General features: G+C 41.1%; 1 protein-coding gene and 4 long non-coding RNA genes across 5 annotated transcripts; 2 read left to right on the top strand and 3 right to left on the bottom strand.

Annotated features, from left to right (window-relative positions):
• Positions 1-7788: 7788 nt before the first annotated feature.
• Positions 7789-13057, bottom strand: LOC134209715 (uncharacterized). Its single transcript, XM_062685732.1, has 2 exons — positions 12785-13057; positions 7789-12411 (listed from the first exon to the last, which is right to left on the bottom strand). The coding sequence occupies exons 1-2, from the start codon at positions 13055-13057 to the stop codon at positions 7789-7791; spliced, it is 4896 nt and encodes a 1631-aa protein (XP_062541716.1).
• A 24907-nt stretch (positions 13058-37964) lies between these two features.
• On the bottom strand, positions 37965-39722 carry LOC134216317 (uncharacterized). Its single transcript, XR_009980614.1, has 6 exons — positions 39655-39722; positions 39426-39547; positions 39218-39348; positions 39060-39153; positions 38910-38994; positions 37965-38632 (listed from the first exon to the last, which is right to left on the bottom strand). It is a non-coding gene; the product is annotated as an uncharacterized LOC134216317 (long non-coding RNA).
• A 2194-nt stretch (positions 39723-41916) lies between these two features.
• On the bottom strand, positions 41917-42810 carry LOC134216316 (uncharacterized). Its single transcript, XR_009980613.1, has 4 exons — positions 42684-42810; positions 42526-42619; positions 42376-42460; positions 41917-42098 (listed from the first exon to the last, which is right to left on the bottom strand). It is a non-coding gene; the product is annotated as an uncharacterized LOC134216316 (long non-coding RNA).
• Positions 42811-48724: 5914 nt separating this feature from the next.
• LOC134216315 (uncharacterized) lies at positions 48725-49048 on the top strand. The gene is made up of 3 exons (XR_009980612.1): positions 48725-48813; positions 48883-48949; positions 49009-49048. It is a non-coding gene; the product is annotated as an uncharacterized LOC134216315 (long non-coding RNA).
• A 7514-nt stretch (positions 49049-56562) lies between these two features.
• LOC134216313 (uncharacterized) lies at positions 56563-57141 on the top strand. The gene is made up of 3 exons (XR_009980611.1): positions 56563-56718; positions 56758-56829; positions 56940-57141. It is a non-coding gene; the product is annotated as an uncharacterized LOC134216313 (long non-coding RNA).
• Positions 57142-72089: the final 14948 nt, after the last annotated feature.

Below are 72089 nucleotides of genomic sequence, written 5' to 3'. Positions count from 1 at the left end.
TTGATTCGCTATAAAGCGTTTGCAAGAGCCGTATTGTAGGCAATTATGTATGATGTGTATTACATTAAGGCGAAACCAAACGATTGAATCGAGAAAGAGCTAAGACGTTCAATATTAAATTATAATTAGAGTAAAATTATAGTAAGAAGTAAGTATGGCCATTGAAATAATAACTTTTGATTTGAGGGACATTCCCATCAAAGCAGATCTGCAAGATCTTATAGCTGAGGTTGAAAATCTTGACGAATGCGATTTGCATGCATTGATCTGCGCATTGATCTCGATAGTATTGTTCTTCTCACGTTTCTCAATAGCTTCGTCTTCCGCATGGGATTAGGATTCTTCAATGCTTTTTTATATTGTGTTTTGAACATGGTCGCTTTGTAGATCTCAATACGATCTGTTGATCAAATCTCCTCAATACTAACTTTATTCGCATGCATTCGAATGTAATATTCAAATCACAACCGGAAAGTACAGAGCCGGCGGAAGATTTGAGTTTCAGCAAACATGATTTTTTGCCGAGATCTCAGTGAAAGTGACGTCATGAGATACAGCAATTATTTTGCTGAGAATCAGTAATAAACGAAATATTCTGCCGAAGTTCAGTTTTGAAATTTACTGAGCTACAGCGGTAATTTTGCCGAGCTCGAAATAGAAAAAGTTAGTGTGTAGGTAGGTATGAAAACAGATGCTCTTCGATGCTGTTCAAATAACAACACAGATAGAAAAAGTTGTTGAAATTTACACTAAAGTAATGCACATAAAGGGAATGCCAAAAAGAGTGTAAATTTAAACGATATTATCGCCTGAATGTATGCAATTTCTATTGCATTATGCCACTTTTCATATGACTTATGCTATAGCAATTGACATAATGCTATAGAAATTGCATACATTTAGGTCGAACTTGTTGGAAAAGAACCATGTACGCTCAGAAAAGTGTAATTTTCCACGTCTTTATTTTTTATGCGCTTATTAATTTTCATAATTTTTTTCTGTGAAGCGTATTCCTCAACATCAGAATTTTCGTTGACTATATTCGACGTCAACGTCAATATCAATACCACAAAATCCTTCCGGGACTCGCACCGTTGTAAAAAGTACAACACCTTCGGAAAAAGCTCGCGAAATGAACTCCCCGTAAAAGTTCTTACGTTTGGGAGGGTCGTAAAATGAGCACAAAACGTATATTAAATATTTGTTCGAGTGAAAGCGCGCTTTCACATTGGTGAACGCCGCCTACAAGGTACTCTCCCAAATTTTATGCCGCCGACTAACACCAATTGCAAGAGAGTTCGTGGGGCAGTACCAGGTGGGATTTATGGGTGAACGCTCTACCACAGACCAGGTGTTCGCCAAACGTCAGGTATTACAGAAATGCCGCGAATACAACGTGCGCACACATCATCTATTTATCGACTTTAAAGCCGCATATGATACAATCGATCGTGACCAGCTATGGCAGCTAATGTACGAAAACGCATTTCCGGGTAAACTGATACGGTTGATCAAGGCGGATCGGGTGATGTGCGTAGTTCGAGTTTCAGGGGCATTCTCGAGTCCCTTCTAAACGCGTAGAGTGTTACGGCAAGGTGATGGTCTTTCGTGTCTGCTATTCAGTGTTGTGTTGCGTACCATCTATGGTGGGGTGCAGATGGCTGACGGTACGTGGAGGAGGCGAATGAACCACGAGTTGCATCAGCTGTTGGGAGAACCATCCATCGTTCACACCGCGAATATCGAAAGACTGTGGTGGGCCGGGAACGTAGCCAGAAAGTCGAACAGTAATCCGGTGAAAATGGTTCTCGACAACGATCCGACGGGAACAAGAAGGCGAGGTGCACAGCGGGCAAGGTGGATCGATCAGGTGGAGGACGATTTGCGGACCCTTCGAAGACTGCGGTGTTGGCGAAGTGAAGCCATGGACCAAGCTGAATGAAGAAGACTTTTATGTGCAGTACAGGCCACTCCGGCCTAAGTCTGGTAATAAATAAACAAATCGAGTGGCAGCGAGTGAACGCGACTCAAATATCAAAATCCTTTGAGTGAGTGAATTTGATGAATCCCTCAGGTTAGGGTTCGTTTACAAATTGCATAACTATAAATTTGGCGATTTTGGACCGCCATTTTTTCATTTTGTATAGGAGATACATTTATTTTGTATGATATTTTATGCTGGGCACTTTGGAATTGCGCTGAATTTTAATAATTCTGATATGATGAAAGCACGCAAAAAAGCGACTCTAGATTACGCATTTTTATTCGGATCGCTTCCAACATAGGTTTTGAAATTTACGCGTTTTTTTTTGCAAAAATTGGAAAATTTAGGACTGAGATGATGATTAAAAAGTAAATAGTGAAAAATTAAAACATAAAACCGAGAAGTGAAAAGTGAAGAGTAAAAAGTTAAAAGTTAAATGAGAAATATAAAATGAAAGAATTTCAAAATGGAAAGCAAATCCTTATTCCCTCCTTTTTCTTTTTCTTTCTTTCTTCTTCCTTCTAACTTCTCATTTCCCACTCCCTATTACTCATATCTGACTTGTTACTGCTTACATCTCACTGCTCAGTATTCACTTCTAATTCCGTATTAGTCACTTTCCACTTCTCACTACTCTCTACTCACTTGGAACATATCATTTCTCACTTCTCACATTCTCCCTAGAGCATCTTTGTTACGTTTAGGTTTTGTTTAGCCATTAGAAACCACTACGTCTTAGAAAATTAGCTAGTAACAAACAAATTAGCAAACTAGTAGGAGCGACAAAAACAAATTGAACCACGCACGCCAAAGAAATCCGCATTACATCATCATACCAAATGCGTCAAATATTCGAAGCATTATCCCGTTCAGTGTAAGTCGTCAGAAGCAACCGTCGTTTTAAACACACTCCGAGCAGCCCATCCCTGCAGCGAATGAGAGGAACACTATTCGAAATAAGAGGCCGACACCAGGATATTGACATCCTATTGTTTAGCCCATCGCCAGATCGTAGCCAGGATGTCCCGGGCTATAATTTTTTTTCATACTGCGTTTCAATGATGACAGCGGGCTATGTCTATTGATGATGATGACACCACGCTTGACACCGGCTCGGCCGACACCGTTTCATTTTGACGTTTGTGCTTCCGCTGGGGGAGAGAAAAAGAAAAACACAAAAACTGCTGGAAAAGGCAGCCGTCTGTTCGCAGGCAGGCGAATAAAAAGTGAACCGCTGACAAATACCGTTATCCGGATTATCGTTGCAGCTTTTATTGTGCCAAGTGCAGTGATCGAGTGCAAGTTTTCGGCTAGTCGACAAACCCGGTGACAGAGACGGAAATCAAGACTCAACCACCGAAAAAGAGTGAAACCGTAATCGTGCTCGACCAACATTGCACTCGAAAAGAACTGGAATCTGGACGATAGCAACCAGCAAGTTTCGAAACTAGCCGTGCAATCGCGGGCTTGGAAACATCAGCCCAGAATCAACAGCATCACGGAAACAACGATCTACGAAAAGTAAGCCATTGGATTGCGAAAAAGGTGGCCAGCTCATTGGCGTCTCGCAAATCACCAGTAAAAGGCCCCGAAGGGGCCTTTGTTACCATCCGGATCACTCCGAACAACGCGGGAACCCATCGCCGGACAGAAGAGGCGGAAAGCCGGCGAGTGAACGACAGCCCAGGGCTAACAGCGAGCGCTATCGTCCCACAAGAGCCAGGCAGAGGCGGCCCGGGAGGCACCACCGACTGAACGCGATCGAGGATCGGCAAAGATTCGTCACTCGTTGCAGCGGGTGAAGAAAGCATCATCGAAGACGAGCGCGGCCAAAACTCCCTCGGAGGGTCCCCATCCAGTAACCCGGTCGCACTGGACGGCCAGAGGGGTCCCCAGCAGAGGGATTGGCGAACGAACGAGTGTCTATTGCAGGCAAGGATGTCGACGAGAGGCGTGCGTGGAGCGGCGGCAGGTAACCGACCGCAGAAAGTGTCGTCGCTGTAGGGGGACGCCCCGACGGTACCGTGAGTACGGAGAAGAAACCGTGAGTAAGAAAATTGAGGTGTTTTGTAAAGTAGGAAGATAGAGAAAGAGGAGTGAAAGGGAAAGAAGATAAGATGACTAGGAGGTAGGAAGTAACAGAGGAAAATGGGTGCATTACCCTAAATACATGTATTAAATTGAGATTTGTGGTTATTTGATTTGTGTTGGTGCTTTGGCCCTCCAGTCTAATTGCTTCTTTTGTCCGCTTTGGTAGTTCTGCTCTACCCGCTACCGGAAGCTCGCAATATCTTTTCAAAAAATCTAAAACATCTTTCCACTCTTGTAAACGAATGAATCATTTTTTATATTCAAGCCAAATAGATATTCCATGTTATGTTTTACCTTTCTCGTGTTATAAAGTTGTACCGACAGGCTATCATTTCACTCCAAAATCAAACTTTAAGTCTCGGAGACCTGTGATGTTATATACCAATCGATTCAGCTCGTCAAACTGAACAAATGTCTGTCAGTCCGTGTGTATGTGTGTGCACACGAAAACCGAAAAACATTAGACACTTTTTCCTATAATATATTTATCTTAACCGATTTTCTCGCAACAAGTTTCATTCGACGTGAATATAATCACAATCGGTCTTAGCGTTCAAAAGTAATGAAGAAAATGGTTGAACGATATAAGCTTGATTGATTGATTCGCTATACAGCGTTTGCAAGAGCCGTAATGTAGGCAATTAGGTACGACGTGTATCACACTAAGTTGTCGTACACTAATTACGTAAGTACTTAAAAGGGAAGGTGGGTCTGCCATTTTCATACGCTCGATATAAATTAAAAATGATTTGTTTGGGAAAAACCTTATATGGGGGGAGGGGGGACAGAAAATCCAGAAAAATTGCTTACGTAATTAGTGTACGGCCCCTAAAGCGAAACCAAACGATTGAATCGAAAAAGGCATCGCCACCGCTTGGTGAATTCATCTGGGTTTTTACTTAACAGACTCATACGCTAAAAGGCATAATGGAGCGAATGGAGTTTCTTGGATGTTCCTTTCACTGTTTGTTTTGATAATCGCCTATTGTTCGTCGCTTCGATGGAAACCATATAGTTAAGCTCCATGCCGATAGTTTATCTTTAACAGTAGACATACGCTAATTAGGCTTTCTTAAGGTCGCCGGCTTTCGCTAGTTGGAGTGAAGCCGTGCTCCAATCAGCGAACGATCATTTTACTTTTTCGTCAGCGATAATATGATCTGCTTCCGCAAGTTGGCATGAAATAGATTGATTGCTGTTCACCGGTTGGAAATCAACATCAATGTTCAGATCGAGGAAAAGTTTGTTTGCTTTGTGAAAGAAACTTGCAAATGCTAATAGCCGTGCGACAGCTTGAAATTTTTCGAAGGTTGCCAAAAATTAACAACATTTTTCTTAGATGCTAAATCTCGCGAATTTTACTCCGCCAGACTTTATATCTTCTTCTTCTTCTTCTTCTTATTGGCATTACATCCCCACACTGGGAAAGAGCCGCCTCGCAGCTTAGTGTTCATTAAGCACTTCCACAGTTATTAACTGCGAGGTTTCTAAGCCAGGTTACCATTTTTGCATTCGTATATCATGAGGCTAGCACGATGATACTTTTATGCCCAGGGAAGTCGAGACAATTTCCAATCCGAAAATTGTCTAGACCGGCACCGGGAATCGAACCCAGCCACCCTCAGCATGGTCTTGCTTTGTAGCCACGCGTCTTACCGCACGGCTAAGGAGGGCCCCGACTTTATATCTAGTGACTTTAATTATTAAGGGGATGTTGGCGTAACATGTACGACGTCTAAATTGAAACCTCACAAGTCGCCATTACCTTCGCGGGATTTTTTTTCTTTTGGCGTACGATTACGTCTTTCGGGAAAATAGGTGCATCGCCAGCACGGACATCAAAATGGTGCAACCTTTGGGCTGGGCTCTTATCTTCATTCCAATCAAGAAGATGGCCGCACAGTACTGCCGCAACGATTACGCCGACAAGAGCAGTCCGAGCAAAAAGAGTATCATCGAGTGACCTTCGATAACAGCATCGGCATTAAAAAAAAATACGTGATGTTCAGACTATTTTAATGTTGGAAAATCGGTTCTTGTCATGACCTACATTTTATCAGAAGAAAGTAGTCAATTTAAATGTTCTCACAAGATTCTGATTTTGGATTTGTTTCTGTTAGTGATTGGAAATGAGCATCACAGACAGACTACCACCATCTTGCGAGCATGCTACACAAAACAATGTTTCGTAAGACATTGTCACCAGAAGGCGGAGGAGTGAGATGTCAAACTCGAGGGATTACGACGCTAGCGTCTCTAGTTGTAAAACACGCAATCAATCAAATTCAATTTGATCGTTGAAGTCATGGTCGATGGTAATTTCTCTAGTGTTACGTCTGTGTGAGCATTATTGGAAACAATACGGTTCGTCTCACGACCACCAGTTTTAAGGTTCCCCAAAACACACGGGATGCGACAGTCGCGACGCGATTTTATCACTTGGCTACAGCGGCTCTGTACTGGGTGAACTTTAAAAGAGATTTCTGAAGAAGTTCTTGAAATAATTTCCGGGGAAATTATTGGCGGATTTTTTTGGGAGATCACATGGAGGAATTTCTGGAATAAAAAGTGGGAGAGTTTCTCGGAGAATTTTCGGGGTTATGGTTTTAAAATATTACAGCGAATTCATGGAAAATGTTCTCGGAAAATACTAAAGGGCATTTTTGATGATTTTTATAGACATTTTAAGCGAGTTCAGTGTGTGTTGGCTCTTGTTTTGGACGGCAGAACGATCGCGCGTGTTAACTCAGTGGATTAAAAAGTAGGTTCGTAGGTGAAACGTGATTCTGTGCTCAATTTGTTCCGTTCACACACCACAACGGGGACTCGAATGGGCACGATTTCTTCTCTTTCAGGTACTCAGCAATGGCGGCACACAATTACAGGTAAGTAGTGTTATTGCTTTTTTAACTCTTAACTTTATTTAATCACTTTATTTCACTTAGTTTAATTCAACTTAACTTCACTCTATTAATATATTTCAACATTAAATTCAAATTTCAAGTGGGTACAGTAAATTCACTGGTTTGATGCTCGGCTAATGGTGTCCAACAGTGATGGTGGGTAGATGACGGGAAAAAAGGGAAGATCAATCATGTCCGTCGTGCTTTTATACTTCATCGATTCAATAGCAATGGGGTTGTCCGGAAGGTGAGGTGCCAACCAAACTTTCACTGCCACACTCGATGAACAAAATGCTGTCAGTTGTAATACCACATACAGGTGGCGTTGAAATATTCGTGTCGAGTTTGAATGTGGCATGGTATGCACTTCTACTCGAACATGCTGGCCCCTCAGAAATAGCATTTCTGCAAACGATTCTTGCTTGTATTCACACCATGAGTTCGGCTGATTCAATTTTGGCTCTTTTCGAATGATACGCTGGTTTTGACAGTTTTCCCTTTCAATCGATGAAACGATGACGTGAACGTCAAAGCAACCACTGCCTCAATGTTGACAATCAGCACAACTCAGCAAAGCATATGGAACGAAAAATAAGACCCGGTAGCGGGTTACGGGAAAATTTCAATTTATAGGACAGGCTCTTACCTTGTCCTTTCTAACAAAGGACCATTTAATCTTTTTAGGTGCTCTGGACTGGAACTGTCGAGGTTGACCAGGATTGTGGATTTTTGGACATAAAGATGACGACGTCAGATTGGGCATGATTTTCTGCTGAGAGGTTTCTACTTTGCGGTTATTCTTTGCTGCTGCTACTCACTTTCGTTCTCCGTGTTGGTGGTTTGCGTGGGAGGAATCGGCAGCAAGCAGATTTTATTCACCGGACGAATAAATCGACCAGTAGGAGACTGCACCGTGACAACTCGGATAATCCCGTCGGCCCCAGGATGCAGATCGATGATTCGTGCGGTTGGCCAGTTCATTGGAGGAGAATTATCATCCCGAAGAAGCACCAGCTGGTTTATTTTGATTTCGATCGGGGGCTTGAACCATTTCGTGCGAGGTTGCAAAGTGGAAAGATATTCAGCGTGCCAACGTTTCCAGATCAGCTGAAACATCTTCTGGGTCTGCTGCCAGAGTCGGAGTCGATTAAAGGGAATTTCAGTAGAGTCTATTTGTGGAACAGCCTTAAGTGGAGATCCAATAAGAAAGTGTCCGGGCGTTAGGACTTCGAAGTCGGTCGAATCGTCGCTTAAGGGTGTTATAGGGCGAGAGTTAAGGCAGCTCTCAATCTGCGTCAGTAATGTTTCCATCTCGTCGTGCGGCAGTGTGTGGTTTTTCAAAACGCGATTGAAATGCTTCTGGGCTGATCGAATCGCAGCCTCCCATAGGCCGCCGAAGTTAGATGCTTTCGGCGGGTTGAAGTGCCATCTGATCCCATTCTCACTACATTCCGTTGCCATGGATTGTTTGTATTCCTTGCTGCGAATCAGTTGTCGGAATTCATTTGCAGCACCAATGAAATTTCTACCGTTGTCGCTGTGGATGTCGCTACATAAGCCGCGGCGAGAGACGAAGCGCCTTAGCGCTTGGATGAATTTTGCCGTACTTAAGTCGATAACTAATTCCAGATGCACGGCGCGAGTGGAAAAGCATACGAAGACCGCGACATAGGCTTTTCTCGGGGCTGCACGGCGGTGTATGGGTTGCAGAGTGATAGGTCCCCAGTAGTCAATACCGGTTACCGTGAACGGTCGCGTTGCAGTGACACGGGATGCTGGTAGGTCAACCATAAACTGTTCCAGCAGTTTTGGACGAGCTCGTACACAGGTGACACAATTACGTGTGATGGATCTGGCCAGGCTCCTGGCCCCTGTGATCCAGTATCGCAGACGGATGATTGTGATGAGCAACTGAGGTGCCGCGTGCAGATTTTTTTCGTGACACGAGCGGACTAGGAGCTTCGAGAACGGATGTGTCGCTGGTAGGAGAAGCTGATGCTTGCTGTCGAAAGGCTGAGGTGCTTGATTCAACCGTCCACCGATTCGTATGACCTGCTCAGGTGAGATGAATGGATTGAACCATCTTAGGCGGGACCTAGGTGACACGGATCTTTTTAGATTGAGCTGCTTCCATTCTTCAGGATAGGATTGTTGTTGAATTAGTCGAATTATAGTGATTTCAGCAGTATGTCGTTCTTCAGTGGTGATGTAGGTAGGATCCGCGTTGATACTAGGTTGCCGTCGGCAATGCCGAATGAATCGCTGGCAATAGGCGACTACGTTCAGAAGCCGGTTCAAATTTGAAAAGTTTCCCACAAGAATATCGACGAATGATGGTTCCGTAGACGCCGGACATGCCGTTGAGCTTTGTTTCCTTGCTTCCATGAGAATTTCGCCATCAGAAGTTTGATTCGGTGATTCGCTTGGCCAAGATTGTTGATCAAGTTGGAGCCAGTTTGGTCCTTGCCACCAGAGTTTGTTGTTGAGGATGTTTTCTGCTGGAATTCCACGAGACAGACAGTCCGCTGGATTTTCCTGCCCGGCGACATGTTGCCAGGAACAATTTTGCGTGGTAAGTTGGATCTTAGAGACCCGATTGGCAACAAAGGTGGCCCACGATGACGGAGTAGCTTGAAGCCAGCTGATAACCGTCGTCGAGTCGACCCAGAAAAATGTCTCGCCAGTTATTTCAAGAGCTGCTGTTACCTTTTGATACAATTCGGATGCAAGAAGGGCTCCACATAGCTCGAGTCTAGGGATACTCTGCTGTTTTAATGGAGCAACTCTTGATTTGGCAGTCAGGAGGGTAACTTTAATTGCACCAGATGTGTCAGTTGATCGGAGGTAGCAGCATGCACCATACGCATGCTTTGAAGCGTCAGAGAAAAAGTGGTATTGGACGGAAGCAGCACTCGTCGCAAGGGCAAACCGATCAATTCGAAGATTGTTAAGCAGTGGTAGTTGAGTGCAATATGAGAGCCAAGTGTCTCGCATGGATGAAGGCAGTTCTTGGTCCCAATCGAAAACCTTTCCGTTATCGTTCTTCAGCATCCATAGTGCTTGCATGAATAACTTTGCAGTGACCACAACTGGGCCCAACAAACCAAGGGGGTCAAAAAGTCGAGCGATTTGTGAAAGAGCGGAGCGTTTTGTGAGTGGAGCGTCAGGCGATTCCTGTGGTAGCTTGATTTTGTATTTAAGTTGGTCTAGGGCCGGTTCCCAGAGAAGACCCAGTGACTTTATGGATTGGTCACGGTCAAGGTCGAATGATGTTTGAAGAGCGCGATTCTCCAGAGGTACACCGTCCAACACTGCTTCCTCGTTCGATGCCCATTTTCGAAGCTGAAATCCACCCTTGAGAAGTAGTGCTTCAAGTTGCTGCCGGAGCTCAATTGCTTCGTCGATGCTGTTCGCTCCCGAGTAAAGATCGTCTACGTAAAAATCCTTACGTAGAGTTGCAGCTGCTGTTGGGTGTTGTTGCTGTTCGTCGTCAGCCAACTGTTGGAGAACCCGAGTGGCAAGAAACGGCGCACTTGCTGTGCCGTAGGTTACGGTTAGTAATTCGTAGGTACCCAGAGGGTGCTCCGGTGATGATCTCCACACAATTCGTTGCAGAGGTGTATCTCGTTCGTCCACGAGTACTTGACGGTACATCTGTTTGATGTCAGCAATGATCATCACCTTGTGTATTCTCGAACGCATGATTATCGATCGAATTTCCTGCTGGACAGTGGGGCCCACCATTGATGCATCGTTCAGTGAAAGTCCATTGATTGATTTGCACGACGCATCAAAAACTACTCGTAGTTTTGTCGTGGCGCTGTCCTCACGGATTACAGCATGGTGGGGCATGTGATAACAAAGTGGTGGTGGCGATTGGTAATCTTGAACAAACCGCATGTGACCCAAGTTTAGATACTCGTCCATAAATGTACAATATTGGTTCGCCATGGTGCAGTTGCGCCTGAGACGAGTTTCTAGCATTCGAAATCGGCGAATTGCAGTATTGCGGTTGTCGCCGAGTTGGTTGATCACCTTTTCTTTCAAAGGCAATCTAACGATATATCGTCCCTCCGAATTGCGTTTAACAGTGCTTCGAAAATATTCCTCGCAATGAGCTTCATCTACGGAATGGTTTGGAGCGGCATGGTCCTCCTCAAGAGTCCAAAACTTCTCTAGCATTTGATGTACATCTGTGATCGTGGCTAAGTTGGAGATTACTGGAGTCTTCGGAGTGCTGGACGAAGTTTTTCCCGAAACGATCCAACCGAGGACGGAGTTTACCAGGGTTGGTAACGACTCTCCAAGTTGAATTCGGCCGGGCACTCTAAATAGATCGAAAAATACTTCCGCGCCGATGATTATATCGATCGGATTCGCTTCGTGAAACTGTGGATCGGCAAGCAAAATACCGGAAGGAATTTCCCAAGTAGAAGTTTCAATTGTTGCAGATGGCAGATCAATAGTGACCTTTGGAAGTACCAAGAATTCTGCAAACGTGCTGAAATCGCTGACCCGTGAGCGTACCGAAGCGGAGATCTTATACCGAGCTTGCGTGGACGATTGACCAATACCCGAAATCGGAACTGATATCTTTCTACGGTGTGCTCTGACGAGTTGTGAGAACGACTCCGTCATGAAGCAGCATTCGCTCCCCGAGTCAAGGAGTGCTCTTGCGATATGAACTGTGCCATTGTCATCAACTAGTTTGACGACAGCTGTGGCTAGAAGTACGCACCTACGGGCTTGCTCAGAACTTGCATAGCTAATCGGATCGTTGATAGTGGCGGAGGCGGACGTTGTGGGTTGTTCGTGTAGCATTTCAGTTTTTAACGTTGTCGAAGAAGATGGTTCTACAGTTCTGGAGTTCACAGCAACTGCCTTTTCCCCGGCACAAAGTTGTGTGTGATGCCGGCCTCGACATTTACGACAAGATGTGGAGGAAGTACAGTCTCTTGCGTGATGTCCTGACCGAAGACAATTCCGACAGAGCTGCAGCCTCCGGATTTCCTTTTCTTTCTCCCCTACCTCGAGTTTTGAAAATACTGGACACATGTACAACGGATGATGGCTGGAACATAATGAACACTTTCGACTGATGATCATTTGGCTGGCCCCGTGACTGGATACCGGACGTGATACTGGTTTCTTCGACTGATAGGATGATGCTGGCGTGTCTACAGCCCTTCCCTGGATCGTTTGTAGCACAGTAACCCTTCGCTGTATGAAAGAAGTGAGCTCCTTGAAGGTAATACCATTTTTCGTAGAGGAATACTCTTCCCAATCCCTACGAGTGGTCGGATCGAGACGGGAGCTTAACATGCGAATTAGAATCAAGTCCCAGAACTCGGTTCTCTCTCCGAGCTGGGCCAAAACTTTCACATTCGCTTCAAATTTTTCAACTAGCGAGTGTAATTCAGTAGCAGATTCTCGCTTTAGTATTGCAAACTCAAAAAGAGCATCCAAATAAGTTTGCTTTAGCCGTGCAGGATTTTGAAAGTGATCTTCCAATAGCTTCCATGCCACTGGGTAGTTGTTCGCACTGATAGGTATAGTTTGAACAAGTTTCAATGCGCGTCCAGCCAAGGACGAACGCAATTAATAAAAAATATTTAATGTTGGATAGTTCGAGCGAAGCATGTACCAATGAAACAAATAAGTCATGGAAATTTAACCAGTTGTCTAAGCTTCCAGTAAACACTGGTAGCTTGACATTAGGCAATCGCACGTGGGACGCTGTAACATTGAATTGCGCGCTTGAGTTGGAGGAGGTTGACGCGATGGGTGCTGTATGTGCTTTACTCACTGAGAGAAGAAATCCCTTGACCCGGTAGTAAGCCGTCTCAAATTCTGCCCTTTCCTTAAACTGCTCTTCGATGGTTTCATCGATGGATTCGAGCTCCTCTTGAACCCCCTTGTAGTCCTTCCAAAGTGCGTTGAGATTTTCCAATCGGGCTGGAATTTCAATGGCATCTTTTCCTTCATCGAACTTTTCTACATACGTTTTGATCAGGCCAAACGACGAAAGAATACTTTTCTGCTTCGTTTTTAGTCCCTTGATACGTCGCTCGAGTGACATGCTTAACGGAAACTGGAACCAGGTAGGTCACCGTACTCCACGATTCGTTGCGAAGCACTGTAGTATGCAGGGTCTACAAAGCAGAAGACCGCGTAGCTCAAACAGGAAACGGAACTTACTATGGAACGCTAATTACCTTATTTAAGGCTATAGCTAGCCTTGTACGAAGTCTATTCTGCAGACAGTTGTCGTCTAAATTCTCGTGACGCACAATGGCGAGCTTGCCAACGGCTATAGCTAGCCCTATCTTAAGTCCAGTTGAGATGGAATGTCCACCAGGGATTCCGTGATGTGTGAACGTGGACAGGGTCTGTAAAGCAGAAGACCGCGCAGCTCAAACGGAAAAAGAACTGTCTATGGAATGCTAATTACCTTATTGAAGGCTATAGCGAGCCTTTAATGAAGCCTGATAAGTCCCACCGTATGGCTGCACCCACGTGGATCCACCCGAAGCAATGGAGATTTTTTCCAGAATGGCCGGAGTTCGACGACCAACCCGGATCCGAAGGACCAGATGTTAACTCAGTGGATTAAAAAGTAGGTTCGTAGGTGAAACGTGATTCTGTGCTCAATTTGTTCCGTTCACACACCACAACGGGGACTCGAATGGGCACGATTTCTTCTCTTTCAGGTACTCAGCAATGGCGGCACACAATTACAGGTAAGTAGTTTTATTGCTTTTTTAACTCTTAACTTTATTTAATCACTTTATTTCACTTAGTTTAATTCAACTTAACTTCACTCTATTAATATATTTCAACATTAAATTCAAATTTCAAGTGGGTACAGTAAATTCACTGGTTTGATGCTCGGCTAATGGTGTCCAACAGTGATGGTGGGTAGATGACGGGAAAAAAGGGAAGATCAATCATGTCCGTCGTGCTTTTATACTTCATCGATTCAATAGCAATGGGGTTGTCCGGAAGGTGAGGTGCCAACCAAACTTTCACTGCAGAAAGCCACACTCGATGAACAAAATGCTGTCAGTTGTAATACCACATACAGGTGGCGTTGAAATATTCGTGTCGAGTTTGAATGTGGCATGGTATGCACTTCTACTCGAACAGCGCGATTTGCCGAAATTTTGTGTTTTGCATTGCGCGGCCGGTAATAAAGTTAATTAGTTCAGTGCGTGTTGGCTCTTGTTTCGGACGGCAGAACGATCGCGCGATTTGCCGAAATTTCGTGTTTTGCATGGCGCGGCCGGTAATAAAGTTTATTAGTTCAGTGCGTGTTGGTTCTTGTTTCGGACGGCAGAACGATCGCGCGATTTGCCGAAATTTTGTGTTTTGCATTGCGCGGCCGGTAATAAAGTTAATTAGTTCAGTGCGTGTTGGCTCTTGTTTCGGACGGCAGAACGATCGCGCGATTTGCCGAAATTTTGTGTTTTGTTTTGTTTTTCCCTTAGGACGGTTCGTAAGTAAATTGATGAATATATTTTATTACTTTTACAGCATATACTGTTATTGACAAACGCTCTATGTTGTCGAATAGAGCTCCCTATTATTCACCTTTCCCACTAACACAAATTTTCCTTCCCGAGACATCTATGAAGGTAGTATGGGTTCCCTGCATCTTCACTAGTAGATGTTGAACTAACATTCCTTCCCTTCCTTCCATGATTGTAAGGACGTGGCCAGGTGTACAACTGCTACTGTATAGGAAAAGGTACTAATCCCAAGTACCAATTTGCGACAATATACAGTGGATTGCTCAATTCAAGCTCTGTCTGGTGAGGGGGCGGGTGTCGCGGGAGAGGGTTCTCTTCGTCGACTTCCCCTCATTTGAATGAAAATGACAGGCAGGGAGTTTCTTTGCAGTTTATCACCTCAGAATGCAAGTTCGCATTGTTTTCTTTCGTTCTGAAGTGATAAACCACAGAGAGATCTGCTGCTTGTCACTTTTGTTTAAGGGGGGGGGGTCGACGGGGAGAGTCTTCTCTTGCGACATTCGCCCTTATTCCAGATGGAACTTGAATTGAGCATTGTATAGCCACCCACGATTTGTACAATCACATATGCTATGCTATGCTATGCTATTTTTTATAGACATTTTAAGCAAAGTACCGTAGAAATTTTGAGAATGGCTGCAGGATCTTCCGGGAGAATCTCTTAAATAATTTCCAGAGGAATTTCAAGGGGAATTTTTGTAGGTAATTCCGAAAGAGTTTTGACCAGTGGTGGAAGTCTGTGAACCTTGTTCACAAAACAAGAAGTAGGCTATGCAAAATACTCGCGAACACTTGTTTTACCTTTTCTTGCCTACCTACTACTCGCAGAGAAAACAGAAAAGCGAATCCCGAAAAATGTTCGTGGAGCTTCATTAGGGTTAATCGAGTCATTAGGGTTAATTTGCAAAATGTCATAAGCCAACCTCGGAGCATGATTCTCACGGATGTTCGAGCAAGAACACATTTGTTCATTGTTATTGTGTTTATCAGAAAAATATATAAAGCTCTTTTAGTGGAATGTATTCAACCGTCTAAGACGAATTAAGTACTCTCCATTTAATTCCACTATTTAATTTTCGATATCTTTTCAGATACGTATTTCGACCACAACTGTGGTTTCGAGTCAAGTACGAGACACTGAAGACGACCACACAGTTGTGGTCGAAATACGTATCTGAAAAGATATCGAAAATTAAATAGTGGAATTAAATGGAGAGTACTTAATTCGTCTTAGACGGTTATGATTGTGTTTATGTTAAGTTAAATTTATCCATTTTATTCGAAGTAACCTCAAATAATCGCGATCGTGATTTTTACTCGCGAAAAAAATACTGCCCTGCTTTTTGTCTTTGCTCTGCCCATACTCGCGAACATAGCAAGCGCTAGAAAAAAATACAGGCAGTAGGTTTGCGTGAGTATGGAATTTCTGGTAGGCCCACTTACACTCTTTTCTTATTCGTGAAGCGAGTATTTCCACCACTGGTTTTGACGAAATTTAATTTTTGTAGCCAGATGAATTTGCAGACGAATTTTGCAAGGAATTTCCAAGAGAATTCCTGAAGAAAAAATCATAAGGGTTGTGTACAAGACACGACCGCCCGACGTAAACTACGTAAAACCGTTTGGTGAAATGAAGAACCTAGCAATTCCCATCATTCATGAATATTACAAAATTGTTATTTTGATTACTTTTGAGACAACACTGGTTTCGAGCAATTTTCAAAACATAAAATTTGTTGGATACGACAATTAAAAATTTACATTTTGAAAATAGCTGATATATTCATGTAATTAAGTCTGTTCTGGCACCACTGCAGCACTCCGGGCAGATGACAGATGCTGAATACAATTCTGGTCCGGGGAGAGGGGAATATAGTAAAACAAACAAACTGTATCGATAAGAGGTAGAGAGCATAATCAACGTGATCGCTAGAATAATCTTATTGAATCCTTTATTGAATATATGAAGTGAATTTGTTTAAATATAAAAAGGTAGGAAGCCATTAATTATCTAAATACTATAACCGTACTACGGAAAAAACTATGCGGAATAGCTGCGATATAGGATTAACGTGATATATTTATCAGATTTATAACCTAAAAATACGTTACCTGTAGATACGAAAACCGGTCATCTGGCTCTGAATCGTAGTTCGAGTTCGAGTGTGGAAGAATTGAGGAGGAAATTAATGTGGGTAAATTCGAAAATTTAAGAGTATGAAAATTACTGATTAATAAATAATTTCAGCTTTGAGCAATTCTACCATAAACGGTGTCTGCTACAAGGAACCTCTCGAAAGCATCCGAACAAAGTCAAAATTTTTAAATTCTCGAGTTTTATATAATATGAGAAATTTAGTTTTGTTTGTTTAATTTGTTAGCGTTTTCACTTGAAAAAAATTAATTTCATTGTTGTTTTTTCTTATTTTTCGAAAAATCTTCTAAATGAGCTTAACTTAATTTTTAGTATTTCTATTGCAAATAATAATTTGCACTTTGAATGAAATTAGTTTCGGATAAATATTCTCTTGTATAAAATGTTGGTCCTAAAAAGAACCGATTAACCTTCGATAATGTGCAATTCCAATCCTAACAGCAAAAATGAAAATTTTAGTTGACTGCTTCTGATATCATCCTTGCATTCAAATTTTCTAACTAACCGAAGTTTGTCTCCAACTGACCAATTTTATATTGTTATTTTTCTCAATGGTACGCATTGGAAATCACTGACAGCACATAACCAAATTCAGAATCTTGCTAGAATATTTTACTGAACGCCAAGAGTGTGCTGTCACTAGTTGTTGCATTTGGAAAATCCTCTCAGCTTAACACCATTTTTCCAAGGTAATGATGGTAATCCAAAGAATTGATTTACTTTAAATGACTCCATTCACTATCAGCAATTACCGCAGCTCCACCATTGACGACGCGACCAACATCTACGTGGCAGCCGTTGTCGCTTTGACCGCAAGCGGGCAAAATTTTCACTCCAGTGAGGCTGCCGTCCCGACCGTCGCTCCACCATCGTTGACTGCCGCCAATCGCTGTGGGATGCCTTTGTCTCCGCCCGACAATCGCCTCCAATGTCCGCTCTCTGAGAATGCTCGAACGAAAATGACGCGAGCGTATGAGACACGAGTCTTTTATGCATACAGAAATGGAGCGATTAGAGATGTCGCAAATTAATCGATTACTTCGATTAATCGATTCATCGTTGTGATAATCGATTAATTTTGAATCGATTATTACCAAACGATTAATCGATTCAATAATCGAGAGGAATCGAGAGTAATCGATTAGTTACTAATCGATTAATCAGGATTTTACGACATCATAAAGATGTCGCAATTGGATTGATTAATTTTGTATCGATTACTATCCAACGATTAATCGATTCAGTAATCGACGAGGATCGAGAGTAATCGATTAGTTACTAATCGATTAATCAGAATTTTACGACATCTCTAGGAGCGATGGGCGAAAAGGACCGTAACTTATAACAACCTGATGTCCGTGTTGGGGTTGCAGGATTATTGATTGGGTCTGAATTTTTATTGGGTTTGGTAAGAATTGAAATGTCCACTACTTTAACGTTGATAATCAAAAGTTCCAATAACATTTCCAAATTGGTGGAGAGTTTCCGATGCGTTTGATATATAAATCTCAAAAATCCATCAAAAAATAAATTTTATCGTTTAAAATCTACATGACTACGGGACGGTCCCCAATTTTGAAATTTTCATCTTATACTCTGTATCAGAGTATCCACCTCAGACGTAGTTCACGTCAAAATGCGATCACATTACCAATTTACCATTCATATGAATATATTTACTCCAGCTACTCCCTCCGAAGCACGCTTGTGATTGCACTTCCGACATTTTTAACCTGGCTGCCACTGATGCCATTCATACGAATTCATATAATATAGAATCTCCCAACCGCCACCCGCCCAGCCCCCCTCCCCCCCACCCCCCCAAAGCGCACTCGTGATTCTGCTATGGACGGCAACATTACGGCGTCGCCAAGTGGTTTATTTGCTCTTTGAATAATATTAGCCTCGCCTCTTCCTTTGTATAGAATGGTGGCCCTGAGAAGAACCGATTAATTCGCTCAGCAACTCTGCCGATGCTGGGACCGCTCTCCGCGACATTATAAATGAAATGCCACGCGCGCGCGGGAGAGCAGTTTTCTTATCTATATACATAAAAATGAATTTCTGTCTGTCTGAACCTTATAGACTCGGAAACTACTGAACCGATCGGCGTGAAAATTTGTATGCAGAGGTTTTTGGGGCCGGGGAAGGTTCTTAAGATGGTTCGAGACCCCTCCCCGCTTTGGAAAGGGGGGCTCCCATACAAATGAAACACCAATTTCTTCATAATTCAAGATCTAATCAGAGAATAAATCAATTTTAAGCGAAACGAAGTTCGTCGGGTCTGCTAGTAATCAATAAAAATGGCTCATTAGTCCCGCCTCTTTGTTGTCCGGTATGGCTGCAAATATTGTGTAACCGTCTAACACTCACCAAAGGGGCTTGGCTACAGGTTCAACTTTATTGATTACAAGAAAGCAACTCTTCCGTGCGCGCGAGCCATTTCGTTCGAGATGTCGCGGAGAGCAGACCGTGGTACCACCTTCGGCCTCGGCGGAGCTCCTACCGGAAATTTCATTCCCGGCGATGGTGTGGGTCGCGCGGTCGTCGTCATTAACATTAGCAGCGCTCCGATTAAATTTTCTTGTATGAATATTCTTTGATATGTTTAGACCAAATTTGAGCATAATTACACAGATAAAAATATGTTGTGATTTTAAATGTATTTTCATGCACATATTTGGAGCATGCAAATAAACGCAAAATTCAATCGATATTAGTGTTTTTCCAAATCAAAATTAATTTAAACTGTGCTTGCTTGTAAAATTCGATCAAATTCAATTGGATATCAAATGTTTATTCGTTTGTTTGGGTCAGCTGCAATTGTACACGTCGTTGAATTTTCAAAATTATTAGCTGTGTAGTTACAGAAAACCCCCTAACAATAATAGAACAAAAACTGCCAAAGCCGTAATTTCCCCTACTAACGATTGGCTACCATCAATGAAAGTAGCTCTTAAGTCACAACTTGAGGCGAGCAGTGTTGGTAAAAACTCAAAATCTCAAAACTCATGGATGGTTCAAATTAGAGGCCTGAATAAGAGAAACGCGGATAGAAAATAAGACTCTGCCAACACTGCATTCAATCTTCTTCATCAAAGAACAACACATGAAAAGGAAGAAACGGTTTATGTAGATAAAATCTCACAATCCGCTATTTTATGTGTTCACATTACATAACAATAGAATCCAATAAACAATGGAATTTCATTTCATAATCTATAAATGACTTGCATATATTATTGCAAAATAATGTAAAATACATTCAATTTTGTTTATTTAAAAATGGCATGAAATCGAATTTGGCCGTTTTCAGTTTTTGAGCCAACATTTTGGCTGCTTGACAGGTCTCCTGCTCGATTGGCTGCTGTTTTTTGACGGTTCGATTGGCGGCACATACCTATCCGCGTTTCTCTTATTCAGGCCTCTAGTTCAAATCAAGCGTGAGTTGAAACGCACCCAACTCAGCACCTAAAAACTCATGGATGAGTTGAATCATCCATTTGCACCATCGTACACTCAAAATAATCCAAACGTCATTATTACGTGAAAACATAGGTGGCTTTTTTCCATCACCTTTTCCACGTAAGTGCTACGTGAAACGTAAGTAAACAAAAAATGAACTCATGAACACTCACTGCACCTGAGTGTCACGTGACAGCTACGTGATTTTTTGGTGACTTACACGATATGATGCGGTAGCTTTTCAATGATGCTCCAGTGAAATGTATAAATATTTTGATTAAAATGCAAGTTATTTTTCGTTGACTATTATTAGTCCAAATATTTCATCGAGTGAAATAAAAAATAAAAACTTATCGAGCTTTTTAGATATTTTAACTATATTTATTGAAAATAGTTCACAAGTTATTTTAACTCGATTCATAATGTCGTTGCCAACAGAGTGTGTAAAAAAGACTTTTGATAGTGGATACAAGAATTGATTGCAATTTTTTGCATGGGTTTCTGGGCAGCCATCTGAGTTGATTCCACGACTTTATTAATCCCCTGTAAATATAAGTAAACATTTATGTACGATTTGATTCAAGCAGAATTTAGCAAATAATCTCTCACTGGAGTAGTTTTTTTTTGCTTCGCTAGCTCCGGTTGTCATACACATGAAACACAAAAATTAGCCACCATTTTTGGTTATCCTTAATTTACCTTTATTTCTATCTGCGATATTTCTATAGAGTTGGTGTTTCACAAACAAATAATAACGTTACTGTGTTTAACTTTAAAATTAGGAAGCAACAAATCTATTTTGGCGCGAGGCCTGATCAGTACATTTTTAGAATGAATGCAAGTATTACCTGTCAAAATGAATATCAGTCGTGTACGTGATTTTCACGTAACAGTGATGAACCCGTAACCGTAAAAGCGACAGGATGTTCGTGTAACGTCTATATTATGTCCGATAATGGCTACCTTTGTCAGATAAAACTGTAAAGAAGTTCATTTTCTGCTATCTACGTGATTTTCCACGTAGCATGGACGTGTGGATTATTTTGAGTGAGGTTTTCTTTTTTTCTCCTTCGTTGAAAACAGTGAATTGACGTTTGTCGCATAAAAAATATTAGACACTCTTTTATGTATAAGCAATACATTGCCCCAAATTGATTTCAAATCCGTTTTTAAACCAAAATGTTTTTTGGGAAATGAGTGAAATGATGCGTTTAAGCATGAAAAATTTCAGCGTGATGCTGATCCAGATTTCGATCGCAAGGGAGCGCTCGTTGATTTAGATTTATGAGTGATTTTACCAACACTGGAGGCGAGATGAATGTTGATCAAAGTTAAACTTAATTGCTTGGTGATGGAAGATTGTTTTCCGTCGGTAGTAGAATCTCGAGAGCACTATTCAGAGAAAGATTTATAATTTTAGTAGATAGTCTAGATGACTATCTGGCGAATACATTTTTGCAGCTTCTCCGTTTGACGCGCGCTCGTGATTCTACATACATACAGAAAACATACGATGATTCAACTCATCCATAAGTTTAGGTGCTGAGTTGGGCTTGATTTGAATCGTCCATGAGTTTTTACCACAACAGACTAAACCACAGGCGTTATCGCTGGAACCACGCTGGTCCGTTCTCCGTGACATCCAGAATGAAAATGACGCGCGCACGCGAAACATGGGGCTTTTTATACACAGGGAAAACAAAGCAGTGGATCAAAAGGCCCGTACCTTACTGCAATCTGATGTCCGTGTTGGGGATTTATGAACGGAATTGAATTTTTCACCCGGTTTGGAAAGAAATAACATTTTCAATAGTTTAACGTTGATAATCAATAGTATCAATAGAATTGGCTGGAGAGTTTCCGAATCTATTGATAAGCAAATCTCGAAAATCCATCGAAAGATAAAGACGCTATTAGCGTTTGAAATCTATCCTAATTACGTGACGGTCTCGAATTTGGAAATTTCGGTTTTACACTCTGTATCTGAGTCTTCCCCTTAGACGTAGTTTACGTTAAAAAAGCGGGAACAATTTTCCGGGAGAGTTCTTGTAGTATTTCCGGAAGAATTCCCGGGCCGTGAGTATCAAGGGCTTTCACGTGAGTTTCTGAAGAAATTCAATGAGAATTTCCGGAAAGACCTCGAAGTAATTCATGGAGAGATCTTGATGGAATTTCTGGAGTAACTCCAGAGAGAATTCCCGGAGGAGTTTACATGGGAATTTCTGAATGATTTTCTGGTGGAAGTTCTGGGAAAGTGAATGTGGAAATTTCTAAGAGAAATCCTAAGTGAATTGCTGAAGAAATTATCGAGAAAATAATGGAATTTAGAAGGTATATTTGGAAGTATTAACGGAGAAATATTTCAGACCGCATCGTGCTTTCGTGCTGTGCGGTTCTTTCTCTCTTTGCGGAAGGAAGTTTTTAATACTACCCGAAGCTATTTTAATTTCAACAGTGCTTCTCAGCGCTATTTGTACCCACTGATCCCGTTACGATCTTTGCAAGGACCCGTGCCTTCGTTTTACGTTGGACCCGTTTGCGGAAGTAAAATTCCGACAAGCGGTGGTAATCCTGCAGGGACACCGTTCTGGGAAAAAACCTCTTAGAAGGTCACGTCTCCAAGCTCAGCAATGAGTATTAATAAAAACAAGAGGAAGGGGGAGTCTTTGAATTCTCCACTTCCTTCTAAGAAACAAGGTTTCAAGACCGTCCTGCCAAAGCGCGGAAAAAATAGAAGGAAGCTAGAGAATTTAGATATTCCTTCAAACTCTAATGTCGGAAATATTTTTTCTCCTATCGAACTGAGCAATCAGTTCGATTTGATTAATGATGATATTGAGCAAATCGAATCTAGCCCAGGTGATTCGATTCATGCGAAAAAGCAAAGGATTCCGCCGATTGTGGTATCTGTTGCCGAGTTTTCTGGCTTTAGGAATGAGATTTTGAGTAACCTTCAGGGGATCAAGGTTTCATTTCAGATTGCTAGGAAGGGTGACTGCCGCGTTTTGCCGGGATCCTTTGACGATCGCAAACGTCTTCTTCAGTATTTAACTGAGAAGCGCCATAAATTCTTCACATACGACGACAAAACTGAGCGATTGTTCAAAGTCGTCTTGAAAGGTCTCCCCAGTGATGACAAATCACTGGATGAGATTAAAATTGAAATTTCTCAATTACTTGGATTTTCACCAGTCCAAGTAATTAAGATGAAAAAGAAATCCCATTCTGGTACTTCCCATCTGCATTTCTCAAGAATTTTATTTAGTTCATTTTAACAAAAGTGAACTAAATAATATGAAAAGTTTGGAAAAGGCCTGTATTATGTCTCATGTCCGTGTTACATGGGAACATTTCCGCAGGCCTGGGGGAAATTTCCAAAACCCCACCCAGTGCCGTAAGTGCCAAAAGTGGGGTCATGGAACCAAACATTGTCACATGGATGCTAAATGCATGATTTGTGGTGGAACCTCTCACGCCAAGGACGCATGTCCTGTGAGAGAAGATTCCAATAAATTTAAATGTGCTAATTGTGGGGGCAATCATAAATCCAATTTCTGGGAATGCCCTTCACGCAAAAGTCTTGAATTCCCGTGCAAAATTGATGACGGAAATTCCAATCGGATCCCAGATTCGACGGGTAGAAATTTTTCAAACGCTCAAATTTCGAAACCGGTTACCGGTCGAGCAATTCATACCCACCACAATTCACAAACAAATTTTGCCGCTCGTCAACGGGTAGCAAGCACTTCAGTAAATTCCAATTTTTCGAATGTACCTACGTATGCAAACATCGCTGCTGGTAGACAAAATTTCTCTTCTCAAAATGAGGTTTATACCCATGTCCCAACGGAAAATAACGGTCATGTTGCCGATTCAGGTAGCATGACTGCTTCCGATTTTGATTTTTAACTGAACAATTGCATCACATGATTGATGCAATGTTCAAAGCAAATACCATTCCTGAAGCTGTTCAGGTTGGTATAAAGTACACACAAAAATTGTTATCGGACTCCGTTTCAATGGATCCAAATAATTGTGTGAAAGTTCTAAATTGGAATGCCCGCTCTCTAAAGGGTAAGGAAGATGAATTATTCAACTTCCTTTCAGTTCATAATGTGCATATTGCCATTATAACTGAAACGTATTTAAAACCAGGACTCTCCATTAAAAGAGATCCAAACTATTTTATCTACAGAAATGATCGTCTTGACAGCGCCTGTGGTGGGGTCGCCATTGTCATTAATAGACGTATCAAACATAAATTATTTTCTTCGTTTGAAACCAAAGTTTTGAAACCTTGGGAGTTTCTGTTGAAACAAATTTTGGTCAATTTTCCTTCATTGCAGCCTACTTGCCTTTTCAATGCAATGGGCAGCAAAAGAATTTGTTGAAAGCTGATCTTCAAATTCTGACTCGCAACAAATCGAAATTCTTCGTAATTGGTGACTTCAATGCCAAACACCGTTCATGGAATAATGCTCAAAGCAATTCCAATGGTAAAATTTTATTTGAAGATTGTTCTGCGGGATATTATACTATTCAATATCCCAATGGACCAACTTGTTTTTCTTCCAGTCGAAATCCTTCTACAATTGATTTAGTTTTAACGGATTCAAGTCAGCTGTGTGGCCAATTGGTAACTCATGCTGACTTTGACTCTGATCATCTTCCTGTGACATTTGAAATCTCACAAGGAGCCATTTATAATCCAATCAGCTCTACTTTTAATTATCATAGAGCTGATTGGGATTTATATAAAACGTATATCGATAGGAATTTTGATGTTGATATTCCTCTCGATACCAAAAGTGATATTGACAATGCGCTCGTATCTTTGACAAATTTAATTGTCGAAGCAATTCCTAAATATAAAAATTAAATTCAACTCCATTATTATTAACGACGATCTTCAGCTACTGATCCGTCTTAAAAATGTGAGAAGAAGGCAATACCAAAGAACTCGCGATCCCGCGTTGAAAGTTATTTGGCGAGATTTGCAAATTGAAATTAAAAACGTTTCGCTATTCTGAGAAATACCAACTTTGAGAATAATGTCTCGAAGTTGGATCCCAGTTCGAAACCCTTTTGGAAATTAACAAAAATTCTTAAAAAACCTCAAAAGCCAATTCCAGCACTTAAAGAGGGAAATAAAATTTTATTAACAAATGGCGAAAAGGCTCAAAAACTTGCTCAGCAGTTCGAGAGTGCCCATAATTTTAGTCTAGGTCTCACTAGTCCAATTGAGGATCAGGTTACACGGAGCTTCGAAGACATTCTCAATCAAGAGAATGTTTTCGACCCTTCGTTGGGAACTAATTTGGATGAAGTGAGATCTATTACTAGAAAATTTAAAAATATGAAAGCCCCGGGTGATGATGATATTTTCTACATACTTATCAAAAAACTTCCTGAGAGCTCTTTATCCTTTTTGGTTAATTTATTTAACAAATGTTTTCAATTGGCATACTTTCCAGATAAATGTAAAAACGCCAAAGTTGTTCCAATTTTGAAGCCGGACAAAAATCCAGCTGAGGCTTCTAGTTATCGCCCAATCAGTTTGCTTTCTTCAATAAGCAAACTGTTTGAAAAGATTATTTTAAATAGAATGATGGTTCATATTAATGACAATTCTATTTTTGCTGATGAGCAATTTGGTTTTCGCCATGGGCATTCAACCACTCATCAGTTATTAAGAGTTACGAACTTAATTCGGCTCAACAAATCTGAAGGATATTCGACTGGAGTTGCTCTTCTTGATATAGAGAAAGCATTTGACAGTGTTTGGCATGAAGGTTTGATTGTAAAATTGATGAATTTTAATTTTCCTCTGTACATCATTAAACTGATCCAAAATTATTTATCAGATCGCTCGCTGCAGGTAAACTATCAGAATACTAAATCTGATAGATTACCTGTAAGGGCTGGTGTCCCCAAGGCAGCATACTGGGGCCCATATTGTATAACATTTTACTTCTGACTTACCTGATTTACCACCAAGGTGTCAAAAATCTTTGTTTGCAGATGACACGGGCCTCTCAGCCAAAGGGCGAAGCCTTCGTGTCATTTGTAGTAGATTGCAAAAAGTTTGGATATTTTCTCCACTTACTTGCAAAAATGAAAAATTTACTGAATGATTCCAAAACTCAGCATATAATTTTTCCACATAAGCCTAGAGCTTCTTATTGAAATCTTCTAGCATACATATTGTCACTATGAATGGGGTTCCAATTAATTGGTCTAGCGAAGCTAAATATTTAGGACTTCTGCTAGATCCAAAATTAACTTTTAAAAATCACATTGAAGGCCTTCAAGCCAAATGTAACAAATATATTAAGTGTCTATATCCACTTATAAACAGAAAATCAAAACTTTGTCTTAAGAACAAATTTTTGATTTACAAACAAATTTTTAGACCTGCCATGTTGTATGCTGTGCCAATATGGACTAGTTGCTGCAATACCAGAAAGAAGGCACTTCAGAGGATTCAAAATAAAATTTTGAAAATGATTCTGAAGTTGCCTCCGTGGTATAGTACCAATGAACTTCATAGAATTTCTAATATTGAGACATTGCAACAAATGTCCAACAAAAAAAATTCCCAATTCTAGACAAAAATCGTTGCAATCTTCTATTGCAACGATTAACTCCTTGTACCCTTAGTATAAAATAGGTTAAGTTTAGTTTAAGTTGAAAACATTGTAATTCCTACATGGTTCAATTCAACCAGAGGAAAAATTCTAACTGCCAGAGGCAATTGAAATGTATTAATAATAACTAAAAAGTAACATAGCAAATAAGGATGATAGTGTTAAAAAAAAAAAACGGAGAAATATTTGGCTATAATTTAAGATGGATGTTCGGAGGAATTTCGTAAAAAAATCGCGAAGAAATTCTTAGAGGAACTTCCGGAAGAACTGTCGTGGGAATTCCTGGAGGAACATCCAGATAAATTCCGGAAAACTTGTAATACACGAAATTGATTCACGCTGACTCACGCCGCCGAAAATCACCACCACGCCACTGCGTCACTGGCTGAAAATGATCTATCACGCATCACAGTCGATAAAATTTCAATCGGCGCACAGGTCTAGATAGAATATCAAGTTAAATCATGTATGGAATTTCCGATCAAACCAAGGTATCCCAGGAAGAACCCTTGGGAGAAACTACTGTTCCAGGATAAACTTCTTCGGAAGTCCCAGTAAGACGTCTCAGAGGAAATTTTCGACCAAAAATTCGCTACAATAATTTGTTTCTCAATTTTATGAATCACTATTCCCATAATGGAATTAATTTAAGATACAGATACATTTAAAGGGGGGGTTGTAAAGGGGGGTTCGTTGCGGCCGTTCGGGAACTGATGGAGCTCATGCAGCATAGTCAGGAGAGAGAGAGAGAATCCAGAAGCTTCGTACCTTGAATCACCGGCATACCTTTTTCCTCGATCCAAATGGACATAATTCGGTCAATTTCCCGACGTTCCACGCGCTCGCATACGGGGCCATAGTACATAGGATATTGGAATCTTGCAAGCGGGGACGAACCACGCGGACCTTGCAAGATTATTATTATTATTTATCTTTATTAACGAGATTTTCGGCCCTTGGCCGGCTCCTCTCGTAAATTGCAAGATCCTCACCGCCATAGCTGTGACTATGACTCTCCCGCAGCGTGTGACTCGGCAATTACTACACGCTCGTAAGTCACCAGCACGGGACTCGCCGGTACTGTGGATCGTGTTCGGGATCCCTCTACAGGAACGGCACTGCACATACAGAATCACAGAATAACTACCAGCTTAAAATATTTTCTGCAGGCCACCGTGAATCACCGGGGAATTATTTGACGATCATCCCGGTACACTTGATCACTCCGGTCTTCCTTTGCCGATCATCACGTCCACTTCATTCGGCTGTTTACCACGTTCTCCTCTTCCATCTTTTCTGCCTTTCATACCAGTCCAGATTTTCCGCTTTACTCTCTCTCCTCTCTTTCGTCGGGTATCTCTCTCTATCTCTGTTCTTGCCTCTTTCGTCGGACATCTATTCCAGGGAGTCAGTACTGGCAACTTTGACGAGATATTATTAAGAATAAAGAGATGTGAGCTATCCTAATGTATTTGTAAGGTTTTTATGTAAGGTCAAAATATATTTCAACTAATTTTAAAGCACAAATATATGACAAAATGTCGGAAGTAATTATTTAGGGTATTTCAAAAATCTAATTTAATACAAAACAATTAATCATCCTAACTATGAAAAATAGTGTGTGAAGTAGACCTGTTGTTTCCAAGTTGTTGGTAACAGCGGCTCGGTTGGAAAAAATTAAAACGTTTTGATTTTGGTTTGAGTTGTCGGGGGTGGAGTCAAGGTTCACCGAACGTGTTTGAGCTTTTGTAGTGAAGTTGCACAAACCCCCATATATTTTTTGATGGTTGGTGCTCAAGTTGGCGCTTCGGTCGTTCGTGTGTGATATTGTTGGTCGAATAAATTGATTGTTCGTGCCGATGTTGGTAAAATTTGATGGATGTTTGAATAAACGAGAGGTGGAGTCAATGTTGGTCAAACTGCTTGACCGTGTGTACGTTCCATAAGAAAATCATACCCATAAAATTTTAATTTTTGCTGATAACACTCTTACGCCGATGACATACTCACGCGAGTGCGTGTGCGAACGCGTCCAAGACAAAATAATTCCTCTTGCTAATATTCTGCTTTATGAGGGCTTGGAAGCGCTCCGCATCGCTTAGCTGTTTCAGATGTTCCTTCAATTGTTTAAAATGATAGGTTTAATGCTCCTGGATTTCATCTCATAGCTCCAATATTCATCCCACGAAAAATAAAGCAATGAAAAGGAATTCGATTCGTTTCTCATTTTTGTGATTTTTTCAGCAGTGAGCACACACGTTAGTAAAAATACGCGACGAAATTGGTGCTGTATTTCTTTGTTTCGCGATGAGATGAATATATTTCAGTGCGATTTAAAACGGAACAGTTCCCCAAATGAATGAGAAAAAAAATATTGGAAACAGTAAAATCTATCTTTTGGAGATGATTAAACTACAAAGCCATAAATCGGCCCTCCTGAAAACCTCGCACATGTTCCAGTATTTTTTAATAGTTCGAGCTGATTTACTGCCGCTAACCGAAAGTCGAGCACATCTGTATATGGCGTCCATATACAGATGTGCTCGACTTGCGGTTAGCGGCAGTATAGCTGGAACGCGTTTGCAAGATAGCCGATTTGTCGCTTTGTTATATTCGTATCACCTTAACATGCTTTTTTCGACAATTCTAATATGCTTTTCTTAATACTGTCTTTAATGCATAAGAAAGGCAGAATCATCTCTATCTGCATTGATCGCGGTTTTTTTGTTTTTTTTTCTGAGCCGGAAGGTCCTAATCCTTGATTCAAAATATTTCACAACATAGACGTTTAACAGTCCAATTGCCAGTCAATATCATTACAACCATTATTATATTTTCCCCTCTAACAAAATCGACATTGAGACCGTCAAATTTCTGGTCGTAAATCGAAAGTGGAAGCGGAAACAAAATTTATATTGGAACGTCCTCAATTCGACGTCGACGTGCGGCTCAAGTTTATTTCGTTTAAAGAACCTTCAAGCACGTGCCAATTTGATGTAACCCCAAAACAGTATCAAAACGCTGACGGTGATGGTAATTACTTGTGGCATTATTACCACTGTTGAATCATCGTATACAGCTGATTGATTTTATTATCGTCATTTTCCACAGGTTGCGATATGTATTTGCATTTATTTTTTGCGCTACTCATTAACCCAATTCATTAAAATCGCAGCCGAAACAATCGTTCATTCTGGGAGATTCCAAACTTCACATAATATTTAGTGCGTACACTGTGAATTGGCATCGTCGAGTGACCTTACCATCTTTTGCTTTCACTCACGGAACGGTGACGATGACCGAGGGTTTGAGCAAGCGTTGAGCCGCAGTGAACCACGGGTAAAGCGTCAATCAACACCGCAGTGTGCCTATCCGAAAATATTCAGTTAATTATGGGGTGGTAAACAGCATGTCCACGCGCGATCTCGTCACACCCTACCCCAATGCATATTGTACGAGGTCCGTGTGGCATGAAGCAAACAACCCACGTTCATTTGCCTTCGCACCAGCAACAACTTCACCGGCCGCAGTGCAACAAAGCAATATCAAGGGGAAATGCTTCGCAGGGGCGGAATGGAATTTCCCCTTTCTGTGCGACCAGAATCGAAGGAGAGGTTTCGTAGTGAGGGGAAGACGACTGCAACATGAACTGATAACCTTACCCCGGTTATGGATTTGTCACATCTGGGGTAAATGAATTCTGTTGTAGGCAGTAGAAAGTATCTGAAAATAATTGCAGGGAAAATGTAGGGCAATAAGCAGCACATTGATTCATTCATAAACCGTTGCACATGCTGCATATGATTTGATATGGTACATGTATGAGAGCTCACAGGTATTTCAGGTATGGGCACGGTATGGGTTAATGCATTTTTGTACACCCCTTACAAACGAAAATTTAGACTTTGAGTTCACTTACAACTAGCTGTATAGCATAACTTTTTCGAAAATAGAAAAAAAAACTTTCGAATATGAAGACATCATTCGAAAGATAGACTCATTAAGTTAGGAGTACTGTGGTGCTGGTTCCACAAGGACTCTGTTGATCATATAAAGGGTGCGTAGAAATTGCTAAATACATGTAATTTGATGGCTCATTCTTCACAGTTTCATTTGAAACGAGGTTTTAAGGTTCATGAGAGAATTTCCATCCAAAGTGGTCGCTCCTGGAGCATACAAGGTGCCCTCAGAAAGCAACATCTCCGGTTCTACACCATAATAAGATGTAAAAATTGAGACATTTCCTTTATTGCACCTAAACAAGCCGTCCGGACGGTCATTCATCATGATTTTTTGATTATCTTCTTTTTCTGAAAAGTGAAAATGAGAATTGACATGCTAGTACTGAGAAATGGAAGTGAGTACTGACTACTGACTAGTGAGATGGTTGCAGAAACAAGTGAGAAGTGAGTGATTAGAAATGAGATGCGGAGTAAAAAATAGGAAGTGGGTAGTGAGAAAAACCATAGCAAGATGTGAAAAAAGATAATGGGGAAGTGAGTGAGAAGCGAGATGTTGTGAAGTGAGAGGTGAGATATAAAACAGAAAGAAGAAGAAACGTAGAAGAAGGGAGGGGTGAGGAAGAAGAAGTAAGAAGGAAGACGACATGAGAAAGACGTACATAGGAAGTAAGCAGAAAGAAGAATCGAAGAAGGGAGATGGGTAAAAGAAGATATCAAGACAAAATTTTCAAAACGACTTATCTGCTTTTGTAAACAAAGATTCAAACGACGAATTGACGAATCTGATTGCTCTCCCACGCAAACCAACACCATCAGCAGGTAGCGGAAACCTTCACCTACCTATTGGTGGTGTTGGTTTGCGTGGGAGAGCTGCCAGATTCGTCAAATCGTCGTTTGAATCTATGTTTACAAAAGCAGATAAGTCGTTTTGAAAATTTTGTCTTGATATAAAAGGTTGAAGGAATAAAGAAAACGGAATGAGAAACAAGGAAGAATGAAAAACCCAGATTAATCCACCTAGCAGTGATGATGCCTTTCTCGTGCATTATAAAATATATTGAAAAAATCACTTTAAAAAGGTCAAAAAAGCTCTTTGGGTGAATAGATCACATTTTTTCGATCATTTTTAATATTTTTGCCTTGCCACCATTCAAAAACAATTGTTTTTTGATTTACTTTCCAAGGGGGACCTGTGGGAAAAAACAATGATTTTTCAATAATTCCGAAAAGCAATGATCGGGCCCATTTTCAATAGCAAACAATTCCCTGTCGAATGCAACTTGTTGTGAGTAAATCGGATAATTCTAAGTTCTAAAACGTGTGTCTACAAAATTTGTACACATACACATATATACACAAAAAAAAACAGACGTCACCTCAGTTTGTCGAGCTGAGTAGATCGATATATAACACTATGGGTCTCCGGGCCTTCTATCAAAAGTTTTTTTGGAGCAATCATATAGCCTTTCGGTACAACTTTGTTGTACGAGAAAGGGAAAAATGCATATGTTACAAATATGCGATCGTGGGTAAATAGTACAATAATTAGCGCAGCGGCACGTTTTAAAAAAGACATTAGAAAATACAATATGGATTAACTGTCCAGACAGCGCGTCTACAATTGTTTTAGGGCCGATTCCCACGTAGTGTTTTTTCACCAATGTAATATTAAAGTTCAATAAAACTAGTTGTATGTCATACATTGATTTTGCATGCCTTTGTGTAATAATTGTACAAGTACATTTGTGAAAATTAACAACACAATTCACATAAATATCAATGGAAAAAAGCCGCATAATATGGAAATAATGAGGTGTATGAAAACGAACGTTATGTTCAAATCACCCAAATGCCCAAACTACACCATCATTCCACCACAGACAAACAGACATAACACATTGAACATTTACTCATCAAATTCATCGTCGTTCAAACACTAACGACATCTGTTGATTTCATTTAGTTGGGCAAATCACGAACCAGATGGCGGTAGTGAGCAAACGTCAAACTCGAGCAAAAACGATGCGCGCGCCACGAGTGTTCGATTGGCCAACTAATGATTATTTGAATTGACCAGTAAATCAGTGAACGATGTACATTTGACGAGTGTTATGTCTGTTTGTCTGTGATTCCACCCAAACCACCCAACCCAATAAGCAGTTAGCCTCAATGACACGCCTCTTCTTTCCTTCCAAAGCAGGAAAAAAATGGCAGCAAACGTAACGAGTGCACGAGAAAGCATGTATTGCCGATTTCACCAATTTGAAGAGTTATGTGTAGATTGTGATTTGCCCGCTTCTTTTTCTCACACTCACTCTCATTTCGGGTTGATCGATTTTTGTTACTGAAATTTACCCAATTATAACCCATTACTCGTTAGTCACATGTAAGCGTGTACACTAAATCGAATCCCGCCATGATTTGACGTCTATTTGTTTTCGGATTGAGTAGAGGCCTGAATAAGAGAAACGCGGATAGAAAATATGACTCTGCCAACACTGCATTCAATCTTCTTCATCAAAGAACAACACATGAAAAGGAAGAAATGGTTTATGTAGATAAAATCTCACAATCCGCTATTTTATGTGTCCACATTACATAACAATTGAATCCAATAAACAATGGAATTTCATTTCATAATCTATTAATGACTTGCATATATTATTGCAAACTAATATAAAATACATTCAATTTTGTTTGTTGATAAATGGCATAAGATCGAATTTGGCCATTTTCAGTATTTGAGCCAACATTTTGGCTGCTTGACAGGTCTCCTGCTCGATTGGCTGCTATTTTCTGACGGTTCGATTGGCGGCACATGGCTATCCGCGTTTCTCTTATTCAGGCCTCTAGGATTGAGCACTCACACACAAATATTATACACGGAAAATCAAACTTTTTTGAGTGTATTGAGTGTGAGAAAAAGATGACTGTGAGAAAAAAAATCTCGCAAAACTCTTATAAAGTGCAAAAAGCGCAATACGAATGCGATTTTTATTTCCAACGATGAAATTTTTACAACTGTGTTGATGCGAGCGGATAAAGTCATCGGCTTCGGTCTCTATAGCGCGTGTGTTAGTTTTCGTGTTCCACATTTGAAGCTTTGGAAAGCTTTGCTTGAGAGGTTAGCATCATCAATAAAGCACGAAAGAAGCAACACAAACTTTAATGCTGTCAGTATACACGGTGCGAAATTTATTCATTGAATGTGGAAATGCTACACACTTAATTTGTTTTACTCAATATTGTGCGGTTACTTGCTGAGTTTTTTTTACTTTATTAAACTGTTTTTTTTAATCTACAGATTATATTCAACACCATACTTGCTAAATGGACACGGTCGGTTAAAGTGGCTGGTCCTTATTGCCTGATTTTCTCAAAATTGCACGCGGCGAACCTTTCATGAAAGGTACCGCCGCGCTTTCTGCACCCCGTTTACTTGATTCTTATGGATGAATAGCATTGCGGTGTATCGTTTGTCGCGGCCGTACCTTTCGACAGTCATTCGCCGCGTGAAGTTTTGTGCAAGTACCCATTTGGGAACATTACAAACGCCGCGCAGTGTATCATATCCAGAAAATCTGACAATAAAGTGTTCGTGAAAGTAGTCGTTAGATTATTCGCTGTTGATTTGAGCGAGACAGAGTATATGACAAAAAAAATCAACCAGCAACCTGCGGTTTTTGGTTCGAAATGAACGTTTGTCAGCAATGGAATAATCCATCTAGATTTTCTACTAGATGGCTTTTTGCTGTACTATAAATCTCGCATAACTTTTCAAAGGGCCTAAGTAACATTTTTTAATGAATTAATTTGAGTACTGCAATCAACAGAACAACATGAAAACTATTGATTGCAGTATTCAAATTAATTCATGAAAAATGTTACTTAGGTGCTTTTGAAAAGTTAACGAGAATTCATGAAAAATGTTACTTAGGTCCTTTTGAAAAGTTATGCGAGAAATGTAATAGAAATGCATGAAGCCAAATAGGACTTTTGGGAACTTGCAAGTGTTCTTATTGTTAAGTTGACTTTTGTCAATTTATTGGTCAATACTTAAAAGGTGCTGTAAAAGAAAAGTGCATACTTAGGTTTTCCAAATCTGATGCAGACTATCTTTTGAAAAGGGTCAAACTTGTTTTTACTGATTTTTTCAAATGGATATAATCGATAAACGACGCTTCCTACAAAAAAGTGTTGTATGGGTGACTGTCGCAAAATCATTCAAACTTTCTAATAAAACTTTTTGAAAAACTCTAAATAGAACCCTACACTAAAAAATCAATTTTAAAAATTAAGTCAATTTGCAAAAAAAAACGCTCCCTTAGATTTGGATAAAATTTTGTCTCGAGATAGGTGATAATATTCCCTACCAACCGTCCATACATCGCAAGTTTTTCTAACAAAAACTTTTTCTTGACGGAATTGATTTTTTCAGTGTCTTTAAGGGGTGGATTTAACATATGTATACATATATACTCATATTAAGTATTCCTGTACAGTCAGGCAGAGTACAATGTTTTGGTCGTAACTGGTCGCAACTAAAGAAGCTAATAATGGAATATAATATTTTTTTGAAGATATAAACCCTTTTTTTAATATTACTCTTAATTTAAAAACAAACTATATTTAGTGACTAAATTAGACAATGTATCATAAAAATAGATTTGCTTGGGGTTCTATAACGATGGCTTTCATTGGTTTAGTTTCAGATGAAAATACACTGAAAATAATTCCGACAAGAAAAAGTTTTTGTTAGAAAAACTTTTTTCCTTAAGAGTGCCCAGCTTGCGATGTATGGACGGTTGGTAGGGAACATAATCACCTATCTTGAGACAAAATTTCATTTAAATAAAAAGAGCATTTTTCGCAAATCGACTTTAAAATTTTTAAACTGATTTTTTTCAGTGTAGGGCTCAATTTGGATTGTTTCCGATATTTTCACTAGAAATTTTGACTGATTTTGCGATGGTCACCCATACAACACTTTTTTGTGGGATGCGTCGTTTTTCTATTATATCCATTTGAAAATATTAGCAAAAAAAATTTCAGCTCTTTTCAAAGGATACACACTTAACTCATTTCACCGTATTCGGTAAATTTTACCGAAATCTCAACAGCAGAACTGTTCGGCAGTTCACTTTTCAGATGATTTGAAATTTTTCCATTGCTCAACTGTCAAAATCACCGAAAATCAGTTAAATTATTTACCGAACAGTTCTGCTGTTGAGATTTCGGTAAAATTTTACCGAATTCGGCGATTTATTTTAAGTGTGTAGTCTAGATTAAATTTGGAAAAACATTTTTGTTTTCATTTCGGATCATCTGGTGATTTTTCATTTCTCATTTTTCATTTCTTACTTCTTACTTTTCACTCCTCCCTTCGCACTTCTCACGTCTCACTTTTCACTTCTCACTGCTCACATCGGCCCATAGGGGAAAGAAATGGCAGAAATGACGCTTAACTTTTAAAAAGAACATATGTCACCTTTTTTTCATGAATTAATTTGTGTACCGCAATCAAAAGCTATCATATTGGTCTGTTGATCGCAATATTAAAATTCATTCATGAAAATATGTTTCTTAGGTCACTTTGAAAAAAAAAATAAACTAGAATTTTCAGTGTATACATGAAATCTTAAAATAGGTACTTTTTAACTCATTAATGGGTTTCTATGTACCCCGCTCGGAAAGATCTTCTAGAAGTCTCCCGTGATATCTCTGAGACAAAAAAATGAGTCTCCTAGATTTTTTTCTACGATGTCTAGAACCCGCTCGGAAAGATCTTCTAGAAGTCTCCCGTGATATCTCTGAGACAAAAAAATGAGTCTCCTAGATTTTTTTCTACGATGTCTAGAACCTGTCAGACCTCAAATCCGCCTCGAATGCAACAACCGTTTCAACCGGTGTCTACCTCAAATTTTAGACGAGTAAACCGTTTGAACCGGAAAGGATTTGACATATCGGTTCTCTTAGAAGACGCAGAGATATCTCCTAGACATGGGTACCCGTTTGGAAATTTCTTCTAGATATCTCTGAGACAAATTCTACCTCAAATCTGAACCGGTAAGGATTTGGCTTCTAGATGTTTTCTCGATATATTCTAGACACGAATACCATGGTGCTTCTAGATATCTCATAGATGTGGGTACCTAAATTTAGCCTTTCCCTCTTCTTCTTCTTTTTTCTTGGAATGTCATTTCCAAATCAAAACATTAAATTTTCATTCACTTTAAAGTAGGATTTTATTTGCACTTTCTAAAAAACATCAGCTGATAAAATCGATAAAATGTAAACCCTATAGGTACCTACCACTCTAGCCCTGTCGTCGACTGGAATAGTCAGGATGCCGGAAGCGTCCAGATTTTAAAAATACTAGGATGGTCCAGATTCCCGCCTGCGATAATCCTTCGGAAATACCTGTAGAAGGCGGTAGTAAACAGCAACATCAATCCACGGACTAACTCAACTTCAGAAAGAAAGAGTGAATATTTCTTCTGGAATCTAGTGAGATTTCCATCTGTAATCAATGGGAATTTTCTGGTATTCAGCAAGAATTTCTTCTGGAATACAGTGGGTAGTACTTTTGAATTCAGTAGGCATTCATTCTAAAGCAGCGGGATTCCCTCTGGAATCTAGTGGAATAACTTTTGGAATCCAGTGGAGATTTCTTCTGGAATCTTGTGGAGTTTCCTTCTGAAATCGCGGGATTCCTTCTGGAAATCAGCTTCTCGCCTCTAGTGGGAGTTCCTTCTGGAAATCGCGGGATTCATTTAAAAATGTAGCGGGGTTTCCTTCTGAAATCAAGCGGTGATTCCTCCTGGAATCTGGTGGAAATTACTACTTGAATCCAGTAGGGTTTCCTTTTGAAATCTAGTGGAATACTTGCTGGAATCCAGTAGGGATTCCTTCAGGAAGCCAGCGGGGATTCCTTTTGGCATCCACCGGTGATTTCTTTTGGAATCTATTGGGAACAACTTCTTGAATCCTGTAGGGATTCCTCTTGAGATCTAGTGGGGATTTCTTCTGGAATCCAGCGGAATTGAAAAAAATCGACTGGAATATTTTTTGGAAATCTTCAGCGATTACTTCGGAATCTTCTAGCGATTCCTGTTGGGATATTTTAGGATTCATTTCCAGAATCTACTAGGGATTCTTTTTGGAAACCTCTAGGTATACTTTTTGGAATCCTTTGGGATTTATCTAGGAATTTCTTTTTGGAATCCTTTGGAAATTCTACTGGAATACTTCAGGCATTTTTTGGAATCTTTTAGGGATTGCTTTTGTATTCAAGTATTCCGTTTTGGATCTTTTTGGAATACATTAGGAATTGATTTTGGAGTCCTTTAAGGACTTCTTCCGGAATTCTTTGGAGTCAGCGTCAGCATCTCAAAATACTTCACGAAACCTAAAAAGACAAATGAATAAATGGGGTTAGATACAAGCTTACCTGGCGGCCTTGTTTTGGTTGCCGACACTCGATGCCCTAACCGGATTAACCGATGAAGGGCCCCCTTGGTTGACCGGCGCGGCAATACCCATAGGGCACCACCGGAATTGTTCATCGTGTGATGCCGCGCCGCCAAAGGGAACTCGAGCGCCACCGAACTAAGCGGCGATGGTCCAACCCCTCCATCCGGAGGAACAAAACCGCACTTCTTCCAAGCCCAAGTGGCCTCATGCCCCCTGTCACACTGGAAACGCCATCCGCAAACGCCGCTACACCCATCATGTAGTTGAAATAAAACGTTGTCAGCACTAGTCACCAACCAACTTATCTTGGCTATCGAAAAACGCCGCTCCCCGATAAGGTATCTGCTTCGGATTATGATCCAGGACTGTATCTTGATGACCATCAGGAAGGATCCTCCACACCCGGCTGAATAACGACGAAATCTGAAATAAACAAAACAAAACTTTGGTTAAGAACATTATTTTGAGCTTTTTTAGTGGAATGTCTTTACTTGTCATAAGGCGAGTTTGTACAATCCCATTTAATTCCACCACTTAGTTGTACCTTGACAGATACGTATTTCGACCTCAACAGTAAGGCCGTCTTCAGTGTCTCGTACTTGACTCGACTTAAATGGGCTTAAATGGGATTGTACAAACTCGTCTTATGACAAGTGAAAACTTTAGTCACAAACTAGCATCCAAAGCATGTAAGTTATACTTTTAATCATATAGAAAATCGTCTTTTAATCCTCTCCCGTGAGGACTGGGTGTGTATCAGTTATTCCGTGGCTATTGACGTAAAACTGTAAAAACAAAGCAATTTTATTGAAACTCCCTTTCGAAGAAAAAACTACAATAATTATCTTACTTTCAACGAGTTCGGGATGGTGTCCACCGTTAGAACCGCCTATACTCTCCGGATCTTTAACGGGCACATCTTCCGGCTCAATTTAGTGTGAAACCTGAAACCAACAAGCAACTTAATAGTCATCACTCATCAGGCAACAAATTTAGAAATCTTCTTACCTTTACCAACCAACCACTGAGGCACCGACACTGGTTATGAACTGAGTGACTAGGTGGCCCCGGATGTCCTTTTCTCCGCGGATAATTGATCGCTTACACGGACTGTGTCTTCTCCAACTGGTATTCGTAACCTGGAGAAGTAAACATCAAAATACATCGATCAAAATACAGTAGGTAATATAATCTACAAAATATAGAATCTACATACCTCCTCCATAAGCTCGACACACCAACGACAATGAAGGAACACGTAAAATAAATAGTCTGGATCCTTTTTCTCCGACGGAGTGCCAGAGATGGCACGGACCCTTCTTGTACCGGTTATCGCTGCTGTTATACCCAAGATGGGGAGAAAACAAAATAACATATTAAAATCAATTTCAATCCAGCAGTTTTCCGCTGCTTTACGACCCCCCCCCCCCTTTGTTAAAACTTACCCGCATAGGAGAAAAGCAAATTCTTTGGTAGCGCCACCGTTTCCATCCGGAAATAACCTGTAAAATAAAAAAAATAAAAAAAGGAAAATTAGTTTTCTTTTCTTATGTCTGCTGGTTTTGCTAATGCTGGATTTTTTGTCCTGCTTTTTTAAACTAAATTCACTTTGGCCTTGGTTATAGACCCGAGGATGGAATTCAAATAATTTGTAACAGCCTCATGCAGAATATCTGACGAAAAAAGATGGCGACAAAAGGAAAACAAAATACACACTCATTTCGCGAGTATAGTCGAAAGGACATGGTTCGAGCCCAAGGTGAATTTGAATCTTCACTAAAGTGTGGTTTGTGTCATTATGAGGTAGATTTTTGTTCGCTGCTCGATATCTTTCCGAGTGGGAACCTGTCAGACCTCAAATCCGCCTCGAATGCAACAACCGTTTCAACCGGTATCTACCTCAAATTTTAGACGAGTAAACCGTTTGAACCGGAAAGGATTTGACATATCGGTTCTCTTAGAAGACGCAGAGATATCTCCTAGACATGGGTACCCGTTTGGAAATTTCTTCTAGATATCTCTGAGACAAATTCTACCTCAAATCTGAACCGGTAAGGATTTGGCTTCTAGATGTTTTCTCGATATATTCTAGACACGAATACCATGGTGCTTCTAGATATCTCATAGATGTGGGTACCTAAATTTAGCTTTTCCCTCTTCTTCTTCTTTTTTCTTGGAATGTCATTTCCAAATCAAAACATTAAATTTTCATTCACTTTAAAGTAGGATTTTATTTGCACTTTCTAAAAAACATCAGCTGATAAAATCGATAAAATGTAAACCCTATAGGTACCTACCACTCTAGCCCTGTCGTCGACTGGAATAGTCGGGATGCCGGAAGCGTCCAGATTTTAAAAATACTAGGATGGTCCAGATTCCCGCCTGCGATAATCCTTCGGAAATACCTGTAGAAGGCGGTAGTAAACAGCAACATCAATCCACGGACTAACTCAACTTCAGAAAGAAAGAGTGAATATTTCTTCTGGAATCTAGTGAGATTTCCATCTGTAATCCAATGGGAATTTTTCTGGTATTCAGCAAGAATTTCTTCTGGAATACAGTGGGTAGTACTTTTTGAATTCAGTAGGCATTCATTCTAAAAAGCAGCGGGGATTCCCTCTGGAATCTAGTGGAATAACTTTTGGAATCCAGTGGAGATTTCTTCTGGAATCTTGTGGAGTTTCCTTCTGGAAATCGCGGGGATTCCTTCTGGAAATCAGCTTCTCGCCTCTAGTGGGAGTTCCTTCTGGAAATCGCGGGGATTCATTTAAAAATGTAGCGGGGTTTCCTTCTGAAATCAAGCGGTGATTCCTCCTGGAATCTGGTGGAAATTACTACTTGAATCCAGTAGGGTTTCCTTTTGAAATCTAGTGGAATACTTGCTGGAATCCAGTAGGGATTCCTTCAGGAAGCCAGCGGGGATTCCTTTTGGCATCCACCGGTGATTTCTTTTGGAATCTATTGGGAACAACTTCTTGAATCCTGTAGGGATTCCTCTTGAGATCTAGTGGGGATTTCTTCTGGAATCCAGTGGAATTGAAAAAAATCGACTGGAATATTTTTTGGAAATCTTCAGCGATTACTTCGGAATCTTCTAGCGATTCCTGTTGGGATATTTTAGGGATTCATTTCAGAATCTACTAGGGATTCTTTTTGGAAACCTCTAGGTATACTTTTTGGAATCCTTTGGGATTTATCTAGGAATTTCTTTTTGGAATCCTTTGGAAATTCTACTGGAATACTTCAGGCATTTTTTGGAATCTTTTAGGGATTGCTTTTGTATTCAAGTATTCCGTTTTGGATCTTTTTGGAATACATTAGGAATTGATTTTGGAGTCCTTTAAGGACTTCTTCCGGAATTCTTTGGAGTCAGCGTCAGCATCTCAAAATACTTCACGAAACCTAAAAAGACAAATGAATAAATGGGGTTAGATACAAGCTTACCTGGCGGCCTTGTTTTGGTTGCCGACACTCGATGCCCTAACCGGATTAACCGATGAAGGGCCCCCTTGGTTGACCGGCGCGGCAATACCCATAGGGCACCACCGGAATTGTTCATCGTGTGATGCCGCGCCGCCAAAGGGAACTCGAGCGCCACCGAACTAAGCGGCGATGGTCCAACCCCTCCATCCGGAGGAACAAAACCGCACTTCTTCCAAGCCCAAGTGGCCTCATGCCCCTGTCACACTGGAAACGCCATCCGCAAACGCCGCTACACCCATCATGTAGTTGAAATAAAACGTTGTCAGCACTAGTCACCAACCAACTTATCTTGGCTATCGAAAAACGCCGCTCCCCGATAAGGTATCTGCTTCGGATTATGATCCAGGACTGTATCTTGATGACCATCAGGAAGGATCCTCCACACCCGGCTGAATAACGACGAAATCTGAAATAAACAAAACAAAACTTTGGTTAAGAACATTATTTTGAGCTTTTTTAGTGGAATGTCTTTACTTGTCATAAGGCGAGTTTGTACAATCCCATTTAATTCCACCACTTAGTTGTACCTTGACAGATACGTATTTCGACCTCAACAGTAAGGCCGTCTTCAGTGTCTCGTACTTGACTCGACTTAAATGGGCTTAAATGGGATTGTACAAACTCGTCTTATGACAAGTGAAAACTTTAGTCACAAACTAGCATCCAAAGCATGTAAGTTATACTTTTAATCATATAGAAAATCGTCTTTTAATCCTCTCCCGTGAGGACTGGGTGTGTATCAGTTATTCCGTGGCTATTGACGTAAAACTGTAAAAACAAAGCAATTTTATTGAAACTCCCTTTCGAAGAAAAAACTACAATAATTATCTTACTTTCAACGAGTTCGGGATGGTGTCCACCGTTAGAACCGCCTATACTCTCCGGATCTTTAACGGGCACATCTTCCGGCTCAATTTAGTGTGAAACCTGAAACCAACAAGCAACTTAATAGTCATCACTCATCAGGCAACAAATTTAGAAATCTTCTTACCTTTACCAACCAACCACTGAGGCACCGACACTGGTTATGAACTGAGTGACTAGGTGGCCCCGGATGTCCTTTTCTCCGCGGATAATTGATCGCTTACACGGACTGTGTCTTCTCCAACTGGTATTCGAAACCTGGAAGTAAACATCAAAATACATCGATCAAAATACAGTAGGTAATATAATCTACAAAATATAGAATCTACATACCTCCTCCATAAGCTCGACACACCAACGACAATGAAGGAACACGTAAAATAAATAGTCTGGATCCTTTTTCTCCGACGGAGTGCCAGAGATGGCACGGACCCTTCTTGTACCGGTTATCGCTGCTGTTATACCCAAGATGGGGAGAAAACAAAATAACATATTAAAATCAATTTCAATCCAGCAGTTTTCCGCTGCTTTACGACCCCCCCCCCTTTGTTAAAACTTACCCGCATAGGAGAAAAGCAAATTCTTTGGTAGCGCCACCGTTTCCATCCGGAAATAACCTGTAAAATAAAAAAAAATAAAAAAAGGAAAATTAGTTTTCTTTTCTTATGTCTGCTGGTTTTGCTAATGCTGGATTTTTTGTCCTGCTTTTTTAAACTAAATTCACTTTGGCCTTGGTTATAGACCCGAGGATGGAATTCAAATAATTTGTAACAGCCTCATGCAGAATATCTGACGAAAAAAGATGGCGACAAAAGGAAAACAAAATACACACTCATTTCGCGAGTATAGTCGAAAGGACATGGTTCGAGCCCAAGGTGAATTTGAATCTTCACTAAAGTGTGGTTTGTGTCATTATGAGGTAGATTTTTGTTCGCTGCTCGATATCTTTCCGAGTGGGGTTTCTTTGTGAAGTTTTTTTTTCTTCCGTGTAAGCTGTGTATTCTATGCTGTCAGTGTGCCGGTTTCGAAAAAATTGTGTCTTGGGAGAACATAACCTAGAAAATCGATAGCTTATTTGTTACGAAATAATGATGTCTCATAACTCTTTGAATATTTACTATTTTTTGAGCCGTGCCATCATTATGAAATTCAATAGCGAACAAGAAGAAAACATTCCCCATCGAATGCAACTTGTTGTAGCAAAATCGATTCAGGTTTAGTACTAGAAAAATTGTCTAATGTTTCAATGTGCACACACATACGCACACACACACGGACAGACAGACATTTGCTCAGTTTGTCGAGCTGAATCGAATGGTATATAATACTATGGGTCTACAAGCGCTCTATAAAAAGTACGTTTTGGGAGTGAAATGAAAGCCTTTCAGGTACAACTTTGTTGTACGAGAAAGGCAAAAAGGAGAATGAAGAGGTAGAAAATATAAGAAAAAGGGAAGAAAAATAAGGGAAAGGATGAAGAAAAAGGAAAAAAGTAGAAGGAAGAGAGAAGAGGGAAGAAAGAAGAATAAAGAATGAAAAAGGTAAATGAAGAAGGAATAAAGAAGATGGCAGATAGTAGGAATAAAAATTTCTGTCACAATCTCACATCTCAATTCTAGGCTGACCAGATCATTTCGGTGAAAAAACGGGACAAACGAAATTCAAGAGCTGTGGAAATTTCAAAATTTATGAGCTTAATCATCCGCCGTGTAAGAAGTTAAAGAATTTTTTTAGAGTGAATTTTTCACCACCATAACCTTCTATGTACTGCATTAAGTTAGTTGTGGAAAAATACTAAGCTACAAATATTTCAAAAAATACAAAGTAACAAAAAATTACGCATTTTTCAAAATATTTTTAAAAAATTGTGGTAGGATGGATTTTATTACTGACCAATATAAAAAAATGCAATTCGGAACAATTAAAAATGACAAATAAAATAGTCAAAGTATCAAAACCCCATATTTTCATTTCAATCAAAAATCATTTTGAAAAAATGGCCAAAAGATAAATGCGAAAAGAGCAATAGGGTGGAATTATCGATTTCCCGTGATTCCCGTGAGAGAAAATCTACGGATAAGAATATCGAGAATCTCAACAAGTAAAGAACATTAATAAAATGTAATTTAAATTATTTTCATGAACATGGTTGGTGCATGTGAATAAATGTCAAATCTTATCAATTCACAGTTATTTTTGATCGAAATTGATTTAAATGACGCTAAAAGTAGCCTCACGCCTCGGGAATCTTGTCCATTGATTTTGTTCCCATGTGCTTCCAAAAAGGTGGGACTCATGCAAGTTCGTCACGGAAGGTAAAACAAATCTTGGCTAATTTATAGGCTGGTTTACAGCTCGGACTCTCGGAGATTTCCGCCGGATTGTATTTTGAATCGGGCTGAAATTTCTACAACGGAATCTCATGAATCCCACTCATACATATGTAAGTTAAATTCGCAGACAACCTCGATTTGAAACTGCCTTAATCTTGTTCAGCTGATGTATAAATATATTTTTTTAATATCGTCGTTTTTTTACAGTGGATGATTTTGAAATATTCAGAATTTTCAGAAAGACTTTGAATGATTCTCAATGTTTCGAAAAGATTCAATCAGGCCTTCGAGAAAGTCATTGAAATGAAACTGTATGAAGAAATCACCTTAAGAAAAGTCTATCCATGCTAAATACATAATGGCATTCTCTTAAAAGCAACACTAATAACATCTCACACTGGTTTGAAGGGATTCGTTCACTTTCTTTGTATCTGGTTTTAAATTCCTGCCTAGAATATTTAATTTGTTTGAATAATAATTTCATTGATAATCAATGAAAAAACGGGACAAATTGAGGATTTTTTAGATTACGACGGGACAGCACAATAAGGTCAAAAAAACAGGACTGTCCCGTTAAATACGGTACGTATGGTCAGCCTACTCAATTCTCATTTTCCAATTCTCACTCCTCGGTCCTCACTTCTCGCTTCTCAATTATTAATTCTCATTTCTCACTTTTCACTACTCACTTCCCACTTCTCAATTCTTCCTTCTCATTTCTCACTTTCTAGATCTTAATTCTCATTTCTCACTTCCTCATATGTCATTATTATCTTCTCAATTGTCACTTCTGACTTTTCTCTTCGAGTTTTTCACTTTTAACTTTCCATATCTCACTTTTCACTTCTCATTTTCACTTTTCATTTATCTCTACTCACTTCTAATTAGTCACTTTTCACAAATCGTAATCTAAGTTTTTCCAAACAAATTTCGGCCAAACAGCCCGACACCATGTATATCGTTAGCATTGGAAAACTACTTCGACTTAGAGAATATCGAGTAAGGAAGGTATCGACTTATGGAGGAAACGCAGTATGCTAGATTCAAGAGACTTTGAATTTCATCGAGTAAGGGAAAATATCTTGTTACAGAACATCGAGCTATGGAGAGTTCACTGTAATAAAATGAAAAAAAATCAACATACTTTATCAAAATTTAAAAAAAAAACTGGATTAATCCACCTAGCGTTGGTGGCACCTTTCTCGCGTATTCAGAAAAATAAGAAAAACACATAAGAGAGGTCGAAATAGCACTTTAGGGGGATAGATTTTACTTTTTCTATCAATTCATATCCATTTGCGGTCATTTGAATGCATTGCTGCAATCTTTGAAAAAAAAAATTCTTTCTTAATTTTTTTCCCAAGGGAGGACCCTTGGCAAAAAACAATGTTTTTTTAATAACTTCGGAACGCGATGACCGATCGGATTAATTTTCAATAGGAAACACCGTAATCTGGACCGTAATCTGCGTCGATTGCAACTTGTTGCGAGTAAATCGGTACCAAAAAGTGCGTCTCACATTTTTGTACACACACACACATACATACATCACCTCAATTTGTCGAGCTGAGTCGATTGGTATATAACACTATGGGTCTCCGAGCCTTCTATCAAAAGGTCGGTTTGATGGTCGAGTGATGGTGCCTTTCTCGTGTATTATAAAATGTAGCAAGAAAAGCACATAAGAGAGGTCAAAATTGCATTTTAGGGAGATTTACGTTCATTTGAATGCATTGCAGCAGTCTTTGAAAAAAAAAAATTGATTTAGATTTTTTTTTCCAAGGGACACTTGGGAAAAATGGGGAAAAAAGTAATGTTTTTTTTTAATAACTCCAGAGCGCAATGACCGATTGGGCCAATTTTCAATAGCAAAAAAAAATAGGAAAGATTCCACGTCGAATGCAACCTGTTGCAAGCATCGGATAAGGCTAAGTACAAAAAAGAGTGTCTCACATTTTTTACACATACACGCACATACATACATACGTACACACATACAGACATCACCTCAATTCGTCGAGCTGAGTCGATTGGTATATAACACTATGGGTCTCCGAGCCTTCTATCAAAAGTTCGGTTTCGGAGTGATCCTATAGCCTTAACGTATACTTAGTATACGCGAAAGGCAAAAAAACAATTATTAGCAGTGGCTGAGTTCCTACCCGCTGCTGCCAGCGTTCAGATGCTAACGTATATGCAGGAATATAACCAGCAATATATATGGCGAATGATATCTAACGCCGATTTTCTCGAGATTAGGAACTTTTTCGAGAAAAATATTTTGTAGGAAGAAGTCCGCTATTACGCCTACCAAATATTTGTTTGATAAAAGTGTTTAATTCCGATAAAATTAACCTTAGATACCATTACTGATTTCAAAAGGTTAACTTGTAGTGTGCCGCTGAAGGACGCTCAAAGCAAATAATGCATTTGAAACTTTTCTATAGTGTCAAATAACTTTCCCGACGGATGGGTCATATATGCCCAGCGTTTTAGATTGCTGTGGCAGAAGAGAGATAGTTCCCCACTTTCCTTAACAAAACTGTTCACCAGGATGTTGACTTTGCAGGAAAAATATCGGGGGTCAAGTTTAACCCTGAAGATGCAGATATCCGAAACCTTTGAAAGATTTCGCTTCTGAGAGCATGCAAATAAATCTGGCATGTTTGAATCCTAAATCACATTGCTTGATAGTTCTGAATACTCCGACAAGTTGAGCCACCCTGAACATTATAATACGAGATGCTCAAGATACTCCAAAACGTTCTCGAGTTCAGCCCACGGTATCTACCGGATCAATCAAGGCTTTGGCAGTGTCCTCATCATCACCCTATTCGGTTCAATAAGCATATACGCATCATGCAAACCCAATTTTCGTGAATACGGAATCTTCAAAATATCCTTGAGTTTAGTTCATAGTATCTACCAGATCAATCAAGACTTTCACAATATCCTCATCATTGGTATTTACCCAATCCGGAACATGAGATCCAATGGGATACACAATGACAATGAGGTTAACCTGCTCTTTGTTCTGCGTTCACAGACTTGGATGATCAAGTTGTTCAATCGTTCCGATTTCCAGGATGTTTTGGTGAACCTAAAAGGTCTGTAGTAATTTGTATGAACAATGATTGAAGTCATATCAACTCAATGAACCTACTGGGATATCATATCATACACCATTCATAGATCACATGATCCGAGCTACAAAAAGGGTCTATACAGTCGATCCTTTGTGAATTGCTGAAAGGACCATTGACTCAAACATTCATAGAGATGTGTAATAGAAGTTCCTTGGAAAATTGTTCGAAAGAACCATCAGAGAAAGTATTTTTAGTATGGCATCATTTGCTTCCACGAGTCGATATTGAATCGTAGACAGCGCCGTAGCATGAGGTTGGCCGGGTTGGGCGCCAGGCCTTAGGGGGCGCTGAAATCCAGAATTTAACTATGGGAAATGATGAAAAAATATTCTCAAATTTGTAACCGTTGGTCCCAAATTTGTAATTTTGTGGCTCCTCCACAACTTTCCTTCTTAAATGTCACCCCTGCCAGTGAGAACCTAATTCCATGGTCCACCCTATTAATTCAAACTGACAGCCTCACTGGTGGCCGCATCCTTAGTTGTCAGAAAAAATGCGCAGAGCTGTCCGTTTACTTTGAAGTGCATTCGTGCCAAGCACTCACACTCACACTCATTTGCAGCGGTATGGGTTAAAGTAGAGGTAACTCGAAGACTCAGAAGTTGACCTAAATCTTTTTGGAAGTGTGGCCAAACTTTGAGCCGAAGGGTTAGATAGTTGTCAAATTTCGTGTTGGAGGTTTTTTACCTATCGAAGATAAATAGCCACGATTTTTGGAGCGAACTTTCTTTCTGTCCGCAGCTACTGATGGTGAAAGTGCGCGTCGTGTTAGTTAAAAGTATTGTTAAAAAAATTAATATTTAAGAAAAAAAGTGTATATTATATTGTGTTTCTTCTTTTGTTACAGTTAAAACAAAAACGTATACAGTACAGATTAAAAAAGTTGTTCCCTAAAAGTTATTAGTACGGCTTGTGTAAGAAAAATGAAACAGTGGTAATTTAGCTAAATCTAACCATGTGCTTATATTGATAGAAATAATAGGCCTTGAGAAAAAGAAATCCACTAAGAGGTTATAAAAAAAGACGGCAAACTACAAGAAAAGGTAATTCATTTATTTACAATAATAGAGGTGAATGAGTACTTGTGCGGTAAAAAGGGACAGAGAGTGTGGCAAAATATGACATAATGGGTGTACTAATTACTCTTGTGCAGGTCCATTGGGCCTTTTCTTTTTATTTCGACCGCTCGGAGTGGTTCCGTTCTACGCAGTACTCTACAGACCGCCATTTTGGGTGGCATAGAGGATCAGAAGGCAGCAATCGTGAAGGAACGGTTATTTTTACGCCATCTTGGTAATATTGACAGCTCGGACAGACACGTGACTCGGCTTAGAGACGACCATCAATCGCTGTATCGCATCTTCGGCCACCTTAGTGGACTCGGAGACATTCCCGGCCGGAACGATAATCCGGAGCCAAATCGTCGTACCGAATTCAGCCAGCCAACCCTCACGAGGCCACCATTCCGGCCAGCCGCCGGACGCACGAAGCCGCTCAAGGGAGCCAAGTCGTCCTTCTCGCATCGAATACCTCCAGCCAACCCACACGTGGCCACCATTCCGACCAGCCGCCGGACGCTCGAAGCAGCTCAAGAGAGTCAAACCGTCCCGTGCCAAAATCATCCAGCCACAAACCACCCGTGGCCATTCCGGATCAACCGATCGCCTGGTGATCATCCGTCCATCGCCATACCAGCCGGACGTCGGACATCCAAAGCCGCTCAAGGGAGCCAATGCATTGGGAGCTGCTGGACTCATCGGTCCCAAACGCCGGATGGAACTACCGCCGAAGAACATCGACCAAACGAGGGCCCTCCAACGACGTCATCGAAAGCTAGCCAACGTGAACAGCTGTAATCAAACCGCAAGTACACCTAAAAATGTCATTCCACCTCTTTTTGATTATTCCTCTGCGAGGGTCAATAAATAGGATGTAAGCAATGTAATTGGTAGTTGGCCTTATTCGAAGACTCACTTCCATGTATGGTATACACTTTTGAATATTTTGCGATTTTTACCTTCAACGAGGGATCCAGACCTTAAGCTATCTGGTCCGCTGTAAGAAAATAAGTTCCACCTTGATCGTGTCCACTTTGGTTGCTGGAACTCAGCCTCAGAACTCGAAAGTGACAACTGATATACAGAATCCAACTTCTGACAGGTGAGTGGCGAAGGAGTGTTGCAAGGGTTTGTGACGTTGCAATTCAAAATAAGCGACCCCGTGCTCGAGGTTCCCAAACCACAATTTTCCCATTGAGCAGCCAGGGGCTTACAAATTGGCGCCCAGCAAAAAATTTAGTGGCATTCGTCAACATTCAAATTTTCCCTAACGGAGGGGGAGAAAACACTCCTTGTTTTAAACAGTCGGTTCTTCAAACCAAATAGCGAGTTCGAACAAAATGGATTTGGATCTAGAGTTGCAGTATAAGCGTTTGATGGTACATCATTTAGAGAAACACGAAATAGAATATGAATTAACCGTAAGAGCAGTTCAATTCGATCCTACCGAGTCTCGTTCTGTGATTCAGAGGAGACTCAGGGATCACCTAAAAAAGGATTCTAGTGCAGAAGATACAAGCTTCCTTAGATGCAATATATCGGTAGACGAAGAAATTAAAATTATAGATACTAATGTAGAGAAGATAAGAGCTTATTTAACCAACGAAGTCCGCTTCGAAGGGTTAAAAGACAGCCTTAAAACCAGGTTGGTACATTACTTTGCCCGAATTCGTCGAGCGCAGGAGCACGCTGAGAACGACGAGGATTTAACTGATTTTGACAAACTGATCAGTGCGATCCGGGGATTAATGAATACTTACTTTTCAATATTCTCACCGATACACTCGGTCAGAAATGAGATGTTACAAGAAATTGTTAAATCAGTCTCAAATTTAAAACTGGGAGCAATTCCCAAGACGAACCAATCGAAACCAAATTCCACAGGAACACCACACCACTCTAAGGAGAAGCATCCACAGGAGAATGGGGATTCTGAAAATGAAGAAGAAGGATTGGGTGCAGTAGGTCCTATAAAGTCTTCGAGTTACCGCGTTTTAAAGTCGTACAAGCAACCCTCTAACAAAGACTTAGGAGGTCTTGCCGCGTATTATCCATTCGGTTTCCCGCCATATCCTTTCGGATGGCCGTGTCCGGACGGAAGTTTGAACACGAATCAGTCGGAACAGATGTTACGGAAATTTCCTTTGCAGAAGCAGTCAAAACCTATTCTACAGGTTGAGACATCTGAATCAGTTACAGATTCAGAATCCGAAAAATCTTCTACGTCGTCAGATCATTCCGTGGGTAGAAAGAAAAGATCACCGCCGCCGCGATTATCATAAACGCAGGCCAATATCGGACTGGAACATCAAGTATGATGGGAAAGACAGTGGCCAAAATTTAATGAAATTCATTAAAGAAGTCGAGTTTTACGCGAAATCAGAAAACGTTTCAAAAAGGGAACTCTTCCGCTCCGCGATATACCTCTTCAAGGATCAAGCGAAATCTTGGTTCATGTCCGGGGTAGAAAATGAAGATTTCGGTAGCTGGAATGAACTTGTCACGGAACTGAAACGCGAGTTCCTGAGTCCTGATCACGATCACGTGAACGAGATCAAGGCAATATCGCGAAAACAGGGCCCGAAAGAAAAATTTTCGGATTATCTTTCGGAGATGCAAAGGATTTTTAATTCACTCACGAAACCGATGTCTGAGGCCAAGAAATTCGAAATAGTAAATCGAAACCTCCGATCAGATTATAAAGGTCACGCGGTCGCGTCGAATATAAATAACCTCGCCGATCTTAAGCGGTTTGGTAGGCAGCTCGATGCTACCTACTGGTATAAATACACCACGAATAATCCCGAGCAAAACGTGTCGCGAAATAAGTCGCAGGTGAACGAACTCGCCCGTGAGCCTAAAAAGAAGGCAAAGCCACCGATAGATGAATCGAAAAGAACGTACAAATCTAAAAGTTATTACCGGTCGCCGCGAGATGGCTCAGAAGAGGAAGAACAGTCGAGTAAACCGTCACGTGATACTCCTAGAAACTCGAAAGACACTACTAGAACCGAAGAATCCATAGAATTTCAGGCTTGGGTTAATAACCATGTTCCCCCAAAGGCTGGCACTTGCTTCAATTGCAGAAGGCATGGCCATACGCACAAAGAATGTAACCAGCCTAGGTACAAATTTTGCTTTAGGTGCGGGCTACACAGGGTCGACACTAAAGACTGTCCATACTGTGCAAAAAACGCACAATAGACTGTCTGAGAGGGCAGGTCAGTCCAATATCCGTACAAAAACCCTCAATTCAAACGTTACCTACTAAACTTCTTCAGTCCGGCTATCACCGAGTCCAAAATAACGACTATACCACCACCGATGTAGCTCATCTAGAAGAACTTTTATCCATCTGGAGGACGACGACCGTCCCTTTGTTAAAATAACCGTTTTCGACATTCCCATTACCGGATTGCTCGATAGTGGAGCTCATCGTAGCATTCTGGGCATTGGTTCTTTGAAACTTATTAAATCTTGTAAATTAAAATTATTTCCGGCCAATGTTGATCTGGTAACGGCCAGTGGGCAAAAGCTTGAGGTTACTGGTTTCGTCAATCTCCCCGTGTCCTTTAATGGCCAAACGAAATTAATTGAGGCATTAGTAGTTCCAGATTTGAGGAGACGCCTCCTGCTAGGAACTGACTTCTGGAAGGCATTTGGGATTGTTCCCAGTGTTCAATCCGTGGCGGTCGAAGAAATACAAAATGTCCAAGAAGACCGGCCATTGACTGACGAACAAAGTCACGCGCTAGAATTGGTCAAAGATCAATTTAAAGTAGCGGTTGAAGGTCAGTTGGAAACAACTCCCCTGATCTGTCATCGAATTGAATTGACAGACGAAGCTAAGCAATTGGTTCCTGTCCGCATTAACCCGTTCCCAACGTCTCCGAAACGACAGGAGCAGATCAATAACGAACTTGATAGTATGCTCGAGGCTGGCATTATCGAACGTTCGTATAGCAATTGGGCACTGAGGCTTGTTCCGGTGGACAAGCCAGATAATACAGTCCGCCTATGCTTAGACGCTCGTAAATTGAACGAGCGTACGGTCAGGGATTCATATTCGTTACCCCATGCGGACAGAATCCTTAGCCGAGTAGGTCCATGCAAATTCATTTCCACCATTGATTTGTCTAAAGCCTTTCTACAAATCTCCCTCCACCCAAAATCAAAAAAGTACACCGCCTTCTCGGTACTTGGTCGTGGGTTATTTCAGTTTACTCGCATGCCCTTTGGGCTTGTCAATAGCCCAGCGACACTTTCGCGGCTAATGGACAGGGTATTGGGGCGGGTGAGCTCGAACCCCACGTTTTGTCTACTTGGACGATATAATCGTCGTAAGTGAGACTTTCGACCACCACATCCGATTGCTAGCCGAAGTTGCAGCACGACTAAACAGGGCAAATTTGTCCATCAATATTCAAAATCCAAATTTTGTCTCTCCGAGCTCCCGTACCTCGGTTACATCTTCACTAATCAAGGTCTGAAACCAAATCCAGACCGAGTAGAAGCGATTATCAATATCGAACGTCCGCATAGCATTCGGGCTTTACGGCGCTTCTTGGGAATGTGTAACTATTACCGGCGCTTCATTGCCAGTTTTAGTGAAGTTGTGCGCCCATTAACGGATTTATTGAAGGACAAGCCCAAGTCCATCAGGTGGAATGAGGGACGCCGAAATAGCGTTTACCAGAATCAAGGAGCTGCTTATTAGCGCCCCAATACTCGCTAACCCCGACTTTAGTAAACCCTTTTGCATACACTGCGACGCCAGTGATACGGCAATCGCCGGGGTTTTGACCCAAGACGCGGAAGGAACAGAACAGCCAATAGCCTATTATTCCCAAAAATTAACCGGTCCTGAACAAAGGTACTTTGCCACAGAAAAGGAGGCATTAGCCGTCCTAAAATCTGTGGAAAAGTTCCGGTGCTATGTCGAGGGATCGAGGTTCACGGTGATAACCGATGCCTCGGCCCTTACCTACATCCTCCGCAGTAGCTGGCGTACCTCCTCTAGGCTTTGTCGGTGGAGTATAGAACTCCAACGGCATGATATGCTTATCAAGCATCGACGAGGAGTAGACAACGTCGTGCCTGATACGCTCTCACGATCCGTAGAAGTTCTGTCACTAAATAGGCAGAGAACAGACTGGTACACAAAGTTGCTCCAAAAAGTCACGGACGATCCCGAAAAGTATAAAGATTTCCGCTTAGAAAATGGAATTCTAGAAAAGTTTGTATCCACCCAAAGTGACACACTGGACTACCACTTCGAGTGGAAGGTCTGTGTCCCTAACGAAATGCGTGAAAATGTCCTTGTAGAGGAGCACGACGATGCTCTACATCTCGGAACGGACAAAACGATTGCCAGGATTAAGAAGAAGTACTATTGGCCCAACCTTGCAAACGATGTTCGTACCCATATCCGTAAATGCACTGTGTGTCACGAAAGTAAACCCTCTAACCAGTCGCAACATCCTGCGGTTGGTTCCCCAGGATCGCTACGAAGCCGTTTCAAATGATCGCCATAGACTTTATACAGTCATTACCCAGAAGCAAAACAGGAAACTCACACCTATTCGTAGTAATGGACGTATTCTCCAAATTTTGTCTTCTCACGCCTGTGCGAAAAATCACGGCACCCCTAAGTGTGCGAAATCCTGGAAACCAGTTGGTTCCGGAGGTATTCCGCACCAGAATACCTTATGTCGGACAATGCGTCCACTTTTCTGTCCACCCAATTCAAGGATCTTTTGCACAAATTCCATATCCAACACTGGACGAACCCTAGACACCACAGTCAGGCTAACCCAGTGGAACGCTTGAATCGTACCATTAATGCCTGTATTAGGACATATGCGAGGTCTGATCAAAGGCAATGGGACACTCGTGTTCCTGAAATCGAATATGCCATTAATACTACTCCTCATGGAGCTACCGGATTTAGCCCTTACCGTATACTTTTCGGTCACGAAATCGTGAGCCGAGGAGATGAGCACCGTTTAGACAGGGACATCGACGAACTTTCGGATGGTGAACGGATTGAAAGAAAACTGCAGATGGATCAGTCTATTTTTGATTTGGTGCACAAAAATCTGAAGAAACAGTTTGACAGGCATTCACAAGCTTACAATCTCAGGCATAAGTCATTTGCACCGACTTTCTCGGTTGGTCAAAGAGTTTTCAAACGGAACTTCCGTCAATCCTCCGCTCCTAACAGCTACAACGCCAAATTAGGTCCTTGCTACTTGCCATGCACTATCCTTGCCCGTGTTGGTTCTTCTGCTTATGAGCTGGCCGACGAAAACGGGAAATCTATAGGGATTTTCTCAGCGGCAGATCTGAAGCCCGGAAATCTCTGAAAATAAAACATAAACAAAGAAAAAATCGTTTCAACTTAACATTTAAATGATACGTATCAAATAAAACTCTCCTGAAAACAGCTGCGGCCGAAGCTGAGGGAATACAGTTATATCTGTAAATAAAAAAGAAAACAAAAATATCAGTCATGCAATCGAAAACTATAACACGCTCGCAAAACGAACTCAACCCAGATCCCAAATCCAAGAATGACTCGTTTCATTGTTTGTTCCTTATGACAGGCTGTGAATGACAACTAATACGAAAGGTACCTCAACTGATAAAACACCAAAGCACCTGTAGAATGTTCGCACGAATTCTTTATGGAACACACAATGAAATAATTCATTCAAACTAGATTCATATTAAATTAAAATGCTACTTACCGGAGAAGAAAACTTCTTTCCAAATTCGCTGCCCTTCTTGCTGTTAAATTTGTTTGTTTTGATTAAGCGTTGACACATTATGCGTTTTTGTGTTGGTGAGTAACTTATGTATGCTGTCTTTCCAAATGAGTGAAAGAGTTACTCCTGAGGCACAGTGTTGCCAAACATATTAATACAACACATCTTGTTTTTGGAATAAAACAAATTTGATGTTGATTTGAATGTTCACTGTGCGTACACCTCTTGCTTAGTCAAGAAGAATGAATTGCATTCTTCTTGAACTGGGAGGATGGGGTAATTGTAACCGTTGGTCCCAAATTTGTAATTTTGTGGCTCCTCCACAACTTTCCTTCTTAAACGTCACCCCTGCCAGTGAGAACCTAATTCCATGGTCCACCCTATTAATCCAAACTGACAGCCTCACTGGTGGCCGCATCCTTAGTTGTCAGAAAAAATGCGCAGAGCTGTCCGTTTACTTTGAAGTGCATTCGTGCCAAGCACTCACACTCACACTCATTTGCAGCGGTATGGGTTAAGGTAGAGGTAACTCGAAGACTCAGAAGTTGACCTAAATCTTTTTTGGAAGTGTGGCCAAACTTTGAGCCGAAGGGTTAGATAGTTGTCAAATTTCGTGTTGGAGGTTTTTTTACCTATCGAAGATAAATAGCCACGATTTTTGGAGCGAACTTTCTTTCTGTCCGCAGCTACTGATGGTGAAAGTGCGCGTCGTGTTAGTTAAAAGTATTGTTAAACAAAATAATATTTAAGAAAAAAGTGTATATTATATTGTGTTTCTTCTTTTGTTACAGTTAAAACAAAAACGTATACAGTATAGATTAAAAAAGTTGTTCCCTAAAAGTTATTAGTACGGCTTGTGTAATTTAGCTAAATCTAACCATGTGCTTATATTGATAGAAATAATAGGCCTTGAGAAAAAGAAATCCACTAAGAGGTTATAAAAAAAAAGACGGCAAACTACAAGAAAAGGTAATTCATTTATTTACAATAATAGAGGTGAATGAGTACTTGTGCGGTAAAAAGGGATAGAGAGTGTGGCAAAATATGACATAATGGGTGTACTAATTACTCTTGTGCAGGTCCATTGGGCCTTTTCTTTTTATTTCGACCGCTCGGAGTGGTTCCGTTCTACGCAGTACTCTACAGACCGCCATTTTGGGTGGCATAGAGGATCAGAAGGCAGCAATCGTGAAGGAACGGTTATTTTACGCCATCTTGGTAATATTGACAGCTCGGACAGACACGTGACTCGGCTTAGAGACGACCATCAATCGCTGTATCGCATCTTCGGCCACCTTAGTGGACTCGGAGACATTACCAGCCGGAACGATAATGCGGAGCTAAATCGTCCTTCTTGCATCGAACTCACCCAGCCAACCCACACGTGGGCACCATTCCGGCCAGCCGCCGGACGCACGAAGCCGCTCAAGGAGCCAAGTCGTCCTTCTCGCATCGAATACCTCCAGCCAACCCACACGTGGCCACCATTCCGACCAGCCGCCGGACGCTCGAAGCAGCTCAAGAGAGTCAAACCGTCCCGTGCCAAAATCATCCAGCCACAAACCACCCGTGGCCATTCCGGATCAACCGATCGCCTGGTGATCATCCGTCCATCGCCATACCAGCCGGACGTCGGACATCCAAAAGCCGCTCAAGGGAGCCAATGCATTGGGAGCTGCTGGACTCATCGGTCCCCAAACGCCGGATGGAACTACCGCCGAAGAACATCGACCAAACGAGGGCCCTCCAACGACGTCATCGAAAGCTAGCCAACGTGAACAGCTGTAATCAAACCGCAAGTACACCTAAAAATGTCATTCCACCTCTCTTTTGATTATTCCTCTGCGAGGGTCAATAAATAGGATGTAAGCAATGTAATTGGTAGTTGGCCTTATTCGAAGACTCACTTCCATGTATGGTATACACTTTTGAATATTTTGCGATTTTTACCTTAAACGAGGGATCCAGACCTTAAGCTATCTGGTCCGCTGTAAGAAAATAAGTTTCACCTTGATCAGTCCACTTTGGTTGCTGGAACTCAGCCTCAGAACTCGAAAGTGACAACTGATATACAGAATCCAACTTCTGACAGGTGAGTGGCGAAGGAGTGTCGCAAGGGTTTGTGACGTTGCAATTCAAAATAAGCGACCCCGTGCTCGAGGTTCCCAAACCACAATTTTCCCATTGAGCAGCCAGGGGCTTACAAATTCACTGGTTCAAAGTGATTCAGTTTAAAGCTTTTATCAAACGATTTCCATCAGGGACTACATCCGTAATCAACCGTTTGAATCATTTCCGGAAGGCCCTTTTCCGTTAATAACTGATACAAATATCACAACATCGGCACAGAGAGCATGTTCCCCTTAATTTGGGAGATTTGTATCATCGGCTTTTATGTCTTATTCATCATTTACCTGATAGAAAAGGAAGTAAAATAGAAAGACAGAAAAGGCCATTGGAAAATACATGGAATAAGCTCCTGGGAAAAGAGCTCTAAATAAGGACTTCAATACGCTAAAGGAGAAACACAGAGTAGACTGTAAAAAATGGATCTCTTGGATCTATATAAACTAGTGAAACTTTAAACAAGGATGAGTATTTGAAATGACGGCACTCATCTAAAGGCATGATGAATACGAGAATCGGAATCTAGGAATTTCAGTAATGATGGTAACTGACCTAATTCAAAGTTGAAATTTACTGGTCCAACAAAATCTACCAATGCCACCAAACCGATAGAACCATTCCAGAAAGCCATATATCTTGATCCGAATAGGCAATTCACTCCAAATCTGAATTTTATTGAAAGGTCAGTAGTTCTTTCAAACCGTCTACCAAGCCACTCTACAGTTGGCGTTCATCAATAGGTCTAATGGCGATTCCAAAGGTCCTTTAATCCACTTCAATGTAGAGCTCTTACTGATGCGACTGGGTTCGATAGAGACCCAGCCATCGACCGGCAGTTGGATTTTATTGGCTTGATCGGTAATTCACGACAAAAAAATATAACAGATTTTTATTTTGGCATCGTTCCACGTAATAATGGATCTGTGTGTGTGTGTGTCTTTACTCTAACCCCCACTGGCTGGCAGTGATGTTATGGAAAAAAGCTTTTACAGTCAGATTTAGTCCGGGAGTTAGAAGGTGCTAGCTCTACTGTAGCTCGAGTGACCCATTTCAGACTGCCTGGTATTTCATGACCAGTCCGAGGTCACTTTTGCTTACAATAAGCCCCGCCTGTGTATGCTACCATTATCAAATGGATAATTGATCCATAAACAAACTTCCGGATCTGAAATCCAGCGGGTATATAGTTTTTTTGACGTAGGACTACGTCTGTGTTTTCTATATTGGGGTACACTTTACGATTGCGAAAATCGGGGACCGTCACGAAAATATGATAGACTTTAAACTTTAATATCTAAGCCGTTTCTCGATGGATTTTAATTTTTTTTGGACCATTCGATCAAGGATGAGTCAACGCTTCTTTGTATTTATTCGAAAATACTGATGTTTAACTATTTATTATCGATAATTGATAAAAAGTTTAGAAATAGGTAAACTAACCAATCACGTACATGCATCACTAGCACAGACATCAAAAATCAATCACTTGCGGGTTTGGATCTAATCCTCAGTTTGAACAAGATTTTATGCATAGCAGACACATCAAAGCGATCGTAGCGGAGCGGACACAGCATCACGGAGGCGCTAATAACATTTTCAAAGAAAATCCATCGCATTGGTGGTGGTGCTCGATGTGTTGCTGCAGATCATTCAACCTCAACGAACCAGAATTTCATATGAAGAAAAGGTTGACCATAAAAATAGCACTGTGGCTATCCCGCACCGCCAGTGCCGATGCTGAAAATTTATTACAAATTGTGGTGTCAGTTAGCTGGAAAGGAATATTGGGAAAAGAAAATTGGTTCTTCTCAGCGCCAACATTTTACGAAAAGAAAGAGTTAATTGCGAAAATGGACTGTTTCGGTGGCATCGGGTTTGGCGTGGTAGCTTGGTTGCTGTTAGTGATCCCATCAGTGGCGTAGCCAGAAAATTGGTCTGGGAGAGTTTCTGAACATTTGTTTTTCGAAAAAAAAATTTCTTCCAAACATTTTGTCTCTGGGGAGGGGGTTTTATTCCCTAAAACCACCCCCGTGGCTACGCCACTGGATCCCATCCATTAAAATTCACTACATCATCTCCCTCCGACGCGCTATCAAATTTGCTATTTACAGCAGCACGAAGTAGGTGGCAGTGTGGCAATCCTGCAAATTTACACAAGCGATTGGATGCAGTTAGTGTTTGGAATGGGAATTGGGAAAAGAAAATTGGTTCTTCTCAGGACCAACATTTTACGAAAAGGAAGAGTTAATTGCGAAAATGGACTGTTTCGGTGGCATTGGGTTTGGCGTGGTAGCTTGGTTGCTTTTAGAGATTTAGACATCATCTCCCTCCGACGCGCTATCAAATTCGCTATTTACGATTGATCTCATAATCCAATTCAGAATCTTGCGAGAAAATTTAATAGGATTCTTAGAATTTGTCATTCTCCGAACGGGTCCGTTGTCTGCGGAATCCCGATCGAAATGGCTCGCGCGCGCCGAAAAGCAGCTTTCTTTCTGTTTGTCTGGGTAAACAATTTTCCCAACGGTCAAAACCTCTTCTTGGACTGAAAAGGACTGTTTGTAATCTATTCTTGAAGTCCCGTTCACTTTGCCACCAGCGCTATAGAAAACGTTGCATGTACGCTTCCATCGTGTGCGGAAGTCGAACGTTGCAAATTAATATATTTGTGTTTGGTTTCGCGCCACCTCCGATTCTGCTTATTTTTCCTTTATTCCGGACATTTTTGAGCATAATGTCTTCTAGGATTCTGATGATATCCACTGAAAGATAGGCGAGTGGCTTCAGTGGCGATACGACCGATGCGTCGTTCCTTTTCCATGGCTGGTTCATCCAACTGGGAGCTACTTTCAGTTTCTTGATTCGGTTGACTTCCGAGCAGTTTGCACAATGCTAATAAATTTACACAAATTATGATTAAAAATACCCTCCATTTCGTATAGCTACGTAATCCTACGTCACCTTTGCGTACAACCCGATTGGGCTGCACCTTTGAGTTTTTATAATTGAAATCTTAGTAAAAGTATATTGGAACATTCTCACCAAATAAATCCATTATTGTGTAATGCCGGGTCTTTCTAGAACCGGCTTTTCGAGGAGCGGTCTTGGTTGATGTGAGTGTCACACATCACATTTTCTAACATTGTTTTTCACAAAGTTATAAAAGACACTGTTAACTGTGAATATTCATACTATAACACATTCACTTTTCTATAACTATAACACATTCACATTCACACTTTTCCTGCTCCTTCAAAGATACCGAATTCACACGCGGAATCAACAAAACGCGAAGCAGCATTTTTTTAAAGCTGCCATCCTTGGGCACGGACTACTTCTGGTTCCACGCAATAATGGATCTAGACTTTGCATTAGTGTCATTTCTGGTCATCTGGTCTTTTACTAAACGTTGCACCCTATTGGGATAATGCACTATGCAGATTAAAGAAGCAATTAATAAAGGAATTAATGACTTAAAAGCTCACTAAGTCCACAACGCAGAAAAAAATCTTTGTTTCAAACATGCACGTAGGTAAGAGGCGCCCAATAAGGTTTCGCCAAGGGCGCTGGGAGTCCACGCTACGGCTCTGATCGTAGAACATCGAATCATGGAGGCCATATTGTAGCTTATGAAAATAAAATAATGAATGAAATCGTATTGGCTCAATAAACCTGCTGTAATGTTTAGCGCTAAACGGATACATCGTTCAGGGCTTGGTTGATCGGGTAGATCGCATCTTTTGAACTCCAGGACGTTTTGGAGACCCTGAAATAGGTTAGGTTAATTCAAAACTCGATAATTTCATATCTTATGATCACATAGATATTTTTGGACATATACTGAGCAGAGCATAAAATATTCATCTTCATGAAGCAACTTCAGTCCGAATTTTGCCAAACATCGCATGATTATTCAAAACATAGAATGACATAGTCAAACGACTGCTGCACCAACTCATTCATTCGACTGTCACTGAGTGTGCTTACACTGTAAACCTGACAATACTCTTTAAAGAGTAAAAATCACCCCTTATTTGGCAAGGTATGAACCTGTCAAAATAATGGGTAATTTATTTTTTCATATAATGCGTATTTTATGCCCATTTATATGCTCCGAGTTATTACTCATTAATGAGTGAAAAAAAAGTTGAACTTTTGAACACGATTGTTGCTCCAGTCGTCGTCGGCAGTCGGTGTCAAAAAGCAAAGCAAAATATTGTTGCTCCCGGTACCGCGCATCAGCAGACTTCGAGAACCAGCCTTTATCGGGACGATCCAATATAACAATCTATCATTCCAGCAACAGCATCATCAAAACTTCTCCGAAATCTACGAATTCCTTCGGAAGCTGGGAAAAAGTTTGGCAGCTGATCGATATGGTACGGTGAGGATATTCTGCTAATGGAATGACAATCTGTTTTGTTTTCGTTGTTCCGGTAGTTTCGAACTACCTATTTCGGTGATTAACGTTTGGTTTTTGTTGCAGAAACGGTACTAAAAGGTGTGACACAGCTGGTGATCAACACGCCGAATTTCATTCCCAGTGGCGGGCGGAAAATGGTTATGAGAGCTTGATCGTGGAACGGATCGATAGTAACTTACAAATAAAAGCTTAGGTGAGTTGCAACCATGGTTATATTTTCCTCGAATGTCCAATAACAGCATATTCTCGTTTCAAATCAATATATAGGGAGCTCCAAACTACCGGATCTTCAACATAGAAGTTAGCAAAATGATTCGAGGAACAACGACGAACTGGATGGGTATTCAAGCGTCCAAAAGGATCGAGTCGTGCTCCGGCAATCGACGATGTGAAATTGGCAAGTCCTCGATGGAAGTTGAACTTCTGTGAGATTCAACGGATGGGGATCGTCTGTCTTTCCTATCACGCCAACTAGCGACGAAGCCGGAGACGGTTGAAGGTTTCCTATTACGCCAACAGGAACGTAGTCAGAGACGGTTTTAGAGGCAGCCGCTATTGAAGTTCCTTCTTGTGTACCTGTTGAGCCCATACATCCATTTTGATAACGATGTGATGCGAAGCGAAGCTTGTAAATTATTTGTTTTGAAATATGACAAAATAAAGAACAATTCTGTTTATTCGTTATTTCATTGATTCCTCGTAATTGTGTCATTTGTTTGTATATCATACTAAACTTCAAATGGCTTCCTAAACATAAAGAAGAGTAAAAAATACCCTTGACAGCAAAAACATTTTTTTCGATAATGGGTAAAAAATACCCCGGAATTTGACGTAGAGGCCTTTTACTCATTAATGAGTAAACGCTGTTTACTCTTTTAATGAGTTGAACTATTTAACTTCATAATGGGTATTTTTTTACGCATTAAAGAGTACTTTGCTGGCACAGTGTACTATGTGTAGAAAAAAAACCCAGATTAATCCACCTAGCGGTGATGGTGCCTTTCTCGTTTTTTTTTTTCGAGTGAGTAATTTCTAAGCACTTTTGGTATGAAAAAAAAGTATATTGGCCATAATTTCTGAGCTCATAGATTCGGTCTACTTTTAATAGGAAATAATGGGACAGGATTCTCAGCAAATCGGATAAGGGGAAAGTGCCTAAAAATGAGTGAGATTTTTTTTTAAAAGGATAAGTATTTTGGCCATTACTCAGAATCTCATAGTCTGATTCCGCCAATTTCCAATACGAAACAATTGCACAAGATTGCGCGTCGAATGCAACTTGTTGCGAGCAAATCCGTTAGAGATAAGTGCCTGAAAAATGAGTGAGAATTTTGTACGTGTTTCTTATGTAAACAAATGAATTTTGGCCATAACTTCGAAACCCATAGTCCGATTGGGCCAATTTTCAATACGAAACAATTGGGCAAGATTCTTCGTCAAATGAAACTTGTTGCGAGTAAATCAGCTAAGAGTAAGTGCCTAAAAAGTGAGTGAGAATTTTTCTTATACAAAAATATATTTTGGCCATAATTCCGAAGCCCATAGTCCGATTGGGCCAATTTTCAATACGAAACAATGGGACAAGATTCCGCGTCGAATGCAACTTGTTGCGAGAAAATCCGTTAAAGATAAGTGCCTGAAAAATGAGTGAGATTATTTTGCGCACACACATACACACTGGATGGTCTATCGAGCAACCAGTTTGGCTTCCGAAAGGGTAAGTCGACCGTAGACGCTATCTTGTCGGTTACCAAATCCGCGGAGATAGCTATCCAGCGTAAGAGGAGGGAGTTCGCTATTGTGCAGTAGTGACTCTCGACGTGAGGAATGCTTTCAATAGTGCCAGTTGGGCAGCTATTGCAGATGCGCTCCTGCGTCTTGGAATTCCCGAGTACCTGTACAAAAGTCTCGGAAGCTACTTCCAGAATCGAGTACTGGTATACGCCCCGGAGGCAGGTCGGCAGTGCGTTGACATAACCTCAGGGGTTCCGCAAGGTTCCATACTGGGTCCGGTGTTATGGAACGTCATGTACGACGGTGTCTTGAGGTTGAAGTTCCCGGTGGGCGTGGCAATCGTCGGCTTCGCTGACGATATTACGCTGGAGGTCTACGGCGAATCGATCGAAGAGGTGGAATTGACTGCAGCCCACTCGATCGCAATTGTGGAGGAGTGGATGAGTTCCAGGAAGTTAGAACTGGCTCACCACAAGACTGAGGTGGTTGTTGTTAACAACCGAAAGTCGGAGCAACAAGCGGTGATAAGGGCAGGCAACTGCACGGTCACCTCTGAACGCTCCATCAAACTCTTGGGGGTAATGATCGACGATAAGCTCACCTTTGGTAGCCACGTCAATTACGCCTGCAAGCGTGCCTCCACAGCTATAGCGGCATTGTCCCGGATGATGTCCAATAGCTCTGCGGTTTATGCCAGCAAGCGCAAGCTTCTGGCTAGCGTTGCTCTGTCCATACTGAGGTATGGGGGGCCAGCTTAGGGCACGGCCCTGCGTATTAACTGCTACAGAACGAAGTTAGAAAGTACGTATAGGCTCATGTGCCTGAGAGTTGCGAGCGCGTACCGTACCGTGTCGCACGATGCACTTTGCGTCATCACCGGTATGATGCCTATTGACATCGTAATCGGTGAATACATAGAGTGCTTCGAAATGCGCGGCACGATAGGCATCCGTAGGACTGTCAGGTTGGCCTCAATGGTCAAATGGCAGCGTGCGTGGGACAGTTCCACTAAGGGTAGATGGACACATAGGTTGATACCGGAGATAGGTACGTGGGTCAAGAGGCGCCATGGGGAGTTCACTTTCCACCCGACCCAGGTCACTTACAGGCCATGGTTGCTTCAGACAGTACCTACACCGGTTCGGACACTCGGCCTCGCCCGAGTGTCCGGTGTGCGTAGGTTTAGAGGAAACGGCGGAACACGTGTTGTTCGTGTGCCCGCGTTTTCGCACAATGCGCGACCACATGCTTGCCACATGTGGTCTGGACACTACCCCGGACAACCTAGTCCGGAGGATGTGTAAAGATGAAGTTAGCTGGAACGCCGTTTTATCGGCTATCGTCCAAATCGTCTCGGAGCTATACAGAAGGTGGCGCGTGGACTCGAGGAATGGCTAGTTCAGGCGCAAATAAGAGGTGGTCCAAGGGTTCGGAGTCGGCTTCATGGGTCATACCGGTGCCCTGTGGTCGAACTCGATCCTTTTATCGAACAAGTGGCCGCGTGAAGAACAACATGGTATCGTTGCTTTCGCGGCGTCGGTCAACCGGGCGGGTTCCGAGCCCGAGGACGGAAAGGGTCCTCGTCAAGGCTGGGGCAGGCGTAGGCACCGCGTCGGCAAGTCCCTCTGTGTGCTGGCGAATAGGCCCTATCGCAGAAAGGTCAATTTGGGGTGCACGCGGCATCATCATTCTTGATACCAGTCGTGCAGAGGGAAGCAGGCGCGAAGTCGACCCTGCCCACCTTCCGAGGACATAGGGCGTGGTAAGGCCACCTGGAAAGCCGGCAATGCGCTGGCACGATACCATGGTGTTCTTCTGAAAAAGCGAGTCACGATGTTCGATGCTGCAAGGACACGCAGCTAACCTCGAGGGTGCGTTATGCACTGGCCCCCCTTTGAAGCATTACTTTCTGGTTGTACCGAAGGGACGATGGGCTTGGCGGCAATGGAAACGGTTTAGCTGGTCGGGGATGCAGTCCTGCCTCCCTGATTGGAGGTGGCCCCTAACCCAGCACTTCCTGGTCAACCCAGGATGTCTGTTGAGCAGATTCCCCCTCCATTGTTTAGGAAGAAAAAAAAAACACATACACATACACACACGCACACACAGACATCACCTCAATTCGTCGAGCTGAGTCGATCGGTATATAACACTATGGGTCTCCGGGACTCCTATAAAAAGTTCGTTTTTGGAGCGAACATATAGCCTTTACGTATACTTAGTATACGAGAAAGGCAAAAATGAATTTTGGTCATAACTTCGAAACCCATAGTCCGATTGGGCCAATTTTCAATACGAAACAATTGGACAATATTCTACGTCGAATGAAACTTGTTGCGAGTAAATCAGCTGAGAGTAAGTGCCTAAAACGTGAGTGAGAATTTTTCTTATAAAAAATTTATTTTGGCCATAATTCCGAAGCCCATAGTCCGATTGGGCCAGTTTTCAATACGAAACAATGGGACAAGATTCCGCGTCGAATGCAACTTGTTGCGAGCAAATCGGTTAAGGATAAGTGCCTAAAAATGAGTGAGATTATTTTGCGCACACATACACACACACATACACACACGCACACACAGACAACACCTCAATTCGTCAATTACAAAGAGTGATTACTCTGCAGAAAAGGACTGGGAAATTGGGGGTTACTTGAATGGATTTATTGACTCGGTAATACTGACGATGGACGCATAGTTGTCCTTAAATTGGAACGATATCAACATGTTATTAGTCTGTTTCAGAAGCTTGGAGTGATGGGTCAGTAAAGGTACAATGGAGTAACTTTGTTGCATTATTGTACTTCTGGCTAGATTCTTCTTCTTCTGATTTACATCCCCACACTGGGACAGAGCCGCCTCTGGCTAGATTAATTGCCATAAATAACTGCTCTTGGATTACGTTGATAATTATTATTTTTAATATCTTTATTAATGAGGTTTTCGGCCCTGGACCGGTTCGCCTCGTAAACGTTGATAATCTTCGATATAGACTAACGCAAAATGAACTCCCCAAGAAATTATGACGTTTGAGCTGGTCGCATAATGAATTTTTGTTCGAAAAGACGAGCCGCTCAAATGTAAAAATCCATCAGGTGAGTGAATTCGAAAACAACTGTACAGGTCTATACATAAAATGAATTTCTGTTTGTCTGACCATTATAGACTCCGAAAGTACTAAGCCGATCAGCGTGAAAATTTGTATGCAGAGGTTTTTTGGGCCGGGAAGGTTCTTAAGATGGTTCAAGACCCATCCCCCTTAGGAAAGGGGGGCTTCCATACAAATGAAGCATATATTTCTGCATAACTCCAGAACTAATCAGAGAATAAATCAATTTTAGGTGAAACGAAGTTCGTCGGGTCTAAATAACTGGAATAAATAACTGGTCTTTGATGATTCTGCGAGCGTTACGGCCCATACAAATTTTAGAACCCTTCCATACAAAACACATTACGAGGTGGTGGGCTTTTCGGTAAATGACAGCCGGTGTCACTGAGTACATCGAGAGTATTTCTCATGGCAAGTGGATCTTCTTCTTCTTCATCTTCTTCTTCATTGGCATTACATCCCCCACTGGGACATTGCCGCCTCGCAGCTTAGTGTTCATTAAGCACTTCCACAGTTATTAACTGCGCGGTTTCTAAGCCAAGTTACCATTTTTGCATTCGTATATCATGAGGCTAACACGATGATACTTTTATGCCCAGAGAAGTCGAGACAATTTCCAATCCGAAAATTGCCTAGACCGGCACTGGGAATCGAACCCAGCCACCCTCAGCATGGTCTTGCTTTGTAGCCGCGCGTCTTACCGCACGGCTAAGGAGGGCCCCAATGGCAAGTGGATACTGTGGGTAAGATTTTCATTGACTCTGTTTTGATTAGTGATTGTTGCGATTACCGGAGGGGCCCGCAGGAAGCCGCAATATTCTATATTTTCTCGAGACACTCAAAAGGAAACCGAGAAGGAAACAATGGAACAGGATTCCGCGTCGAATGAAACTTGTTGCAAGCAAATCGGTTAAGAGTAAGTAAAAAATATGTTTTGGCCATAACTCCGAAGCCCATAGTCTGATTAAACCAATATTCGATAAGAAACAATGAGACAAGATTCTGCATCGGGCAAATCGGCTAAGAGTAAGTGCCTAAAAAATTTAAAAAAATGTGTTTTGGCCATAACTTCAAATCCTATAGTTCGAATCGACCAATTTTCAATACGAAACAATGGGACAGGATTCCGCGTCGAATGCAACTTGTTGCGAGCAAATCGGTTAAGCATAAGTGCCTAAAAATGAGTGAGAATTTTGTATGTGTTTCTCATGTGATAAAAGGCAAAAAAAAAACTTTGACCATATCTGTTTAATACCGATCTGTTTAATTTTCAATACGAAACAATGGAACAAGATTCTGCGTCGAATGCAACTTGTTGCAGGCAAATCGGCTAGAAGTAAGTGCCTTAAAAATGAGTGAGAATTTTTCTTGTCAACAAATGTATTTTGGCCATTACTTCGAATCCCATAGTTCGATTCGACCAATTTTCAATACGAAACAATGGGACAGGATTTCGCGTCGAACGAAACTTGTTGCGAGCAAATCGTTTAAGAATAAGTGCCTGAAAAATGAGTGAGAATTTTGTACGTGTTTATCATGTGAAAAAGTGGATTTTGGCCATAACTTCGAAACCCATAGTCCGATCTGTCCAATTTTCAATACGAAACAATGGGACATGATTCTGCGTTGAATGAAACTTGTTGCGAGTAAATCAGCTAAGAGTAAGTGTCTAAAAAGTGAGTGAGAATTTTTGTTGTAAAAAAATATATTTTGGCCATAACTCCGAAGCCCATAGTCCGATTCGGCCAATTTTCAATACGAAACAATGGGACAAGATTCCGCGTCGAATGCAACTTGTTGCGAGCAAATCGGTTAATGATAAGTGCCTGAAAAATGAGTGAGATTATTTTGCGCACACACACACACACACACACACATACACACAGACATCACCTCAATTCGTCGAGCTGAGTCGATCGGTATATAACACTATGGGTCTCCGGGCCTCCTCTCAAAAGTTCGTTTTTGGAGCGAACATATAGCCTTTACGTATACTTTGTATACGAGAAAGGCAAAAGAGGTATTCTGGCCATAACTTCCTATCCCATAGTCCGATCTGACCAATTTTCAATAGGAAACAATGGTAGAGTATCCTGCGTCGAGTGCAATATGTTGCGAGTGAATCGGTTAAGGATAAGTGCCTGAAAAATGAGTGACATTTTTTACTCACTTTTAATAAAAAAGTGGTATTTTGGCCATAACTTCCGAGCCCATAGTCCGATCAGACCAATTTTCAATAGGAAACAATGATAGACTATCCTGCGTCGAATGCAACTAGTTGCGAGTAAATCGGTTAAGGATATGTACCTGAAAAATGAGTGACATTTTTTACTCATTTTTTCTATAAAAAAGAGGTATTCTGGCCATAACTTCCGATCCCATAGTCCGATCTGACCAATTTTCAATAGGAAACAATGGTAGAGTATCCTGCGTCGAGTGCAATATGTTGCGAGTAAATCGGTTAAGGATAAGTGCCTGAAAAATGAGTGACATTTTTTTACTTCTTTTTCTTATAAAAAAGTGGTATTTTGGCCATGACTTCCGAGCCCATAGTCCGATCTGACCAATTTTCAATAGGAAACAATTGTAGAGTATCCTGCGTCGAATGCAACTTGTTGCGAGTAAATCGGTTAAGAATAAGTACCTGAAAAATGAGTGACATTTTTTTTGGGTGGGGTGCGCACAGACACACACACATACACACACACACACACACACACATACACACAGACATCACCTCAATTCGTCGAGCTGAGTCGATCGGTATATAACACTATGGGTCTCCGGGCCTTCTATAAAAAGTTTGTTTTTGGAGCGATCATATAGCCTTTACCGTATACTTAGTATACGAGAAAGGCAAAACTAAGGATTTTGGTGCATTGACTAATCTGTCATTGTTAAAAACAATTCCAAAATTAACAAAGACATCCCTTGACTTTTTGATCCGTGCACCTTTGCCAAATTTGGTGCCGTCGTTTTACGCTATTTGACTATCAAGATGTTTCCCCGGCTACTGTAAAGCTGGAAGAATATGTTGTTGAACGATTTGGTTTTATTGACGAGGTCATTAGAACAGTGCTCGTTGTGAAATTTCTCAAACACACAACCAAATTTGGTTGCTGAGAATTTCCGCGCTCCTTGGATCGATGTGTGAAATGTGTTCACTCGGACATTAACAACAGACGCCCAGTATCAAAACTTCTGTATGATTTTTGCTCACTAAGAAAGCTTTTGAAAAAAATCAACGCTGCATTCTAAAAACATTTCAAACATGCATAAGGTCAGTGTATATGATTTTTGCCTTTCTCGTATACTAAGTATACGGTAAAGGCTATATGATCGCTCCAAAAACAAACTTTTTATAGAAGGCCCGGAGACCCATAGTGTTATATACCAATCGACTCAGTTCGACGAATCGAGGTGATGTCTGTGTGTGTGTGTGTGTGTGTGTGTGTGTGTGTGTGTGTGTGTGTGTGTGTGTGTGTGTGTGTGTGTGTGTGTGTGTGTGTGTGTGTGTGTGTGTGTGTGTGTGTGTGCGCAAAACTACTCAAAAAATGTCACTCATTTTTCGGGCACTTATCCTCAACCGATTTGCTCGCAACAAGTTGCATTCGACGCAGAATGCTGTCCCATTGTTTCCTATTTGAAATTGGTCAGATCGGACTATGGGATCAGAAGTTATGGCCAAAATACAAATTCATACAAAAAAATCGCGTAAAAAATGTCACTCATTTTTCGGGAACTAATTCTCAACCGATTTGCTCGCAACAAGTTGCATTCGACGCAGAATCCTGTCCCATTGTTTCCTATTTGAAATTGGCCAGATCGAACTATGGGATCAGAAGTTATGGCCAAAATACAAATTGATACGAAAAAATCGCGTAAAAAATGTCACTCCTTTTTCGGGCACTTATCTTCAACCGATTTGCTCGCAACTAGTTGCATTCGACGCAAAATCCTGTCCCATTGTTTCCTATTTGAAATTGGTCAGATCGGACTATGGGATCAGAAGTTATGGCCAAAATACAAATTCATACGAAAAAATCGCGTAAAAAATGTCACTCATTTTTCGGGAACTAATTCTCAACCGATTTGCTCGCAACAAGTTGCATTCGACGCAGAATCCTGTCCCATTGTTTCCTATTTGAAATTGGCCAGATCGAACTATGGGATCAGAAGTTATGGCCAAAATACAAATTCATACGAAAAAATCGCGTAAAAAATGTCACTCATTTTTCGGGCACTTATCTTCAACCGATTTGCTCGCAACAAGTTGCATTCGACGCAAAATCCTGTCCCATTGTTTCCTATTTGAAATTGGTCAGATCGGACTATGGGATCAGAAGTTATGACCAAAATACAAATTCATACGAAAAAATCGCGTAAAAAATGTCACTCATTTTTCGGGAACTTATTCTCAACCGATTTGCTCGCAACAAGTTGCATTCGACGCAGAATCCTGTCCCATTGTTTCCTATTTGAAATTGGCCAGATCGGACTATGGGATCAGAAGTTATGGCCAAAATACAAATTCATACGAAAAAATCGCGTAAAAAATGTCACTCATTTTTCGGGCACTTATCCTCAACCGATTTGCTCGCAACAAGTTGCATTCAACGCAGAATTCTGTCCCATTGTTTCCTATTTGAAATTGGCCAGATCGGACTATGGGATCAGAAGCTATGGCCAAAATACAAATTCATACGAAAAAATCGCGTAAAAAATGTCACTAATTTTTCGGGCACTTATCCTCAACCGATTTGCTCGCAACAAGTTGCATTCGACGCAGAATCCTGTCCCATTGTTTCCTATTTGAAATTGGTCAGATCGGACTATG

The sequence above is a fragment of the Armigeres subalbatus genome, chromosome 2 (genome assembly GCF_024139115.2).
Source record: "Armigeres subalbatus isolate Guangzhou_Male chromosome 2, GZ_Asu_2, whole genome shotgun sequence".
NCBI lineage: Eukaryota > Metazoa > Arthropoda > Insecta > Diptera > Culicidae > Armigeres > Armigeres subalbatus.
The sequence above is the reverse complement of the archived record's forward strand: the minus strand, read 5'-3'. Positions and strand labels throughout refer to the sequence as shown.

Excerpts from the sequence above, each read along its gene's own strand:
- LOC134209715 (XM_062685732.1), bottom strand. The coding sequence starts at position 13,057 with ATGTCACTCGAGCGACGTATCAAGGGACTAAAAACGAAGCAGAAAAGT. Across the intron at positions 12,412-12,784 it reads TCAAGGGATTTCTTCTCTCA|CGAGAATCTGCTACTGAATT; the intron begins GTGAGTAAAGCA and ends GCAATACTAAAG.